The sequence below is a fragment of the Coptis chinensis genome, chromosome 2 (assembly GCF_015680905.1).
Source record: "Coptis chinensis isolate HL-2020 chromosome 2, ASM1568090v1, whole genome shotgun sequence".
NCBI classification, from domain to species: Eukaryota; Viridiplantae; Streptophyta; class Magnoliopsida; order Ranunculales; family Ranunculaceae; genus Coptis; species Coptis chinensis.
Genome location: NC_141457.1, coordinates 63,366,745 through 63,438,833, shown reverse-complemented (window position 1 = coordinate 63,438,833; position 72,089 = coordinate 63,366,745). Strand labels below are relative to the sequence as shown.

At 36.4% G+C, this 72,089-nt stretch overlaps 4 protein-coding genes and 1 pseudogene across 8 annotated transcripts; 2 read left to right on the top strand and 3 right to left on the bottom strand.

The window, feature by feature from the left end:
• The first annotated feature begins 18,765 nt into the window (after positions 1 to 18,765).
• LOC147517089 (putative phospholipid-transporting ATPase 8) lies at positions 18,766 to 26,100 on the top strand (annotated as a pseudogene). The gene is made up of 13 exons (XR_015211350.1): positions 18,766 to 19,160; positions 19,315 to 20,517; positions 20,633 to 20,743; positions 20,877 to 21,153; positions 21,988 to 22,085; positions 22,192 to 22,382; positions 22,813 to 22,875; positions 23,356 to 23,428; positions 23,761 to 23,876; positions 24,086 to 24,150; positions 24,237 to 24,342; positions 25,614 to 25,715; positions 25,842 to 26,100. The product of XR_015211350.1 is annotated as a putative phospholipid-transporting ATPase 8 (transcript).
• A 574-nt stretch (positions 26,101 to 26,674) lies between these two features.
• Positions 26,675 to 27,338, bottom strand: LOC147517088 (uncharacterized). Its single transcript, XM_086593469.1, has 2 exons — positions 27,057 to 27,338; positions 26,675 to 26,974 (listed from the first exon to the last, which is right to left on the bottom strand). The coding sequence occupies exons 1-2, from the start codon at positions 27,336 to 27,338 to the stop codon at positions 26,675 to 26,677; spliced, it is 582 nt and encodes a 193-aa protein (XP_086449595.1).
• Positions 27,339 to 29,345: 2,007 nt separating this feature from the next.
• Positions 29,346 to 46,317, bottom strand: KINESIN-13A (P-loop containing nucleoside triphosphate hydrolases superfamily protein). Of its 2 annotated transcripts, none has more exons than XM_086589497.1 (13): positions 46,176 to 46,317; positions 45,740 to 46,035; positions 45,447 to 45,662; positions 37,818 to 38,006; positions 36,715 to 36,819; positions 36,485 to 36,562; positions 36,161 to 36,242; positions 34,164 to 34,326; positions 33,066 to 33,398; positions 31,468 to 31,686; positions 30,697 to 31,342; positions 30,475 to 30,540; positions 29,346 to 29,737 (listed from the first exon to the last, which is right to left on the bottom strand). In XM_086589497.1, the coding sequence occupies exons 2-13, from the start codon at positions 45,950 to 45,952 to the stop codon at positions 29,555 to 29,557; spliced, it is 2,493 nt and encodes an 830-aa protein (XP_086445623.1). In that variant the 5' UTR covers positions 45,953 to 46,035; positions 46,176 to 46,317; the 3' UTR covers positions 29,346 to 29,554. The 2 variants fall into 2 exon arrangements, with proteins under 2 accessions (XP_086445623.1, XP_086445624.1); XM_086589498.1 differs by having other exon boundaries at positions 45,740 to 45,987; positions 46,176 to 46,313.
• A 5,020-nt stretch (positions 46,318 to 51,337) lies between these two features.
• Positions 51,338 to 55,639, bottom strand: NLA (SPX (SYG1/Pho81/XPR1) domain-containing protein). Of its 2 annotated transcripts, XM_086589496.1 has the most exons (7): positions 55,384 to 55,639; positions 54,794 to 55,008; positions 53,023 to 53,267; positions 52,533 to 52,781; positions 52,236 to 52,373; positions 51,925 to 51,983; positions 51,338 to 51,793 (listed from the first exon to the last, which is right to left on the bottom strand). In XM_086589496.1, the coding sequence occupies exons 2-7, from the start codon at positions 54,981 to 54,983 to the stop codon at positions 51,688 to 51,690; spliced, it is 987 nt and encodes a 328-aa protein (XP_086445622.1). In that variant the 5' UTR covers positions 54,984 to 55,008; positions 55,384 to 55,639; the 3' UTR covers positions 51,338 to 51,687. The 2 variants fall into 2 exon arrangements, with proteins under 2 accessions (XP_086445622.1, XP_086445621.1); XM_086589495.1 differs by lacking the exon at positions 55,384 to 55,639 and having other exon boundaries at positions 54,794 to 55,108.
• A 432-nt stretch (positions 55,640 to 56,071) lies between these two features.
• Positions 56,072 to 58,145, top strand: LOC147517085 (universal stress protein A-like protein). Of its 2 annotated transcripts, none has more exons than XM_086594650.1 (4): positions 56,072 to 56,573; positions 57,199 to 57,305; positions 57,652 to 57,773; positions 57,895 to 58,145. In XM_086594650.1, the coding sequence occupies exons 1-4, from the start codon at positions 56,393 to 56,395 to the stop codon at positions 57,980 to 57,982; spliced, it is 498 nt and encodes a 165-aa protein (XP_086450776.1). In that variant the 5' UTR covers positions 56,072 to 56,392; the 3' UTR covers positions 57,983 to 58,145. The 2 variants fall into 2 exon arrangements, with proteins under 2 accessions (XP_086450776.1, XP_086450777.1); XM_086594651.1 differs by having other exon boundaries at positions 56,093 to 56,573; positions 57,211 to 57,305.
• Positions 58,146 to 72,089: the final 13,944 nt, after the last annotated feature.

Sequence of the window (72,089 nt, the reverse complement as noted above, 5' to 3'; positions counted from 1 at the left end):
CCACGTTCGCACAGGCAATGGATTTCACCAGGCCAACCCCGAATAGTTTTCTATTTGATGACAGTTTGGGGCGGTTTGAGGCTATACCATATGTACTAAGGGTAATATTATTATTAGACCATTGCACATTGGTCAGGGATGGTACCGTCCTGAACCCTAGGCCCCCAAAACATAAAGGTTAAGCCACAGTCTATTTGGATTGGGTTAAGCCTTGAGCCGACATGGCGGTTGCCTGATTTTCTTGTAATGATTTTCTTCTTGTAGTCCGGTGTTGTTGTCACGTTCTTTTGTATAATGACACATACATCTTCCCTTGTACATTGCCACGTTCATCTCCACTTGTACATTTGTATATAAATAATAATAATAATAATAATAATAATAATAATTAAAAATTAAAAATTAAAAAAAGGGTTGAAGGTGCCTTCTTCATATTCCAGTGGATGGCATTTTTAATGCCGATCATTTTAGCATTCGATTCGTTTAATTTGGAATTGAAACGAATCGAAATTCCGCGTTTGAAATTTTGGGACATAAGGGAAATTTCCGGAATTCATTTGGGCTTGGACCAAAAATTAGAACCGACCCAAATCACGTGTCTGGTCACAAAACCCAAATATTATCTCCATCGTAATTATTACAAGCCACAAACGGTCAGATATCCACAAACGGTCAGATATCCAAAACGGTCAGATTTTCGCCTATAAATTCCGACACTCCTCATCACCCTTCACTCACCTCATTCTCTCACTATCCAAAGCTTAATTTTCACATATTATCTTTTCATTCAAAACAATGGATCTGATCGGCGATTGGAAAAGGAGCAACGTGAATGGAACATCACAAGATTTCGATAATAAATGATTTTTGTCATTATTCTCTTGTCGATCATGCATAACTTCATCCGAATATCTAGATCTATGTAACCTCAATATCTCTTTCCCTTTGTCGCTTTGTATATTACTATGGTGTGTTAAATAATTCTCAACCATTTATGCGGGTTATTATTAAATGGAGGAGCATCCTATTTAATAAATGGTGTATATTAGTTGTATTTTTACCTTATCATAAACATAAAATAGTTATCAAAACCATAACAAATAAGAAAAATCAATAACACAATAAAATAAATCAAACTCAACTTATTGTTTTTAGAGAAGATCGTGCACGCTACACGGTACGCCTAACATTTGTCACGCACGTAGCTCGATTATTCTATCCATCTTCTATTATTGAGGTATGATCATAAATTTTGAAATTACGTGTAGGTCTAACTGCTCTGTGAAACTTTCCTCCGTATTCTCTATCATTTTAAGACCTCATTAATTGTTTTTAGACACCTGACATGAAAAGACATACTATGGATACCCATAGTTGCTGTACATAATTAGGGATACCAACATCACATGTTTCACTTGTAAGTTGAGATCTAGATGCACTTGGCATCCTGATTCGTACCAGATCCTATATTTGCTATAAATCTCTTCCTTTCAGCCATTCTCATTTCACAGTTTCTACACTATCCTTCCATCAATTATCCTTCCAAATGGATCAACCAAGAAAGATAGTACCCGAGAAGAACTACTTGAATTTTTTTGATGATGGCCGATTTTCTCCTTTTTATGACACAGAAATTGTACGTCGAGGATGGATGCCTCTTCTATATCATGTAGAAGAAGCCTATTCCAGAGATTTGGTCTTGATGTTCTACCAATTTAGCGGACCTGAAAATGGAAAATTCTGTTTCCATGCCTATGGACAACGTTTTGAATTAACTAAGGAAATTATCTCCGACATACTTCAAATTCCAATGAATGACTCGGGGTTCGATCTTTCAGAGTCCCCATTTAATTCCATCAAAAAGTTACTACGGGCCACCGTATCTCATGGCGAAGTCGGAAATAAAAATCACGTTGTTCTTCAACGCTCTTTGAAACAAAATCAACGAGTACATTGCTCCTTCGGGTTGGGACACAATGTGGTGGGTACGTCACACCAATCTGAAGTCACCAAGCCTCAACTACACCTACTTTGGATTATGCAGAATCAAAGAGATGATTTTTGTATAATCCAACACCTCTAGAACGCAATCACCAAAAGAACAAAAAGGTTAGCACTTCTGCCTACTTTAGTCACGAAAATTATGATGCGTTGGGGTTATCCAAATAGGTTTCTCGAAATACCTCTTCAAAGAGCATTTGTTACTATACTTCACAAAGACGTGCGGTGGTTCTTGGGCCGGATACTCGCGGATGAAATGGATGGCCAAAACTCAAACTCTGCACATTTCTTTGATGAAAATGCCATGCAGAACATTTTTAATCCCATGGAAGGTATTCAATTTCTTCATCAAGGAATGAGGGAACTCCACGCACGTTAGGAAATCATCATCAAAAGTCTTATGGATTTCCAAGAACGTCAAGCAATGCATGATGTTGATCAAGAGGCACTATTGGAAACTCACTCTCAGTCATTAGAAAATCACACTCTTCTAATAGAGAATCAAACTACGATCTCTGGCAACCAGGGGAACCTTCAAATCCAACTTAGCCAACAAATTAATGAACTGAACAGTGTTGTCCATGATCTGCATTCCTATCACCATTCTTATCATCATTCTGAACCATAAAAAAAAAAAAAATGCGTTCTGTTTTTACAAAACTCAATTTTCCCCAAAATAAATAAAATAAAATTATTATTATTAAGTGTTTTGTCATGTGCTCCTTTAATTAAAAATTTTGTTATCTTTGTATCTTCTTTTGTAAGAAATGCCTAATAGGATTGTCATATTTCAAGTTGTGATAATAACAATTTTAACGTGTTCTTTTAAACTTGATTACAGGAGGTTTTATCTTCTTGCATACTCATTCCTCCATCCAGTCAATTTTTCTTGGACATATTTCTTCTCATATCTTTCCCCATCACTCCACTCCATCAAACATGGCATCTTCATCGAATGTAGCATCTTCATCAAACAGGACACCTCCGAAACTCATCCCTGAGCAATCATTTCAGGCCATGATGGATTCCAATACTTATGGACTTCATTTCCGTGATTGCATTACTAACATCGGGTGGTCTTCCCTTGTTATTCGCCCTGACCAAACTTATTCTCCAAGTTTGGCGGCCTACTTTTATGCTAATATGGAAGATACACCAGCATTCAACGCTGCTCATGGCTTTTTCTTAGACGGATTCACAATCAAAGTTGGTGGCACAAACCATGTCTTTTCAGAGGCAACACTTGCCCTGACTTTAGATCTTCCATATCACGAGCCGGCAACAACTTGGCCATACATTTATCACAACTCTACTCGTTCCTTTTCATGGCCTGCTTTTCGCGTAGCATACGGTGACGGTCTTGAAATTAAAGATGAAGGAACAAAACTTGGCAGATGGCCAGACATCACCATTCCCTTAGCCAGCATGACCATGAACATGGGAACTGCGATGTTGTTTGTCCTTCTTAACATCATGGAAGATTGGCATTTTTCTACCGCCAATGATGCTGCATGTGTAGTCTTCAATGCGCTTGATCGAGGTCATACATTCTTTGATATCTTAAACTATGTTATCTCCAATTTGAAACGAGCTCGTACTTTTCGGGATCAGTATATACTTTTACCTGTAACTGCTTGCCGAATTATGAAGACACATTTCCCACAGTTTTCAGGTACTTTTCATGACTGGGTCAAAGTAGATTCTATGTGCCCAGCAAACAAGATAATTCGTTCATTAAGGTTTAGGCAATGGAAACGTCTTGCACGATACTTGAGACATGTTCGTTGTTATCCAAACGATGATAAGATGATGAAGCATTTGAACAAATCTGGTGAACAAGAATGGGCCACCATTTGGGAATACGTTATATTTTGGCGCGATACTAAGGAAATGCATTTCACTGAAGAAGATGACAGACCTTCACCACATCCTGGATGGTAAACTTGAGTAGGGAATTGTACATATATCTAACTGTATATAGTTGTATATAGTATGCTACTATTTTTCTTTGTTTTTTTTTCTGTATAATATATTATGTTACCACAACTTTCTGTTCCAGCAATACAGCTCTAATTTTGTTCACGGTTATCAGGTAATTCCGTTCTTTATCTATTTCTATTTCTATTTCAAAGACTAATCATCACTCTGTTTGGGAGTGATTTAAAAAGAAAAAAAAAATAGGCAACTTGTAGTATGTATATAGTTTCTATTTTCTTGTTAGTAAATGTAATTAGTGACAAGGTCTTGTTTCTTTTTCAATGATGAAAATTATCTAGAAGTCTCACATTAGAATTCGAATTATGATTCGTTTTTAAGAAACTTAAGCTAATACGTACGCAATAGTTTTTACATCTTTTCACGAGTATTCATGCACTGAGTATCATTGATTGTACATGACAGTAAGTTTTTGGAACCCACAGTTAGTCTACTTAAATTATCAATCCTGTGAGAATCTAACCAAAAGCCTCGATATGAGTGATTTGTGAGTAATGACACAGAGGAGTAGTTTTTCCGAATAGAGAAAATCACGCATCGACTTACTTGATCACCATCCGAACCCTAGGCGAGAATTTAGGCATTCTTTGGATCGACATAGCTATAAATTATTACATGTTACAAATTTTATCGATAGTCACTCCACTGAACCTTTCATCAAACCTTTCACTTTCACCAAAAATTCCTTACCCATATATTAACCCCAAATAAAAGAACCTACCTAAATGATGAGTATGAGAAATAGGACGAAATGTAGAAAAATAAAAGAAGACTTGTTCCAAATAAAAGTTAGTTACCTGCTTCAAAAAAAAAAAATAAATAAATAAATAAACAGAATCATGTTTCTTAAGCCATGAAAAAAAAAATGAAATAAGTACAAAGGCTTAAGAGCAAGGTAGGAAAACTCAGGCAGGAGCAGGAAAAGAAAACAAGGATTTTTCGAGTGTAAATATCTTGAAGACCTTATTCTCTCATACTTATCATTTTTGATCTTCCACTTCCATTTCTTTCTACACTATCACCTAATCCCCATAATACCTAATAAAGACCTCTAACTCAATTAGGAGTAGGATGGTGTGATAATAAGTAGTAGATGTGATTGATCGACCTCGGTTCCCGGGTCATGTCAGTATGTGAGGAAAAGTGTGCCCACCGCATTACACTGGAGTTAACGAAAACCCGAGTGGGAAAATTATGAGCAAATTTGTGTTTCGACACATACATGTGAGAACCCATTTAGGTGCGCTCTCAAAGGATCCGAAACAGCCACGCTTGTGCAATTCAATGTAAATTCACTTTGTATGCATACTCATATGTAGATGTTTTAATTATTGTATGCATATTAACTTGAGTTTGAAAGAATTAATCCTCGTTCCCGCTAAGGAGATGTATAGATATCCGAGATTAATTTAGGAAACAAGCTTTTGTTCTTGAAGTCGTTGTAGTATAAATGAAGTTCGTGAGTATCTTCTCACGGAAAACTCTCACGAGGCTATAACTCGTCCACTAGGGAATTCCTAGTGGTTTAAGGCCTTGTTGCATATGGTCAATGCAACCGCACTCTGCGAAACGAGACTTAGCTTAGAATGCACAGTTTTGGCCACTTATCTGTTTTAATGTCTCTTCATTGCTTGAGGACAAGCAAAATGTTGTTTGGGAGTAGTGTGATAAGCACCCAAAACTGTATTATAAAAATCTGTAGAGACATAACATTTCGGTCAATTTTGTGCTTAATAATCATGAAATAATCGCATATTCGTGCTTTTTGCAGGTTGGAGCAACTAATGTAAAAATTATGATAAAGCCAGCATTTAAGCACGGAATAGGGAGTATACACATGCCTTCCGATCAAGCCCATGTGAAGCCCAACAAATCCGGACTAAAGCCCAAAGACTCAAATAGTACAGAATCCAGTCAGAAACGGGATTACGTGCATAGAAGCGTCAAACTTCCGAAGCTCATATCTCTTGAACCAGGACTCCGAATGCGACGAGTGAGCTGCTCCGACGATCAGTGCGACGAACTCTACGCATAGGCGGGAAGTTGTAAAAATGCCAAAAGATCGGACTGCCATGGACCTTTATGCGTGGACCCCACTAAGCGGGGCCCATAAGATTTGATGAGTCATCATGCAAGTCAAGACAAAGGTGCAAATAATTGGTACAAATTTGACACCTTGCATGAAGTTAATGAGTTGGTTGGATTTAGGTGATGATTATCTAAAAAAATGAAAGGTGTCAAATGGGGGTTAGTTGTGGATAAGTGAAAAATAAATGAGAGGAGAGTGTTTCACGTGGGAGAAGAGAAGAATGCTCTCTTATGTAAAGGGGGGCTGATTTTGGGAGTTGGCTAGCTTTCACTTCCTTGACTTTTACTTTTCATTTACTTCCATGTCTTTACTTTTAGTTTTTAGTTTTTAGTTTTAAGAAAAAAAGCTTGGAACTTGTTAATGGAGGACTACACCTTCTAGTTCTTGAATAAAAACTTCTGTTTTCTTTAGGTAATTAGTTGGCTTTGTATTCATTTCTTCTTTCTATCTCTTTTTACTTATCTTACTTGTAGTTTTAATCAAATCCTAGGATCATGAGCTAAAACTCTCCCAAGGGGAGGGTTAATGATGCTCATATGAGGATCAGGCTACAAATTTAGGATTCCAAAATCACTACTTAAAAGACTTAGGTTCTATTTTTCATCCTGTCCCAAAATGACATAGATTGAAAAATATATGATCAATTGTTGTAAAGTAGAACTAGGAGTTGGAATGATATTTCAGAGATGAAATATCATTTCAATTCTACATGCTAGCATGATATATTTAGAGATAGGTATATTATGTTAGGGATTTGAGATGGTAGTGACCTGTTTCTAAAAGACTTGTAGCTAGGCCTTGCATGAGTAGGATTAATCCTTCCCTATCTTTCTCTCTCTTTCATTTAACTATAAACAAACTTACAAATTTTAGATAACTTGTGTAAAAAAAATCTATCTATCAAATCCTTCTCACTTAGTTCTCCAAGGTGTGGATTTCAGTTGTGATCATTTAGATTCTTGTCTTAGAAGTTGGAACGAAATCCCTACTCGAACTAGATTGACATTCTAAAAGAAAAACAGTGAGTAAGGAATTATTGAGTTTTAGCACGTAGTAAGTCAACTTCTAAAAACACTGAAAAGTGCTAAGATCAGTGGGTCAAAAAGTTTGGTTGTACAACTCAAGATTACACATTTTTCCAGGAAAATTAAAAACTCGATGGTCTGGTCCTTTCACCGTCTCTGCTGTCACCCCTTATGGGGATATTTCTTTGAAAAACGTAAATGATGACAACGAATTTCAAGTAAATGGCCAACGCCTTAAACATTATCATGAGTTGCGCTCTCCAGATGTCGAAGAGACTCTTCTCAATGATCCAGTCTACATATACTAATAGATTCGATGGTGTACTTCTTTCCATGTGTTTAAACAGAGAAAGTACGCCATTTGGGTAGTCGGGCCCTCTTCTATTTTCTTTTCTAAAAATCCCTAGAGTGTGTAGTTACAAGCACCGGAACCATAGTCCACAAAAACTCTACTTCAGAACTGAGTATAAATGTCTTCTGATAATCGAGCAAACGTGCCTCCTGGAAAACAATGGGTACCAAAAATTTCAACTCCTTCTTTCTCCTCCCTTTTCTATTCTCTTCCTCGTGAACTCCAACTCATCATTTGGTGCAAATCTCACCCATCTCGAATAGGTAATGGTCATAGTACTTTTGCTCGAAAGCGACGGGCGAAAAGGATGGGGTGGTGTATGAATTGTCAAACTCCTTTCTGTCCAGGTCTTGATCTTCTATCCGAGATGAGCGGTATAAGGTATATTATTGTTCGGACACCAGCTTAGCAGGATAAACTTCATCGTCGTCCCGTTGTTCCCACAGGTTGGGATTCGTCTTGAGGATCTGACGTTAAAAGACTCACATTCGTCTTGAGGATCTGACGTTAAAAGACTCACATTCGTCTTGAGGATCTGACGTAAAAAGACTCAACATGTATATACTCGTTTTTTATTTTTCCTTAGCACCAAGCATGGTGCCCAAAGAGAGTCGTGATATGCAACATCGGACATTTCCTAGTTCGTGCGGGCAATGGATTCCACCCAGGCCAACCCCGATCGGTTTTCTATGTGACTGTATCAAGGGGCAGTTTGAGGCTATACCATATGTACGTATTAAGGGTAATATTATTATTAGACCATTGCACATTGGTCAGGGATAATACCGTCCTAAATCCTAGGCCCCCAAAACATAAAGGTTAAAGCCCGCATCGGGTTTGGATTAGGTTTGCCCCTTGTAGATGCATGAAAGTTGCCTGAGTTAAGCTGTTGTGATGTGTTGTTTTATTTGGACTTCCGGTGTTGTTGACACGTTCCTTTCGACTTGTACCTTTGTATATAAAAATTGTAAATAAATAAAAACTAAAAAATAAATAAATAATAATAATAATAATAATAAAATAATAAATAAATAATAATAAATAATAATAATAAATAAATAAATAAATAAAAAGGTTTGAATGTGATTTTGCCATATTCCAGTGAATGGCATTCTTAATACCGATCATTTTGATATATCATTGTTTCAATTTGGAGTTAAAACGAATCAAAATTCCACGTTTGAAATTTCGGAACATTTCGGGACATAAGGGGAATTTCTGGAATTCATTTGGGTTTGGGCCAAAAATTGGACTTGACCTAAAATCACGGACCCGTTTACAAAAACCCACACGCGGGGCACCCACGCGTCCATCCCTCACATTTCTTCCCCCTCAAAATCCGGATCTTGGTCTCCCTCACACTCACCTCGCACACGCGACTAGACAGACCTGAATTCAACCCGCGCACGTGGGCTAAACTCCACCAATTCAAACTCCCTTCCTCCAGCACCATCTCCTCCATCACTCCTAGCAATTTCCACCCTCAGAAATTCATCTAGACCTTGCTATGGCAGCACGAAGGAGAATCACAGTTGAGAGAAATTTTGAAAATCTCTACAATTCCGGGATGTTTCATCCATTTTTCGATGAGGAAATTGCTAGTAGAGAGTGGGAATATCTCTTGCATCAATTCCAGCTGATTATTCGAAGATTTGGTGTTGAAATTTTACGACAATGGAGGTTTCCGGGGTGATGAATTTTGGATTACGGCGGATGGGTTGGAACGTGAACTCACGCTAGAGTTAATATCGAATACAGCACAGATTCCAATAAAATCTGATAGTCCGACCCTGTTGTTGTCAGAATATCCGACTACGAGGGACTTAATGTTTGACATGCTTCTCGAGGGAGAGTACAATAATGGCTCGAACTGCGTGTACCAACACTCGCTCAGATGAAACCAACTAGCCGTCACTCAATGGCTGGCGTACAACGTCATTGGAACTTCAAAGATGTCTGACGTGAACAAGACATTCTTGCACCTGCTGTGGATCCTCCAGGAGAAGAAGAACACTTTCTGTATGGTCCATTTCCTGGGACATATTCTTACGACTGCGTCAAACAGATCAGCTCTTCTTGCTGTACTTGTTACTCAGCTTATGCTTAACTTAGGGTTCCAGTCCGCTACTCCTTTCATTCCAACAAGGTCTTTCGAGAATTTTGGAATTTTCGAGACTTGTGTTCTGGACCACTGGGACCCAGTAGCTAGAGATGATATTGAGCGTGATAACGTACCTCCTCCTCCCCCTTCACCACCCGACTGTTTTAATGAGGCTACCATGCGCCGAATTAGCACTCCCATGGAAGCCTTGAGACACATGAACACTAGTATGCGCAGGATGTTTCTTCGTCAGGAAAAGATGCTTACTTCCCAAAATAACTTCCAAAGAAGAAATGCTAATCGCCAAGGCCGTTTCAGAGAATGATGATGGCAAATCGGCGGCAATTCCAAGATCAATTACTTTCGATCTATAGGCCACATTCCGACCGATCAACTCGGCCCGAAGTTCGTTAGGTGGTCGACGACGAGAAACCGGGTTCATCTTTTGCTAACCCGGAGGATTCCCAGTAGCTGTTTATTTCCCTTGGTTTAGAAATGACTATGTCATTTATTTCCCTTATGCATTGCATTTTTAGTTTTCTTGTGATAAAAATATTATATATCGGTTGATTTCTCATAATTTTGTATCTCCAGATGGTTTGAATGAGAAATTATTTATGTTATGCAATTATTGTACTTTCTAATATAGTAGTTTGTTCCTCGATGCATTGGGCCTACTCTCAAAGCCCAACGGTTAGAACCCAACGGACTGATCCAAACGGTCAGAAGCCCAACGATCAGAAATCTAATTATAAATACAACTCTCCTTTTCCACCTTCACTCATTCCTTTCTCTCACTCTTCACACTTCACACACAAATTCTCATTTTCTTGATCATAATGAATCCAATCGAGCGATGGGAAAAAGAGCAATGCGAATGGGCTATCACAGTATTCGTGATAACAGTGTTTATCATTATTCTCCTGTCACTCATGCATAACATGATCCAGAACATCTAGATCTATGTAACCACCTCTTTTTCCGACTTTCATTTTGTATATTAGTATGGTGTGTTAAATAATTCTCACACATTTGTACGGGTTACGTATTAAATGGAGAAGTTTCGTATTAAATATTTGTGTATATTAGTTGTATTTTCCTCTCTAAAAAAAATAATAATAATAATAAATAAATAAACAAACCATAACAAAGAAAGACCATCCAAAACTCACCAATTAATTAATTGATACTCATGTTGTTCAGAGAAGATCGCGCACGCTACAAGGTACGCATAACACTTATCACACATGCAGCTCGATTATTCTATCCATATGCTATTACTGAGGTCTGATAATCATTTCTGAAATTACGTGTAAGTCTAACTACCATGTGAAACTTTCCTCCGTATTTTCTAACATTGAAACATCTCATTAATTGTTTTTGGAAATCTGACATAACAAGACTTACTATGGATCCCCATTGTTGCTGTTCATAATCACATGGGTCATTAACTACACTTGGAATCCAAATTGGTACAGACTCATAGATTGGCTATAAATCTCTTCTTTTTCAGCCATTCTCATTCAAACAATTATCACTATCCTTCCCTCAGTAATACTACCAATGGATCAACCAAGAAAAATAATGTCCGAGAAAGACTACCTAAAAGTTTTGGAAGATGGCCGGTTTTATCCTTATTTTGACACCGAAATAATACGTCAGGGATGGACGCCTCTTCTATATCATTCAGCAGCTTGTTATTCCCAAGAATTGGTTTTGATGTTCTACCAATTTATAGAACCTGAGAATGGAAAATTCTACTTCAATGCTTATGGACGACGATTGGAATTGACTAGGGAAATTATCTCTGACATACTTCAAATACCAATGAATACCGGGGAGTGCCTTTTTCGAGTCATCATTTGATTCTGTCAAAAGTTTACTAAGAGCTACCATATCTTATGGCGAAGTAGGAAATAGACATCACGTTGTTCTTCAGTGCTCTTTGAAACAGAATCAACGAGTCGTGCTCCACTGGTTGGGACACAATGTGATCGATACATCTCACCAATCAGAAGTCACAAAGACTCAACTTCACCTACTTTGGATTTTGCAGACTCAAAGAGATGATTTTTGTCTAATCCAACACCTCTGGAACGTGATCACTAGGAAAACAAGAAAGTCAACACCTCTACCTCTACCCACTTTAGTCACGTAAATTATGATGCGTTGGGGTTATACAGTCATTTCTCCAGAAACACCACTTCAAAGAGCACATATTAGCGTACTCCAAACAGACTACTCCATTGGTTTTTGGACTCCTGATACTCTGACAGATGAACGGAACGACCCAAGCTCAAACCCTGACCGTTTCTTTGATGAAAATGCCATGCTAAAGTTTTTTAATCCCATGGAAGGCATTCAATTTCTTCATCATGGCATGCAGGAACTACACGCTCGTCAGAATATCATCATTACAACTCTTAAGGATTTCCAAGAACGTCAAGCAAAGCATGATGTTGAACAGGAGGAAATCTTGGAAAATCATTTCTCATCCTTTGCGGAATCACGCTCTCCTTATGGAAAATCAAACTACACTCTGCCCGCCAAGGGGACATTCGGATGCATTTCGGCTAACAAATGGAAGAACTTCATGATCCGGTGCACGATATGCGTCTCCAAGATCAACATAATAATCCATAATTTTCTAATATTACTAAGTCAATAAATAAATAATCGTATATGTTATTACATTTTTCGTCGTATTATGAATTTTGTCTTATCTTTGTGTCTTCTTTTGTATGAAATGTTTAATAGGATTGTCATCATTTGCGTTATGACTAATATAATTTTAATATGTGCTTACAGGAGGATCTATTTTCTTACATACTCATTTATCCATCCAGTTTGCCTTTGTCGTTACCTATTTCTTTACTTCATCTACTATGACATCTTCATCAATTACATCTTCATAAAACATGGTATCTCCCAAACTCATTCCTGAGCAATCCTTTCAGTCTATGATGGATTCCAATACCTATGGCCATCTTTTCCGTGACTACATTACAAACATCGGGTGGTCTTCCCTAATTCTTCAACCTGACCAAACTTATTCTCCGAGTTTGGCTGCATACTTTTATGCTAATATGGAAGACACACCAGCATTCAACCATGCGCATGGTTTCTACTTACACGGGTTCACAATCCTAGTTGGTGACACACCTCACATCTTTTCTGAACAACAACTTGCCCTAACTTTGGATCTTCCATACCACGAACCTGCTGCGTCATGGCATTACATCTATCATAATTCTTACCGTTCCTTTCAGTGGCAAGCATTTCGCGACTCTTATGGTGATGGTCTTGAGATTAAACGAGAAGGAAATGGCCATGTGCCATGGTACGACATCACCATTCCATTAGCAAGCATGACCATGAACATGGGGACTGCGATGTTATTTGTACTCCTGAACATTATGGGAGATTGGCATTTTTCTCGCCAATGATTTTGCCTGCGTCGTATTGAGCACCTAATCGGGTTCAAGGTCATACATTATTTAACATCTTAGGTTGTGTTATCTCCAACCTGAAACGAGCTCGCGACTTTTCGGGATCGATATATACTTTTATCGGTCCACGCTTGCGAATCATGAAGACACATTTCCCACAGTTTGCAGCTACTTTTCATGACTGGGTCAAGGTAGATTCTATGTGCCCAGCAAACAAAATCATTCGTTCATTGAGGTTTCGGCAATGGAGGCGTCTCGCTCGGTACCTGAGGCATGTTCGTTGTTACCCGAAGGATGAAAATATGAAGAAACATTTGAGGAAATCTGGAGACGAAGAATGGGCAAAAATTTGGCAGACTATTAACTTTTGGCGCGATGCTAAGGAAATGCATTTCCTTAAAGAGGACGCTAGACCTTCACATCCTGCTGGATGGTAAACTTGAGCTTGCCATTGTACATATATCTAGCTAAACCTTATGTTTGGTGTGCTATTGTTTTTCATGTTTCGTATGCTATTGTTTTTCATTATTTCATGTGCTATGTTTAGTGTGCTATTGAACATTTTATTGTTCTTTCTGAATAATATATTATGTTCTCCAACCTTTCTGTTCCAGCAATCTAGCCCTAATTTTGCTCACGGTTCTCAGGTACTTTCTCTTTTTAATTATTGATACTTCGAGGACTAAGCATCATTCTGTTGGGGGTGTTTTAACCCTGTAGCAAATATTAGGCAAATTGTAACCTGTATATAGTTTTTATTTTCATGTTAATAATTGTACTTAGTGACAAAGTCTTGTTTCCTTTTCAATGATGAAAATTGTCTAGAAATCTCACATTAGTATCCGAATTAGGATTTGTTTTTAAGAAACTTAAGATAATACGTATGCAATAGTTTATACATCTTTTCATGAACATTCATGTACTGAGTATCATCGATTGTACATAGCAGTAAGTTTCTGGAACCAACGGTTAGTTACTTAAACTATAAATCCTGTGAGAATCTAACCAAAAACCTTGACATGAGTGATTTGTGTGTGATGACACAGAAGAGTAGTTTTTCCGATTAGAGAAAATCACGCATCTACTTACTTGATCACCACCCGAACCCTAAAGAGAATTTAGGCCATCTTTGGATCGACATAGCTAAAAATTCTTACCTGTTACAAATTTTACCGCTAGTCACTCCACTGAACCTTTCATCAAACCTTTCAATTTCACCAAAAAAAAAAATCCTTACCCATCTATTAAACCAAATAAAAGAACCTACCTAAGTGATGAGTATGAGAAATAGGATGAAATGTGGAAAGAATAAAGAGAAAGACTTGTCCCAAATAAAAGTCAGTTACTTGCTTCAGGAAAGAAAAATAGAATCATGTTCTTAAGTCATCTAAAAAAAATACATTAGAGGCTTAAGAACAAGGTTGGAAAACTCAGTTAAAAGAAGGAAAGAAAACAAGGATTTCTCTAGTGTAAATATATGAAGACCCTATTCTCTCATGCTCGTAAATTTTGATTATCCATTTCCATTTTCTTGTACACTATCACCTAAGCCCCACAATACCTAATAAAGACCTCTAGCTCAATTAGGAGTAAGGTGGTGTGATAATAAGTAGTAGACGTGATTGATCGACATCGGCTCCTCGACCTATCATTGAGATGTGAGAAAACGCGTGTGCCCACCGCATTAATTGGAGTTAACAAAACCGAGTGGAAAATTTTTGAGTGAAATTGTGTTTTGACACATATACCGTGAGAACCCATTTAGGTACACTCTCCAAAGGATTGAGAAACAACCCCCGCTAGTACATTTCAATGAAAAGTTCACTGCATGCATGATCATATGTAGATATTTTAATTATTGAATACATATTAACTTGAGTTTCAAAGAAATCAATCCTCGTTCCCTGCTAAGGAGATGTATGGATATCTGAGATTAATTTAGGAAACGAGTTTATGTCACTGAGTCGTTGTAGTATAAATGAAGTTTGTGAGTATCTTCTCTGGAAAACTCTCACGAGGCTATAACTCATCCACTAGGGAATTCCTAGTGGTTTAAGGCCTTGTTGCATATGGTCAATGCAACCGCACTCTGCGAAACGAGAATTAGTTAGGACTACACATTTTTGGCCACTTATCTGTGTTAATGTCTCTTTTTTGCTTGAGGACAAGCAAAGTGTTGTTTGGGGGTAGTGTGATAAGCACCTAAAAGTATATTATGAAACCCCATTGAGACATATAAATTTGGTTAATTATGTGTTTAATAATCATGAAATAAATATGTTTTCATACTTTTGCAGGTATTCACAGTAAACATAGAAATATTATTTAAACTTGCGATAAAGCACGAGGAACGACATATATATGAATTCTTCCAAATCCGCACAGAAGCATCAAACTTCCAAAGCTCCTACCTCTTGAACCAGGACTCCGAATGCGACAAGTGAGCTGCTCAGACAATCAGGGCGATGAACTCTACGCATAGGCGGGAAGTTGTAAAATTGCCCAAAGACCGGACCGCCACTGGACTGCACATAGAACCCACTATGCGAGACCGCAAGATTGGATGAGTCATTAATCATGGAGCATGTCAAGACAAAAATGACAAATTATTGGTGCAAAGTTGACACCTTGCATGTAATTAATTAGATTAGGTGTTAATAGTGAAAAAAATGCAAGGTGTCACTTTGTTTTAATGTGGTGGATAAAAATGAAGTAAATGTGGTTTGATGTTTCACATGGGAGGAAATGAGATTTCTCTCAAATGGAGAAGAAAACAAAACAAGGGGGGGACACTCCATTTGCTCCCTTGACTTCTTTTCCTTACCTTGTATTATTTTAGTTCCTTAGTTATTTTTATTATTTAGTTTTGAGTTTTGTAAGAAAAGCTTGTAATAGTTTTAATGGAGGAAACTTTGGTTTTCTTCTAGTTGAAAATAAATCAAAAGCAAGTGAGTTAGATAATTAGTCTTATTTTTCCTTTTTCTCTCTCTCTCTCTCTCTTTTTGTACTTTCTAACTTGTAATCCTTCATCCCAAGGATCATGAGCTAACTTCCCCTTGGGGAGTTAATCAAACTCATGTGAGGGAAAAATCTTTGTTGTTGGTTTGGTGGGTTGTTTAGGAAGAACAACTAGACCTACACCCTATCCCAAAATGATAGTTGGTGTAGTGTCTAGTTAAGGATCAAAGTGATGAGCTTAGAGATAAGTCATTGCTTTGGTTCCACTTGCTAGCATGTATGAGCTTAGAGATGAGCCATACATGTTAGGGATCAAGTTTTCTTCTATTAGACTTGTCTATGAGTTCTAGGAAGAATAAAATCAACTTATTAAAATCAACAACAAAAGTTAACTTCACATGAGGAGGATTAACTCTCCATATTTTCTTTTAGTAAATCGTATTGTGTTTTAGTTGCATTCACTTGAAACTTAATTTTTTTATGTTTGTGTAGAAAAGAAACCTAGTATTAGTATTTAAACTTACTCACTAGTTCCCTAAGAGTAAAAACCAAGTTGTAGTTGTCCTAGACTTTAGTTTAGATCGAATCTTTACTCCAACTATATGAACACGAAATTTTGTGAGTAGGGAAACTTTGAATTTGCACTTTTGTCAAATTAGAGAGATAATCTCTAACGTAGTAAAAGTGGATATCATTTCCCCACCCTTCTTAAAATATCTTCCACTGTAGTATTGATGGCGATATAATTACTTGGATCTAACTCCTCTTTCAGTGATCTTTCAAACCTCTCTTTCTGTGAAGGTTGATTTTCTGATTTCAGATAAGGATCAGCCAATTTCCTCTTATCGGATTTGCTATAGTTCTCCTCCTTGGTAGACTTATTTTATTCCGACACCTGGAACACTGGTTGAATCGATGCTGCCAGAATACCTTCTTCCACTTGCACATCTTTCTCAGTTTTATCATACAACTCTCTCAGAGTTTTAATATCCTTTCGAAGTATATACTTATGCATATCTGAACCTAGAATAAGCCCTGTTTGAAATGTCATCACCGCTGTCATTTCTGATTCATCTAAATGCTCTACGAGCTGCGCCTCTGCCTTGAAACACGACAATAAGGTTTTAAGAGATTCCTTCTTTCTTTGCTTGAGTTGGAACAAAACCGACACTTGCTTTGGTTTTACTCGTTGATGACCATAATTGGTTAGAAACTTTTCCTCAATCTCCCTAAAACATGATATAGATCCCTCTTGCCGAGAACAAAACCACTTCAACGCCTTCCCCTTCAGACTTGAAGAGAAGGACTTGCATAATAATAAATCTAGATAGGCTGTTCCTTGGTATATCGAAAATTGGTGTCGATATCCAAATAGATGATCCATCGGATCCGACGTCCTATATATCATATTGAGTATATTTATGAATCTTGAACTTAGGTGGAATGGGCATCATCTCGACATTTTGATTTATCGGATTCCTACTGACATCATCTGTCAATCTTCTTATCGATGTTGAAGTTTTTTTGAGAAGCTGGTTCCCCAACTGCTTCTGCATCATCTCTTGTATCATCTCTTTAGTGATGGGCTGTGGTATTGGAATTATAGGTATCGGCAATGCTTCTCCAATTCTTTCGTTTCTTGCCGATACCTTTTCTATGTAGTGACTAACTGACTTTGAACTACAAGTCTCCTCCTCTTCCAAATGGAGATCTTTTAAAACCTGACTTGGACTTGCATTCTGCATCTCTTGATTCTCTTTAAGTAATATAGCATTCTGTTTTTCCACTTCTCTCAACCTCTTCAAGACTTCCTGAAGTGAAACTTCTACTTCAACATTTTCCTCCTGATATCTCTTACTTACTGAAGCTCTTGTATTTCTTATTTGTGATTGATCATCATTATCCACTCGCTTGCTATTTGCTCTTTTCTTTGGAGCCATTATGATTCAATTCTCAATTCACTACTCACTCTTCTTTTACTCTTCTTTCACTCACACTCAGAACAAAACTATGGATTCGAAATCGAAAAAGAAGAAAACTTCAAAATTTCCTTGTTCTCGATGCACAGACGACGCCAATATGATGTCTAAGAACAATCTCTCTTAATTGTTCTAAGATCACTGAGATTAAATGATGGTTTAAATGAAATTGAAGTAAGTTGTAGATTTGATATGAAGTAAATAAAACTTTTTTATTGAACAATCATGAGTTATAATCACTCTGATTCTCTCTTTCTCTCTCCTGTTTCTAATCATTTTTGTGGGAATCATCAAATCAATCTTCTTTCACTTCATCCAGTCTTTATATAGTGTCCTCAATTAGCTTTGACCCAATCAACTCATGGCACGTGTTCATTGTCTTCCTCATTCTTTTCCAGTTTAATACATGCAAATATTTGGAATAACCACGAAATATTCTAAGATATTGACCCTCATGTCAATATCTCGAGTTTTGAAATATCAAATAAAAATATTTAAAGGCACGATATTTGCCCACTACAACATCTAAATCTATTATTGCACAGTGGGCGAAAATGCTCATCTGCGATTTCAGGAGACCACGTCAGCACAATTTTTAAGTAGGTACCCAAAATTAATTAAAAGTTAGGACAATATTTTAATTATTTACGAGTCAGTTCCTACTAAAAATTACACCAGACGTTGGATTTGCTCGAGATTGGTTATATGTTTTCGAAATCCATGAAATTATGAGAAAATAATTACACGCGACATTAAAAAAGGATTCGTGATATATCTACGAATCATAAAAACAACAAAATTGATTCAAAAAACAAAACAAAAAAAAACACACAATTCAACTTTAAACTACGAAACCTAAAAACCCAAATAGCCTTCGACAAGTTCCATATATTGAAACTCTTCATAATTAAACTCCTGCAAAACCTCGAACAAGTTTTCATCAACTATCTTCTGTCTATCTCAATCAACACTCAATCTTATTTTTCCACTATTTTTTCAAGAAATTGAGATCTATATTAAATTTTGAGTTATTATTTTCGTATTTTTTTGTTAGAGATTTCTTTTTGTATGATTTGTTTTGGGTAATGGATGAAACCATCGTCGTCCTGAATCCATCTATCTTCTCAAATCAACAATGACCATTTTTGTCAAACTCCCTTTCTCTTCGACCTCATTAAACTCCAGGGAATTATTGGTGAGGATTTTTTCAGGTAAGTATTTTTGCTCTTTTACAGTGTTTGCTAAATGCCAAGAACAATTTTTACTCTAGTATGTAAGTTTTATGAAAAGTAGGAGACAGTATTTAACCCTTCAACTTTTGTATATCATAAACTAATTACATGAATTAATTCGATTGATATGTAGGCTATGCCTTACAAAACCAGGAGGTATTAATAGGAAGCAGCAGCAACAGTCGTGATTAAAGCCTTGAATGGAGACACCCAGTGGGTTTACGTTTTGATAGTTATATCTTCTATTTTACAGTAGCACACCAAATTGATCGATAGCTATATCATCAATGAAATATATTTACACATTTTGCAGTCCATTGATTTGTAAGTTTCTTTTAGTATTTATTTTTTAACGTAACTTTTCTTCTTCTTCACAACGAAGAAGAAGGCACCAAAGGTTGTTCTAGCTGCTTTTTTTCATTTCCTAACTGACCTGATGTTGTATGGATATCTGATACCAATATCGTTGTACGTCTCCATAGAAATTGTGAAGGTCTTACAAAGTATATTCATTAACCACGACCCATATATGTATGATGAGGAAACATACACACCTGCACAAGCGCGCACATCAAATTTAAACGAGGAACTTGGTCAGGTCGACACAATACTATCTGACAAAATAGGTACGCTTACATGCAACTCAATGGACTTTGTAAAATGCTCCATAGTGGGCATTGTTTATGGCCGCGGTGTTACGGAAGTAGAGCAAGCTATTGAAAAAAGAAAAAGGAATCAGCAGCCGCAAGAATTAGCTGATACATCACCTGATTTAGAGGAGCATAACGATGATTCAACAAGCGCGCACATCAAATTTAAACGAGGAACTTGGTCAGGTCGACACAATACTATCTGACAAAATAGGTACGCTTACATGCAACTCAATGGACTTTGTAAAATGCTCCATAGTGGGCATTGTTTATGGCCGCGGTGTTACGGAAGTAGAGCAAGCTATTGAAAAAAGAAAAAGGCATCAGCAGCCGCAAGAATTACCTGATACATCACCTGATTTAGAGGAGCATAACGATGATTCAACAAGCTCAAAAATGCCAATTAAAGGGTTTAACTTCCGAGATGAACGTCTCTTGAATGGACATTGGGTGAAATAACCTCATTCAGAAATCATACAGCAATTCTTTCGCACATTAGCAATATGCCATACTACCATTCCCGATGTGAATACAGAGACAGGTGAAATTTCTTATGAAGCTGAGTCTCCTGATGAATCAGCTTTTGTGATAGCTGCAAGGGAACTTGGGTTTGAATTTTATGAAAGGACCCAGACAAAAATTTTGTTACACAAATTAGATCCAATGACTGGTAGGAAGGTTAACAGGTGGGTTACCTTCAAAGCCTTATGTGGCTAAGGAAACAAGAGAATCTATTACATGTATTTTTTTTTTCTAATTCTGTTATCCGAATTCGCAATCTACTGATTTGATTTCTCGCAGATCATATGAGCTTCTTCATGTATTAGAGTTCAGTAGTCTGCACAAGCGTATGTCAGTGATTGTGAGGAATGAAGAGGGTCAGTTGGTGCTCCATTGCAAGGGTGCTGACAGGTCTGATGCCACAGTGCCACACACAGACACACACAGCCACAGCCATAGACACAGATTGTTTTAAGCACAGATACCTTTAACTCTATATTGTGTTAATTTGATCCCAAAATTGTATTTGTACGCTTGCATACAGTGTCATGTTTGAAAGGCTTTCGAAGGATGGGCAAATGTTTGTGGCTGAGACTAAGAATCACATAAGAAAGTTTGCTGAGGCTGGTTTGAGAAAGATGGTGGTTGCATACCGTGAGATTGGTGAAGAAGAGTACAGGACATGGAAAGTGGAGTTTTTTTAGGCCAAAACATCTGTTACTGTTGATCGAGAGACATTAGTGGATGCTGTAGCCGAAAAGATTGAGAGGGATTTGATTCTTCTTGGTGCCACAGCTGTTGAGGACAAGTTACAGAAGGGGGTAAATTACAAACTACAGTCTGTTAATTTTAATGTGCACTTTGACGTGGACTCCTATTCAGGCTCCCTTGATTTGCACTGAAATACATGCAATCACGTATCTTGAACGAATTAATGGTGCTAATTAGGAAGTTGGTATTTGGGAGTCCGCATTTAACTTTTGAGTTTCTTTTGCCTAATAGTGAATCTGGCAGCCTCTGACTGTTATGTTCTCTTTTTTGTACAAATGCGCACTTTTTCGATGACTAATCCTATAATTGATTTGTCGAAATTGCATTTTTCTTGATAAGACATGCTAATCTTTGCAAAATAAGTTCATGGTTTCCTTCTGTAATCCCATCGACAGAATCTGAAAGTGACATGTCAACACTACTTAAATTTTGAAGATCGACTTCTTCTCTTTTAAAGAAAGAAACACATACTTGTGCCGCCAATGTAGATATTATGTGACTGAAATTATATCTGTTTTCACATGAAAATTCACTATAAATAATGCCTACAACCATTTTATGTCACTTAGCATTGTTTTCTTTCCAATTTGGTTCTTTTAGTATTTATTTTTTAACGTAAATTTTCTTCTTCTTCACAACGAAGAAGAAGGCACCAAAGGTTGTTCTAGGCAGTTCAATCAAGTAAGAAATTTTTCAATGATATGATGCAAGGTGAAAACTGAATTCAAACAAAGGTGAGAGCAACACAATGTTGTCATTGTTAGCAATAGAGCACTGGCAATAGATCCACCTCAATATCGCAATTAGTATTAGAGGTTTAAAGTAGCACAAATAGCATTAAAAGACCATATCAATTTCTCATATATTTTTATTTGACCTATTAGTTTGGGACCTGCATCCATATCTTCAGCGCACAAGAATATAATGGATGAATGCAAGTTCCATTGTGGCTGTGCTTGGTCTTGATACCATTGGTCTCGTAGTAAGTCAATTTTAGACTGTTTCATATTACCTTCTAATTCTACATGGGCTACAGTTAGTATTTTGTTATTTATTCTTTATTTATTTGTTTGGTTGTAATTCAATAGATTGCAGAAGGTGCAAAAGCAGCTTGTGCTTCACGTGTCATTGGTGTTGACATTGACAGCAAGAAGTTTAATATAGGTGGGTTTCATAATCTATTATAGCTAAGGGTTTATATTGCACAATTTTATGCTCTCATATGTTGAACAGGACTATGGGAAAGAGCTACATGCCTACATGTTGCATTGTTCTAAAGGTATATTTAGTTATATTGGCGAGGTACACACTAGATTTTTTTTCTTAGTTTTTATTCACTTATTTTATTCCTAGATTTCGATCAAGAGCACAGATTATGAGAACCATATGCTCCTACATCTAAATTCCAGGTAGCTACGCACAACTAATAATTGATTGATTTTGTTCTCCTGAAAGAAAGACCAGATGCTAAAACTAAATTTCAGGTGTATATAAGTAATGTTAGATCGATCATCACCAGCAATTAGCTTTAATTGAACTTTTGCTAGAACTAGATATCTGATTTCTTTTAATGCATAGAGTTGATAGTTTATAGATAATTTATCTTCATTATGTCCTTGAATTAGCAAGACGCACCATGACATTAACATAACAAGAAATTCGGTGAGCAATATAAATTGTTTTCCTTAACTAATTTTTTGATGTTTCAGGGGCTTGATCATGATCTCAGGTGATCTAATGGGCGATGAGTTACATTTTTGTAATGATCTCAGGTAAGAAGTCTAACTAAAAAGTTATCATGAGCAGTATGAAGCTCTTTATGGTATTGGATTCATTACAAAAGTCCGTCTAAATACTTTCTAGGACACTTAATTGATAGATTTCATTATTTTTCATTTTCTACTAATTGAGATATGTGTGTCGTAACCATTATTAAAATTCTTATTCATCTGCAAAGTAAATTCTTGGTGATGAACTTTAGAACAAAATGGCAACATCATGTTCAATCCTGTAGGAACTCCTTATCATGGCTACCGTTAACATGTGGTATGGAAGGATACCTTCGTATGTGCTTATGAGCTTAGACCTCATATATGAACGCAGAGTATATATATATATATATATATATATATATATATATATATATTTTGTATGTAGTCACTACATTAGATAGTGGACATGTCTTCTATGGGACACTGTTAAAAAAAAAATTAATTCTATTGCCGTATTATTTTTAAAGTGTGGTTTACCAGTGAAGCTTTGGAGGCAACGCTGGACTTATCTCAACTGAAACCTCTCCAATTAAAGGACCTCTTATTAGCTAAGGTTAGTTTCGTTAGATTTGATTTATTTGTTAAAAGTGGTTTTGTCTAGGATAATTAGGTTAGAACATTGGATATAGTTGGTTTAGATTGTTTAGATTTTGCTTTGATAGATTTCAGTATTTTACAATAAAATCATTATACACATGAAGGTGAAAATCCTTTGGAATTTTTTGTGATTGATACAAAGTTTGCCAAAATTTTGTAGTGTGTTGCTCTGATTTTGGTTGGACAATTTTGTCAAATTATGACCAAATAGGGAATTGACTTAGATTGATGTGTTGATCTGTTTTTATGCTTGGAGTTACAATTTAGAAGTTATTGTTGTTGTTTTAGTGATGATGCAAGCACAAAAGGAGGCACCATCATATTTGAATTGCAAAGACAAATTCCTTCTTCAGAGTGTTACTATACCTAATGGTACAGCTACAAATGATATTTCCTCTGAAATGGTAAGTTGGTTATTCAAGGTGTCATATGAATTTCAGGCTACCATTTGTACTAGCATGAATGAAGTATAGTTGTCATGCTTTGATAATGAGAAAAACTAAATCATGCATGTCATCCTTTTAGTTTATTTTTCTACCCATGAGTCTTGAATCTTAAGTGCAAAAAGACTACTCAAAGCTGATCTCAAAGCTATCATTACTTTCTTCTTCAGCAGGCCAAAGATTGAGCGGAGGCTTTTTTGTTGGCTTTCATCTTAAATGTCTTTCTTGAAATCATGTAAGTGAATTTTTATTTTTATCTTGCTTTCTTCTTTCCTGAATTATATATATTGAGTATTAAGGACATTGTATTTCGTATTTCAGAGATAAAGTGGTAAAGTACCATCTGTATGACTGACGCTTCTCCATGTGGCAACGCATCGAGTGCTTGAGAATTTTACTGCTTAGCATATTGTTTAAACTATTTCAGGTAATGGAAAAGATTTTTGTGTAATATTTTAATTAGAGCTATGTTGTTTAGCACACATGAAGATTAGTACCTTATCATTGAACATAAGCTACTCACTCGGTTTCAGTTTAGGATCTCAAATGTTTTTAGCATTAATCTAAGGAAGCGTGTAAATATAATTACCAATGACTTTCGAAATGTGAACGTGGATAGGAGCTAGGTCTGAGCAATGGACAATACAATTCCATTCTCGGACAACGATTATATATGAAAGCTTATGACAGGAGTGTCGTGTCTTGATAGTTGTTGCAAGTAATGATATTGATTGGCATACGACTGAAATCTTGATAAGGCAAATAGTTTAGATGAATTGTACTACTGGAGCTTGACTATAAGTGGTGGGAAGGATTGATTTGTGAAGGGCAAATGATACATGTACGAGGACTTCTCAATCCTGGAGCTAGATAGACATAAGCATGCTCCATTATTAGTAAAGTAAATAGAAATAGTATTTACTATAGGTTTATGAGGGAATTGGATTTGTGCTTGCTTTTATGTTGGATCGTTTGAAATTTTGAAATAAGAAGTGGCGATCTATATTGAATTGTACATATATAAGTTAATATTTAGAATTTCTTACATAAAGATTGTTGTAGTTATATGTCCAGCCAAAAAAAAATTAACTTGAAAACAACAAATAGACTAATGCCTGTTCGATTATATATATTGGTCTACTAAACAAAATCCCAAAACAATTTTAAAGACTTGCAAAAATAAATAAATAAATAAACAATAAACATACCCAACCATAGAATAAAATTAAAATAACTCAAATTAAACATCACAAATCAAATTTAAATGGCTTTAGATTGGATATTATGTATGATAATTACTGCTTTAGAGTGTATGAATTGATTTATTTTTTTCACAAATCATTGTTGTCAATTTATGTCTTTCATCCTCCCGTTGAATTTTATTCCATTGCAATTTTTTTAGTCCTAATTTCAAAACATTTTGGCAAATTTAATTTATGCTACGTATATGATGTTAGTGTTTTGTTCTTACTTTTTACCATCATATTTTTGCTTTTCCAACACATACGTAGTCCGACAACATACTACAATTTGTGAAATGGAACCACTTTAAATAATTTGCATTTAGAATGGTTAGTCATGTTATTTTAATTGAAATTTCAAATAGTACTATGTGTTTCTTACTTAATATTTTCTCACTATAGTTCTTTGATCTGAAGATTTCTTAAGGTACAATTGCTTCCACTCCTCCAATTGCAGATAAATGATATAGTATAGAAAGCAAACGCCATAAGAAAAGGAATAACAATTTTATACATTGGAATTTATCCAAACTCTGTTGAAGAAAAGGTTTCGCACTTGGTAGGTTTGCAAACTTGAGTTGTATATAGTTCATGAAATTCATAGTAGTTCTATTTTCTTGAAGCTTTGTCTCCTTAAAGTTCATCTTCTAATCGATTGAACTTTTGTTGGCTATATTGCAAGCAGAAGCAAAGGTCAATCGAACATTTATATCAGAGAAGAGGAAGAAGCAAACAAACTCCCTGAGCAGCCTGATATTGTTACCAACAATTTTTCATTCCAAAATGGTAGTTGTAGTATATATAGAGATAAGTTTTTTATTAGCCATCTTTAGAACCAAATAGTAGGATTTCCACAGTGCATTTGCCTAACTTTTAGTTTATTTGTTTTTGGTAAACTTTGTTAGTTACTCGATACTGTTTGAATGTGCTATGAAGTATAACTTTCCCTTTCAAATGTCTATATATCTTTATCAATAGTTTTATTGTTATCCATTTCTGATGTTTGTTATATAATATAAGAGTTATTAATAAAACATGCTTCTCAATAAAAAAAACAAATAATAAATAAATTTATTCAATATTAAATAAACAATTCCCGCCATGGGCGGGGGCAAAATGGCTAGTCTTTTATATATAAATTAACAAATTACATACAAAGCGTAAAAAGGAAAAATCAAAATACTGATATAAGTGCTTATTAAACATTAAACGTCTCTTCAAAGTAGGACCACGGGTTATATGGCTTGAACTTTTTGCAAGGCTCTCGGCTAGTTAACTTTACCCCAAGGTCAAAAGATGCGACAGCATCACGAACCTCGTATCATAGTTCGTGATTCCGAACGAAACTCTGGAATTCCGCCTGGAATTTTGGTTTTTCAAAAAAACGAAATTCCAAATATTGAATTGAAATATCTGAAATTCTAAAATCATCTGAAATTCCGAATATAACAAGGGTCGAAATTTAATGAATTTCGGTTTTTGAATTTGTCAAAATTCCGAAAATTCCGAAATTCCGAACTATGCCTCGTATATAATTTGTTCAGGTTTTAACCATTTGGCACGCCAATAACCGCACCTCACCCTTCCTTTTTCTAAATCTACATCAAGGACATCCTTCGTCAATGATTTCAAACCATAGGTCTTGTAAATATCTGAATTGAATTTGTCCACAGCCAAATATCTGAGATCAGCGAGGTTAGCTAACTCCAAACCATAGTCGTTTTGGAGTAGTTTTGCGTCGTTTTCCACGTCTACTCCCACAAACGTATTGCGACTATCCATCAAAAAATCCTTCAGTGCATTAGGAATCTCATCTGACTTATAAATTTGAAAAACAAGACATGATTTATCTACGCAAATCTGATGGACTGCACAATGCATTGTGCGTTCTTCAATATACCCCTGTGTCTAAACCTATGATGAGGTTATCTCTTGCTTGTATGCGTCGTACCCAGTCAGTAACAACCTTACCTTCCCTAGTGACTGTAGTATCGATGATATTCCCATTGAATTCAACTTTGGTTCTGAGAGTATATGTAGGTTTCCTAATGAAATAAACTTGAGACGACTCTTCTTCTCGTGTGTGTCTAGGGAACTCTTTTTGTGTAGCTGCCTTGGTGATGGTAGTTTCACGTAACTTGCACTCTTTTGGTACCCAGATGGCTTTTGTCGTTGCACCCATGATGTGAATGAAAAAAGCGCCTCACAGTTCTCAAACACGTAAAGTTAACAGAAAATCTCAAAGTTTAAACTCTAAACCTCACCTCCTTCACGAAAATCTGTGACCATTACAACTTAGTTAGAACATATTATAATCATCATAAAACATACCTAGTTCGTATCTGTTTCTAAAACCAAGTTAACTTGGAATTCTAATTTAGTTGTCCACTTGTCCGATTCAATTAAGTTGTCCGATTTGGAAACCAACATGAATTATTAAAGCTACGTCCACCTCATTGAGGGGAATTTATGCCGCCTTTAGGAAGTGTATTACCAAGAAAATGTTTTTCAGTGAGGTAGAATATACACCAACTCTTTTGTGAGTTACTTCTTTGTATTTTTCACATCAAGCGCAATTGCACAAAGCCGAAGGTGATATGTTAGCTGTCTCAACACACTTTATTCTTTATGCTTCAACGTGGTGGTCTGAAGGTTTTACCGTTATATCTTGTATAGAAATCGAACAACATTGGATATCACCCACGAACGGAATTAAATAACTATGCAGTTAATGCAGCAGACAAGGCGACGGGCATATGCGTGCTTTTGAAGGCATAGTAACATGCATTGCTTACTACACTCTGAACGTCCCATGGGAGAATTGTGTGTGGATAGCAGCCTGTTTTTCGTGGTTGCTTGGCAGCATAGCAGGGCCTTCCGATGAGGCAAAAGTTGCTTGGTAATTGATATCAGTCTGAAATATCCCCAATATCAGTTGATATATTGCCAATCTATATCATTTTCTGGATCACCTTCAGATCAGCCAAAAGCTGGGCCTTGGGTTCACCTGATATCTTCTATAAATCCATCAGATTTTCGGCCTTGATGAACTGGTCTAGCGAATGAGATCAGCTCCTCTATAATTGGGTTGAATGAACCGGAGGAACCACAGTCTAACAGCATTCCCAGGTCCTATAACATTTTGTAAGGCCGTAAGGGCCCAACGCCTAACTGCTCTAACTAAAACACAATGTGGAATTCTCTTAGGTGTATTTGTTTCCAGCTGAAGACAAATGTACCTCGGGTACAAATGTTACCCGCATTGCTAGTAGGGTTGTTCAAAACAACGGGAAAACCGAACCGGGATGAAATTAACGGTTTTTAACTTTTTCAGTTCGGTTTCGGTTCTCAAAAGACAAAACTAACTGGTTAGGTCCGGTTTTCAGTTTGGGGTTCAGTTAACCAATATAAACCGACCCGAACCGGATATAGAAATTTTTAAAAAAATTATTACTATTTTTTTTGGCTAAATGGTTTATGTTATTGAGACAGTTGAATATTTGTTTTTTGTGATTGGCGTTATAACTTTTCAACATCAACATACCTAAATGGGCATCAATACTATTCAATATATTTATTAAAATTCACTTAGCTACTGATCTGTAAACCCATATAAGCTTTAATTTGAAGGAGCTTAATAGAATGCCCAAACCGACAACCGAAGGACAACGAAATTAGAATGAGGGTATACCAGTATACCACTCCACCTACTTGTTAGTTTGTATTTTTTTCGATGAGGGTAACCCGTTTCAAACACTGTTGGTACCCACTTAGTTCCTTAGGATGGGCGCTCGAGAAGATTCTGGTAATGTGCTGCACCGAACATTTAATAGTTTGTGCTGGCCTTTGACCTCGGCAATATAGCACACCTTAAACATGTTCAGAGTAAGTGTCGAAGCTGGTTGAACCATTGACTAAAAAACAATTATTTGTCTCGTATATTTTCCCTTAACATTCTAATACCATAACCTAGATTTGATGCAAGGGCGCACTCAGCAAACGTACTCTTATTGAAACTTTTCTTGAAGTCCCCCTACCAGACACCCCCAAAATAAAATGTTTCAGCAATCATTAGCAGTGGTTTTGGTAACACAGATACACATAATAGATACACAATAAATAGGGAAAGGAAAAAGAAAGAAACAGCCAACGACAAGCCCACCATCACAACAGTTCTAAAAAGCCAGTATCACCAAAAATATCAAACTCAAGCTAAATGCAAACTTTGAAGCGCTCTTGCCTTGGTGGTAGTTCCAGCTTCAGATTACATTTCTCAACATGAGATAATGTACATGTGTGAACCAAATCTTTTCAATAATGAAACAACAACGTTTTGCAATGAAGTTACAGAAAAGAAATCAGACTACAAACAAACTATGAGGGAGGCCTCACAAAGAATCAGCGAGGGACTCTCTTCCTACTAAGTATTTCCTGTTCCTTCAGGCGCTGTTGGAATCTAGCCAAGCGAGCTTGCAGGCTGACAAGGCTTGCTGCCTTGCGTGAGAGCACAAAACCCAGTTGGGCAACATAGTTGTCTATGAGGCTGCCTGGTTGATCCACCTCTGCTAACAGCTTCATTTCCTGATAAACACGCAAAAGAAAATAATACAAAAAAATAACATATCATTAGTAACTTTTCTAGAAAATTGTCTGTTAATTTCCACAACGCACTTTTGCTGAATTGGGCAAAACAAATTTTTATAAAACAACACTTTCAAGATTGAAGCATCCTTAAAGAAACATCACTCGCAGAAGCTTAGAAATCCTTGCTTCAAAAAATGAAATTCTGAAAACTTTCTTATATGCCCCCATCCACATCGCGCCCTGGTTGCCATTAGAAAATAATATGGTAGCACTTTCTTTTTCATGTTTCTCTAATGGCACAGAGATTACAAGGGAAACATGGTAGGATGTTAGCAGATAATAGTTCACAGAGCACACAATCAATTAGGAAAAAGACTCTGCTTATATGGCACAAATATTGCAAGGTAACTTTTAATTGGATATGTCAAAATCAAAGATGGGTTAAGATGTGATTATTTCTTGGAATATGTCGGCCCCAAATAATTAGATGGAGTGAAAACTAGATTAATTTATTGTAATTTCAGCATGGCATCAACGTTTTGATTTGATGGCATCATCTTCTATAGAAAATTTTGTTGTGTGACCTCCCTCCTACCAAGACTACCAAAGGCCTCAAATAAAGGTTCTAAACTTACTTTTGACCAGAAATATTTTGCTAAAACTTCTCTTATGCCAAGCGCAAATTAGAACAGATTTTGAAAGTAAATGTAAAAGAAACATGGCACTCCACTTACTTCACGAACAATCTCCATTGTGTCTTCAATTTCTTTTCTGTGAGCTGCAATTAGAGCCTCCTCCTCCTAAAGCATTAAAGGAGAGATTAATACGGTTTTTAAAGCTTGACTATAAACAACAAAGCAAACAAATATATATATATATATCCTCCTAAAACATTAAAGGAGAGATTAATAAGTGGTCTTTAAAAGTCAAAAGGAGTTGAGGTTGAATCTCTCTACCTCAAGAATTGCATTGATATCTCCATCATTAGGAGATTCAACATCGTATTGTCTTGTTCCAACACTGTTTGCATTAGAATCAGAAGCCTGTTGCTTGTAAGTTGGAGTTGGTATAGCAGATCCAGAATCATCTTTTCTAGACAAGTTAGTCTGCCTTTCAGGCTTTTCTTCCTTGGAAAATTTTCTGCGAGGTGGAGACACCTTTTTTACCTTCTCTGCCTCTACTGTATCACTTGAGTTTTGAGTAGAGGAATATAATTTGTTACTAGTTGAACCACCAATGGAACTTCTCGTGTCAACCCTCTCTCTATGGAGAGATCCATAAGTCACCCCACTTTCTTCCTTCCCATTTGAAGCGTAATTAGATGACAAACTAAAAGGTTGTTCCCTTCCGTTGAATGGGTAATTATGTGATAAACTAGGCTGCTGTTTTTCATAATCAGTAGTAGAACTATAGGAAAAATTATCTTTCTCTACAACCCTTTTAGACATGTCCATCACTTTCACTTCTTGAATTGGGTCAGAACCATCCTCTCCAACAGAAACTGGTAAAGAAGGTGCTGACGCAGATTCTCTTAATATTGGTGGCAATGGTCCTGGCACCTGATCTTTTTTAGAGTTCCCAGTCTTGGAGAGGCTCTTAACCCTGTGGAAATAACAAGTATTCTTTTTGATAAAAGTTACATGCAATATCGACATTGATGGTATTAACATATGCTACATTCAAATCAGAATTTATGATTAAAACACGAGGGAAGAGAAACTACACACCTGTCAGCATATCTCAGAGTATTGAGTGTATGCTCACACGAACCCGCATTTGGAGAAATGCAAGAGATCATAACAGTCTTTGAGTTGCCGACAAAAGAATCACGAAGGACCTCTGTGAGCTTGCTCCCACGAAATGGTATATGTATTTGGTCATTGTCGAGAGCACGAATACACTCTTTTAGTGCCAACAGGCTCTTATTAATTTCAGCCCCCTCAATCCTGCAACAAACGGGAATAGACATTATTTATAACCTTTTTAAAAAGGTAAGGGAGAATCTCTGAAAGCATTCTCTAAAAGCATATTAATTAATACACATGCTGTACAAGGGGGTAGCCACACCTTTCTCCCAAGGAATTCTAATATATGCATCATTTAAATAAAAAATATATAAATATACACAAATTACAAAATACAAAATACAAAATACAAAATACAAAATACAAAAAAGTGTGTTCAAGGATTACGCCATGAGGCACGGTTCAAAGCATCTTTGACATAACAGCACCGAGGCTATAACCTCAAATACCTATTTAAGATGCTTACGCGTCACACTATGAGGTGTATGCCTCGATTCAAGGTTTAAGCCCCCCATAAAGACCTCTTTTCAGTGTTTTTCTTTTACAAATCTATCCTTTTAAATTTGAATTTTAAAGATAACATACAAATCTATCCTTTCAGTGTTTTTCTTTTACAAATCTATCCTTTTAAATTTGAATTTTAAAGATAACATATAAGCATTACCGTTTTATACTTGGGATATTGTTATCAACTTTTGGTTAGAAGTTATGCATGTGCTATTTGCTACTCTATAAACTAATATTATTATTGCCTAGTATTCAAAGGCCATTGTTGAGATTTATAATCCCATATCAGGTATCTTAAGCCACACGTAATAATATATAAGTTTTGGGGCCTCTCATACCACCAAATGGTTTTAGGTTGGATGCCCGTCTTGAATATGGTATCAAAGCGGCTATTCACTCCACGTCAGCCATTTAAAAAAAAAAAACCCCACGGGTTCGGATCAAAATTCACCACATGTGAGGGGCTGTCTTGGACCTCTCCACTTACCACCAACTGGTTTTAAGTTGGATACCCAAATTTAATAGTCAAATCACTTATTGAGTACCTAAGGCCAGCCATAACATCTACTGTTCCTTGTAATGCTATGTCTTTTCTTTATTCTGCTGTGCAGCTTGACAGTGTCACTCACAAGGTAAAGCTTGTCTCAATAACTATTATGCTTACTCATGCACATTTTGGGGACAAAATAGGATGTAATTGATATATTGACAGAGTTACGAATATGCATCATATCATGATATCATCCAGCTGGTTTATGACTTGTGAAACCCAATTCTGATTGAAAAAGGAAAAAAATAAATAAAAACTACACAACCAGTAAAAATTATAAAGATGTGAAGCCCAAGGAAATAAACAGGGAATTTGTAGTTTGTCAGCATTACGATTTACGATAAGATGTAAGAAATAAAAAGCAGAAAACTCAATTAACATAGCATGGTGAACTGAAGGGGAAGAACATATAATCCTCGCAACTAAATGTAAATAGGGATAATTCATGGAGGAAGAACCATACCGTGTTTGTCGGTCGTTATCAGTTGTGTCAGCACCTCGCTCACTACCAGCAAGATCGATGAAAGAAATCTTCCCAACAACCTTCCCACTCTTAGACTCATTGGCATCAGTAACCCCCCTTCTAGATTCTTTAACTTCATTGTGCTTCTTAATGACAAGTTGTAGAATAGCATGAGATCTTGATGATTCTTCATTTGCACCAGTGGAACCAGTGCTTCTTGATGCATTCCCCCTTTCAATGAATTCTTTAACAATTTGTACATCAGAGACTTCAAATTCCTGTAGGCCCACAATGCACACTTGTTGCCGACCATCCTCTCTCATACACAGTTTCCTGGTAAGAACGGTTGAAAGATATTAAACACAAATAGTGTCTATACCAATCTATAGGTAAAAAATGCAGCCACACAGATGCACAAGAATTATTCATAAAAATCTAACAAGTTATCTCAAATGATCTATGCTTTGAGAGGATTAGGAGCCAATATTCAAGCAATAAGTAGTCTCAAACTTGCTGAACAAAACAATCAGTGGGCGGCTGTAATTTAGTGTTTAAAACCTGCCCAGTATATTAAATCAAAACACCCAATATGAGATAGCAACTTGAGTACAAAATCCATTCTTTTCAAGGTAAGGTCCAAAAAAATAGCTACCTAACACACCCCAAAATGACACCATCATTATCATGCACAAAGTTGACTTGATGGATCAAAAGATCCTAAGTTCATATACACTAATCAGTTACAGTACTTAAAAGAATTTTCCAAGCAAGCCAATACAAATTGCTACAAAATATTGTAACAGCAACCAGTAGTTCAGGGTAGCACTGTAGAGGGCCCGTGTAAAAAATTCAACCGAAACGATATTTCTTCTATGGTTCGAACTTCAAACACTTCAAAGATGGTAAATCAAAAGTCCAAATTCGGCAGTGCATAATCAACGATTCAAGAAAAGCAATACAGTATTTAGTTTGACAAAATTTTACTTGAATTCTTCGCATTTATCTTTTTCTTTTTTCAAAGGTTGAAAATAAAAGTACGAAAATCGTCCGAAGATAAATAAAAAAGTAACCAAAATAGGTCTCATAACAAAAGCTGACCTTCTTTCACTTAGAAGATCATAAAGTTTTCCTCCGTATATTTCAAAATAGCTGAGCCACAATTTGCACTTCTGACTGCGGTACGTTGGATGATGCAATAATCGAACAATATCTTCACAGGCTCTGAGAGGTAGAGGTTGCATGGTGAATGTTTTGCCACTACCTGAATGTTATTAAAAATAAAAAAACACTTATATCTGAAAGAACTGGAGTTTTATTTTCCAGAGCAACAGGTTATTTTTCACATGTCCTACTATAAAAAAAAAAGGATTATTTTCATGTCGTATCACACAGCTACACAAGAAGTAGCTCAAGATGCAAACACAAGTCACCACCATTTCTCACGTTGACATAACATAGCAAATGATGTTTGATGAGGAAGTAACAGTTTCAACTTTACAGCCAGACCATATATACAAGTTTTTGTTTCTTACTCTTAATAGGGGGAAACCAATCAGTTCAGTTTTTAGTTACATCTGCTTGACCAAGATGGCAAGAAGTGAACAAGAAACAGCAAATTTAGACACTGTTTCACGCAAAATTGCAAATGCATGTAATGCTAGGTAAACAAAGTAAAAGGCCAGAAAAGGATTAAAAAAGTACACAGAAACAGAGTGACAAATGTTGACATGCTAAATTTCAATACAGCCAGATATTGAGTCCAAGGTCAACTTCTGCTGAAGATTATGTAATATGTCGACCTCTCACATAAAATCTTAAGACCTAGGAAGTTAAATCAGAAAATGGTCCCGAGTTGGTCCAGGAGCGACTAGCAACTAGGGCTAGTCGGTTGGGGATTAGTCGGGATTAATCGAGGGTATGCCCCAAAGATATTTTTTCCTTTGCCCTAGATAACATATGATTAAAAGGAAATTTTAGTTAAATAGAAAGAGCAAACCAATTCACAACTGCATCAGCTTTATAATATTTCTGGAGGAGAATAAAATATCTTAAAGAGTTTTAATTGGCGAACCGGCCGAGTTAAAATTGGGATTAATCTGAAGCTTGGCTGATTAATCGGAATTAAACGGGGGCATTTGAGCTCTGATTAAATTGAGGATTAACTGACAAGATGGACCGTTTGAGTAGTGACTAGCAACTACTCAGCAATTGGTAGGGGGGGTTAATAACCGACCAATTTGATAGCCCAGCTTAACACTAACCGAGTTGGCAAGAAAGATCTCATGGCCATACAAGTAATTCCCAAAAAAGATTGCCAATTAAAAGTTTAAAACCATTATGTGCACAGCATGATGTACGTGCAAGTGGATATCCAAATATTCGAATCCGATTCAAATTCGTATTCGGAAAATCGGATGTTATCCGAAAATTTCAGATTTGGAGTCGGATTCGGATACTAACATATCCGCATCCGATAATATCCGATCCAATTTAAAAAATTAATAGTTATTATATATAATTAATTTATTCATTTTTTATTGTACAAAATATTATATAAAATCATAAACTAATAATATAAAACTATAATAACAAAATAATAATAATAAATGACAAATATAATATTTATACTAGTTTTTATAGTGGTAAAATGAATTATTCAAAACAAATAAAATTTTAATTAATTTTAATTTTTGGATCAGATATTATCCGATATCCGTTTCGGATATCCGAAATCGGATTCGGATGATTTTTTTAATATCCGTCGGATTCGGATTCGGATATCGGTATAAATTTTCGGATTCGGATTCGGATACAGCCATATCCGCATCCGAACCTATCCGTTTGCACCCCTAATGTACGTATAAGCCATGTGACCAAACTTCAAAGACCAAAAATAAGAATACAATACATGAATATTAATGCTAGATGCACATGTAGCATACAGCAGGTCAGAGCACACCGACATGTTCCAATTTCTTCGCACAAGCGAAATGGAGGGGTATAGGCATTTGGTGTATATTTATTGTGGAGAATGCCAATGGGCACAGACTATTTCCATTACTGAATATGACAGGAAGCAAAGTCTGTTTACACACCTGTCTGACCATATGCAAAGCATGTTGCTTTCGTTCGCTGAAAAATGGCAGGAATAATTGGCTCTACAGTAACTCGATACACCTGTTCAATATGAAAAGCAATCAAATCTCAACATAAAGACAATGTTTTGGGGGGAGTGGCGAATGTATAATCTGGATGATAATTTTGCAGTCAGTAGATACAATCATACAAGTTCGAAACAACACTATGTGCTTTAAAAACAACCAATGGGTTATTTTATCTCGAAAAAAAAATACAGAGAAAAACTAAACAACATTCTGCATAATGAACCTCAGAAAACTCTGAAAAATGAAACATGGTACCTCATCATTGGAAACTTGTTCATCCAAAACAGCATCAAAACAAAACTCATGCTTCTCCACATATGCAGTCAAGTCCACCTTTCACATAAGAACATAATTTAGTTACTCAATCTTACAAAATCAACTGATAGGACTTTGATTGTCATCTAGCATAGATCCCAATTCACATCCTGCATTAATTGAAGAAATCTGAATAATCACTTTTTTGTAGCAGCAGGGAGAATACAAACCTTTAATTTGGGCTCATGAACAGTTAAGTATGCACTTTCATATACAGATACAACATCATCCTCTTTACGGGACAGCTCTTTCTTGTTCAAAGGTCTTTTACGTACCTGGAGCGCATTAGAAAGTCAGTAAAATAAAATTGATGGAAGAGAGAGAGAGAGAGATCAATTATTGGATGGTGATAAGCACAATATCTGATAACTAATGAACATTAATCCAATTCTAATTCAGAAATTAAATGTTGTGTGTTTAAGAGGGTATTTGTTGTTTATCTTTATCTCATTTGGCAGCTCTGATCCAAAGTTTTTCAGAAATGAATTTTATAAGAACCGACTTCTTAAAGAGTGGTACCTTATGACATTTTTAAGTTCACAAATGTAAAAAGAATCGCAAAAAATTCTCCCAGCCACATGTTGTTTTTCATCTCCTTTTCGATTTTGGCTGTCCACTAAATAACTGAACATACATACCATGAATTGAGGAATAGCTAAGTTACATTAACACAGATACGTGTGTCCATATCCGACACGAATACGAAGTGTCTAACACAGAGAAATATAAAAAATTGGGGTATATCAGATACAATATGTGTGGATAGTTGGATAATTATCCGACAAGGATTATTTCTAAACTATGGTGTGTTCATGTAACATAGAGGAATAGTGAATCTCAACCCAACATCTATGGTCACACTTAATACAATGGAATCCTTACCACCTTTTCTAATTCCCCCTTCATAAGTATGATGGCTGTACATTATAGAAAGGGTAAACCCAGTGCACGGAGGAGCTCCCATCATTGTGGGGTCTGGGAGGGTCAGACTAGGCAGCCTTCTTACCACGATTTGAACTCGTGACCTCCATGTCATAATGGGGCAACCTCAACGTTGTGCCAATGCGGGGCCTCAGTGGTACAAATTTCTTTGCATTTACTTCCAAAGCAGTCCTAAGATATAGTGTGCAACAGGCTTACGTAAGACTCTCAATGGGTAATTGAGATTATCCACAAAAAATTGACACCACAGTTAAACATTTAATAACAATACATAACAACTTTAAAAATAAAATGCTAAAGAGCTAGAATTACTACTGAAGAGGTAACATACCACAACTTTGATCTTAGCAAGGTTGCTTTCCTTTGTGGTAATCTCTTTTTCATTTGTTTGTAATCTGTTTGAGACATCAGCTACTTGTCCTCTTTGCTGCCTGCTAGTCTCTGCATCGAAGTCATTATCAAACCCTCTTGTAACAGGAGGCATGAACGGTGATGGCTCAAAGGATTCTGGCATAACATGCTGCCAAGTAAAATAATAAGACATCATCATCACTAACACAAAAAAAAAAAAAAAAAAAAAGATAATGGTGTCGATCAAATCATTTATCCTTCATCATTTTATAGCAAATAATCTTAAAATTACTGCTACAACAAAGAACCAATTACATTCATTAAACAATAAACCAAACTCCAACAACAAATGGATAGAGATATGAGTAAGAGAGTAGGAAAGTTAGGCACATAACGAAGAGCATACAAACATGTTTCTTATTCACAAAGATAAAAAATAATTAAAGGCCAATAACAAATGGATAGAAATACGAGTAAGAAACTAGAAAAAATATGGTACATAATGAAAAGGATCAAGCAAAATTCTTTTTAGAGAGGAAGAAATACCGAAGAATAATACTAAAACTTAATTAACAATCTTTGGGATCTGTAGGATAGGTGAATCTCCATTTCACAGTATCATAAGCATCGGATACACCTTCCCTTGCATATAATACATAACAATCTTTTCTACTATGAAGATCCTGCTGAAAGAGTGTCCCCCAACTGATTGTCTAATTATACCTCGTACATTCACTTCATTGTATTATCATGATAATATTTTGATTAGCTCATATCAAGCATGTGGCATACTTTACAATAGGAATTCAAATATCCACAAACCCTAATATCATCAGCTTTTCAGATACTAATCACTCTTGTATTCTAACTTCAAGAAGCTCTAAAGTTTACCACCATTCATACAGACCACGCATTGGAAGTCCATTCCTTACATTAACAATGTAAAAAACTAAAAAAGAGTTTTTTTTTTTTTTGATAAGTAAAATTTATTGATTAGGATGTAAAGAGGATACAATGTGAGAGAGAAACTCACTTACATGATACACTGACTTTACACTGGAGGACCACACACATCCCAAGTCCTAATGCCCGTTATAAAGGACTACTTAGTTAACACACCCCCACAAAGACCCAACAAACTACATTCCGAATGTTGATATGAAATCCCAATTGTCATCCCTATCGCTAGGCTAGCGAAAACATACTATTACTCTACATAATCATCTTCATGTTCCACGTCCATGTTAGACTGATAATTGTCTAAACCCAGCCCCATCGTTTTCCCACTCCGGCACTCCTCGCTATTATTTTCATGTATTTCCCCAAAGAGTTTGATGATATCCCCAATTTGCCTGCTAATGGCACAACCATGTATTTGATCCAATTGCGCGAATCATCCGTGTTTCGGCAATTGTATATTCTTTTCGCAATTGCACCCATATTGCCTTCTTTATGATTTTCATGCCGCACCCTCAGAGGATGATCATTCAGCATGCTATTGTCATTTGATCCAGCCTCTGCCCCTGCTCTACCACTGCTGAATAGCTCAGCAACATCCCCTTGTGATGCGGCGCCACGAACAACACTACCCCTTGGCTCAGTCTCATTCACTCCTATAGTAGCCACCTCACCGCCTTCCTCAATAACTACCCCAACCTCATCAAACATTCTATCCTCCCAGTTAATGGAAGCATCGTGCGTGCCCAAAACACTACCTCCCCCAACAGTCAACTCCCCTCTAAGAATCGGGAAGGCTGCATGCACACCCAATTTCCTCTGTAATTGTTACTTGCTCATCCACAGCTGGTGTTTGAACTTCGATGGCTCGTTGTTCATCCTCTAGTCTTTGAAGAGCTTTGTAGATCTTCTTGCGTTGATACACCCTTTCGTAATGTTTAGATTTTCGCTTTCTCTGCGAGGCAGATATCTGGAGAAGACGATCTAATTTGTCTAAGATGCATTCAGTAATTGGATCTGGACATAGAAGCCCACGTGTATTGACAACTTGTGGAGTCAATTGGGCTGCTGGGTTGAGTCCATCATGAGAATAATGCTCCCCGCTAGATAAAGATGACATCACAGTTAAGTTAGATTCAACTCTATGAAACACAAAGCTTTGCCCAGGCCCAACTATAACAAGACCATGTCTAATCTCTTGACTTAGAGATCTTTGCTGATCACGTGTCTCCAAATAATCCTTTCCCTCGTGCAGGTGGCCCCACTCTTCTGTGACAACTGTCCCCTCAGCACAATTCAAATTCAAATTCAGTTATGATCTGCTACTCCTGTGCCTTCTAATCTTAAGTCACACCAGTCTTGTTCCTCCCTTTCCCTACGACCAGACTCTGTTTCAATCACCAATTCTTCTTCTTCATCTACACTCCTACCCTCAGATTCTCTTTCAGCCACCATATCCCCTAGCTCCCTAGCAACCACAGGTGTCGACTCCCTATTTGACAGAATCAAATTAAAGTTTGAGGAATCTTCACCTGGAGTCTCCGCCACCACCGATGCTGTACCATCTGCTACTATGTTTTGGCGCACCCTATCTTGACCACCATGTCCTTCTGCAGATACCCTTTCAGCTGCCATTTCCTCCCTGCTTCCCAAATTCAAAACCTCGATGGAGTATCTCCTCCAAGTCATGGATACCCAAGCACCATCTTCACTAAACACCACATTTTTCTCCTGATCACTCCCTTTTCCTTTCTCCTTCAAAGCCAAACCTTTGCAAAACAGGATCTTCCCTCTCACATTTTCCCAGCACGGATCGTCATTAACGAACCTTACTTGCATATTAACCAAGATCCGTTCATTCTCACCGCATCCTTCCTCCTCATCCACCTGATTTTCTGTGCATTCTCTCAATTCCACTTGCCCCACCCCTTACTGATTCATTATCTCGCTCGCCCCCTCCATGAATCAACGCTTGCAGATATGATCCATCCCCCTTTAGTCTCCCCTCCTCCTCAGTGTTGTTCCTCTCCATATCCACAACCCCAAAACCTTGTTTACTTTGAATTGTAGCTCCTTCTGCAAAGCCTTTAAGCAATGTAGCAAATTTTCTCTATCCCTCACCATTTTCGATTTCCGGTACGCAAAGGTATGGCCATACGACCTTGAATCAAATGTAAACAAGCGGTACACTTGTAAAATCAAATCTAAACGATATTACCACACCTACACACTTGAATTCTTCCCAATAAAAAATAGTACTACTGTATATATGCTCCTATGAAGTGTTCAATAACAGATTGGCTACAAGAGTGCAACGCGTGATTCACCAACCTTCCCATGTTCTAAAGTTGGCAATTTGCAAGTGCAGATCGTTCTCCATTTATATTTTGACTCGTTTCATTTTGTGTGAATGACCTGACTCAAGCTATCTAATCATCTCATATGCCTTCACAAACAATAGGTTTTCCAGTAGAAATTGATCAATTGTTTCTGGAGTCAAGACTAATTGCTCAAGGTAGAAGGCACCGAAATTTGTCTCTCACCAACAAAACCTGAGCATTAGGATTCAAAAGCCGTTGTTCCATGTCACCTCATCCTTTTAGTCTTTTGAATATCAAAAAGCATCCATCCAGAAATTTGCTATATCTGATAAGTAATAGGCTTCCAGCTTGCCAATGTTACCACGTCTGCTTGAATTAGAATCAGTCATAAAGTAGAAGATCATAATGCATGTCCTGAATTCCAATAATGAATGTTTAAAAATCCTGACTTAGAATTCCTGCGATCAAACCTTTTATTTTCAATTTTTTTTAATGTAAGGGATGTATATCCATCATCAACCCTCTTCTAATATTCATAAATTAAGGGCGTACTTGACTTAAACAGAGCTTGACAGTTTAAACATTGAAATTGACTCTTAAATACAGGGAGCTCCATTCCAACAATGAACATTTGTCAACACTCAACAACCTCTTGATAAGGATGCTCTTCTAACTACTCCTTTTAAGTCTTATTGCCACTCCGTGTGGGATGCACAGCGGTACTTTCGTGCATCCTTTCTCTAATCTATTCCAATATTCCCTAGGTCTCAAATCATTCCCTTGCTTCTAAATTTAGGCCAGTTAGTTTCACCATTGCAAGCAAATTTATTAATGAGAAGCAAGAATACGGTGCTCTTCGAACGAAAGACAAATTGCAAACAATAACCTAGGCCAATTAGTAAATGAAGGTGGCATTTTAGCAGGCGAATGGACTGTGGGACCAGGCTTAAAGCACCTTAGAAGGGAAACTTCTTCAAAGCATCCGCAAGCACACATTTGACATAAGCAATTGAAACAAATCCCAAGACACCTCCCAAGCCTCTCCGTTGTGATAATATCATAATAACATAAAACCCCTATCCATACTCCAATAACCATCTCCCACCTTGACGCTTGTCCACTACCTTTCCCCTTCATTCACAACTCCAGGTCTCCATCGAATTCTTCTTTCTTTTGTGCTAGATTACCTTTTCAACTAAAGGTGCCTCAGCATTCCTGCTGCTTTAAGACTGTTTAGACATACCTCCACTCAAGAAAGACCGAGATCAAACGCATATCTTTCTTTGTTTGCTAAACCAGAACCTTATCATTCAAAATGCACAGAGCAAGGGAATGAACAACCAAAATGCATAAGCCTCAAGCACCCCTTTTACAACAATTTCTCTCTCAAATCTTTAGCTTCACATTTCCACATCTCAAAGTGGTCCACTACCATATGGTTTCATTTCTTCATCACCAAATTCACAAGTGCTGGAAACAGGATTAAGGACCAAAGTAAGACTCCCATAGCTAAGAAAAGTAGGTTGTGGTCACCATTTAATGCTTGCTAGTATACCACTCTTTTGCTCCAAATTTTGTAGTTCTAGTACTACTTTGGCATGTGATGTCTTCCACTGTCAACATTGTCTAGGCATCCACTACTTTGTGACGCATCAGTTATCATGTGAATTTTTGAATCTTCAAATATCTTTTATGACATACAGACCTCCTGTGCATGAACTCTATTTGTTCTTTGGTGGTGGTCTATTGTGTCATTTGGATGTATGCAAGACCCATTTCAGACGTTCTGATGTTCTACATCCCTCAACTCACATGCTCACCTTTTAGCGACAGAATCACCAACTCTCACTACTTAATAGACAACCATTGACCACAAGACTCCATATTTGCATCACATCTAGGCCTTCTGATTTGTCCCTTAAATGGCCTCAAAATTCGATCCAAACCCAACAAAATTCGACATTGACTACTTTAAGGCATCAATGTACTTGTTGTCTCACATTTTTGAAGTAATAAGAACGTCTTTTTACAAAATATTTTAATGTTAAAAAAATCTAATATGTATCCAAGAACTCGCTCTAGCCCCCACACTTCTTTATTGCTTATTGCTTCAATGCAATAAAGGAGTATGAACATTTCGATGAAGGCCTTTGCTTCAACTTTAATGAGCTACTTACCTAAGAATGCGTCTAAACTCTACAACAGCAACCAACTTCTATCCTCAAATGAGAAAATCAAGTACCAAACTCAATATACTACAACTCCACAATACGCATTGGCTCGAGGATAAAACAATTCTAAAAAGAGTAGCAAAACTCTCTGCCATGTAAACTCTTTTTTTTTTTATCGGTAAAATTCAATTCATTAATAATAACAAAAAGATATAGTGTTACAAATAATAGGCTAAATAGCAAGGAGCTACTCAATGCCCAAGAGGATCCCCTATGCCCGGTTACAAACCCTTTTATAGTACAAGGGTATCCCAATTACAAATAAAGTTTTGGTAGGTCACCCTTTTGAAACATGGGTTAGCACATGCCCAATCGTGTAACTCCTCTTTGATCCCTTCCACTACCTTGTGGATGTCTTTCTCTAGTTGCTCAAATATTCTTGTGTTCCTCTCCTTCCACAAGTTCCAAACAATAGCTCTAGGGAGGTGATCCGCAATCCATGATGCTTTGTTAGAAAGTGGTTGTAGTATGAGTTTATTACTTAGTGCTTCTTTGATGTTAGAAGGTGCCCTCCAAGATTTAAGGAATGATGAGAAAAAAGAGTTCCAAATATTCTTCGAAAAGGCACAAGTAAAAAGGAGATGATCCACATTCTCCTCACTCACTTTGCAAAGTGGCAAACATTGTGGAGTTTCATACCTCTTCTATTCAAAACATCAATGGTTTTAATTCTCCCCAAGAAAACAAGCCAACAAAAGAAAGTCACTTTAAATAAAATCGAATCCGCCCATATCTTTTTGTAAGGAAAATCATGAATTATCTCTTCGTCTTCTAGGTTGTGCAAAGGCATACTCTTTAGCCAACACATGATAGAACGACCGCACCGAGAACTCCTCTTTGTTGTCCCACAACCAAGTCCTTCTATCCACCTCGCCAAACTTTTCCCTCCTTATAAATACTAGCCAAAAATGATTCATAAGATTCAAGTTCTCAATCATTTAAATCTCTTCTTAAAGTCACATTCCACTTAACACTTTGTTTCCTTCGTTCTATGTAATCCAACACCAATGCTTTCTTGTTAGTGGCCAACACGAAAATATCACTAAAATTCTCCTTCAATGATACTTCACCTACCCAAATGTCTTCCCAAAATGAAATAGATTCTCCAGTGCCGAGTATATAGTTTCATCCATCCACAATGCCCTTCCAAAGAGTATTTCCATAAGAATTTGAAAGTTCTTTTACGATCCATTTGGTAGCCCCCTCACTATATTTGTACACCACCACCCTTCGCCACAAATGCTCTTCTTCCTCTCCAAATCTCCACAACCATTTTGCCATCAATGCTTTATTCATGAGTAAGATGTGTTTGCACCCCAAACCTTCCTTATCTTTAAAAAAACAAAGTCGATCCCCACTTCACAAGATGAATTTTATTTTCTCCACCCACATTACCCCATATAAAACCCGTAAACAACTTCTCTAGTTTCTTCACAACCGATAGGGAACAAAGAGAGAAAGTAGGTCGGGATATTAGACAAAGTGGACTCCTATAAGAAATATATTTTTATATTTGAGGTTTTCCGGTACAAGATAAATTATTCTAATGCTTTATTTATGAAGTGAATTCATTTCAAGTCAAGATACTTGTAATCCACAATATACGGGAAACATAGGGGGGTGAGCGAATCTGGCGTCATTGTTTTATCACTTTCACGAGATGATCTGCTTAAGCTTGAACAATTACATAGAACAAATTTAATATGAGCGAACTACAATACTATTTTTTATTTTAATTTTTTATCAGCAAAACAACATATTTAATGATAAATTGATAATGATGCAGTGTGAGAGATTCACACTACCAGAAGTAAAAACATGCATACACAGGCTAAGCCTCAACCAAAGAATCCCATCTAAACATGAGATTTTCCAATTTGAAACCCCTAACAATTGGAAAGAAAGACACTCAATCTCACGTAAGTGTTTTACATTTGACAATTAGCTGCTAAACCCTCTCTACAGTGAACTACAATAATCACTATGTGGGTCCTCTTTCATTTAAAAAACCATTTCAAAACTAAGAATCTTGAGAATCACACTACATTAATTACAAACAACGCAATGAGCATTATTCCACAATTAAAAAAAAACACACACCTCGGTAAGAAGCAGTTCTGTATCGTCCATTGCATGAAGATCCAAAAGTCCAGCTCCAAAGTCCCCTCTAAGTTCAGGCGAATAAAACCCATCCACTGTTCCCGAACTCTGCGCAGTTGGAGTATATGGTTCCGAACCCGACTCCCCATTCAAGTTAAGATTCCTCAATAACTTAAACAACTTCTGCTTCTCTTCAGCCGATTGCGCTCCATATCCCTTCAATAACATACAGAAAATTTCATTCTCTTGTGATATCAGTAACGCTAATAAAAATCAATTCAGCGATTGTATACCTGCATTAGGAGATTGGGGAGGAAGCGATGGTCGATACCAGTGGTGGAAGCCAATGGAGAAGCGAGATGTTGCAATCCGGCGGACTGAAGCCAACGAGCCATAACGGCATCACCAGCGTCACTATTGTTAGGTCCGGCACCAGCAGCAGCAGGGTGGTCATACAGAGAAGCCGCCGCGGCAGCGGCATTACTCTGTTGCATATGACCACCCATTTGTCGCTGTGCCCTTCTTTGAGGAGCCAATTTTACTATAATAAATTGAAATCCAAGATCGAACAACACAACATTCGTAAAATCTAAGATCCAAAAAATGAAACTTTTAATTACTCAATCATTTTTATTTTATTTTAAATCCAAATCTAACCCGGAATCAATCACTATATATACACATATGTAATAAAGATACAAAATTTATGAATGGAAATGAGATGCGTACCAGATTTAAGTTATTGGAAAAAACAGAGATTCAGATCTGAGTGAGATTTGGGGATTGGAAATTTTGTTTTTTTGGTTTTCGGTTGGGTGAAAAATGTGAAATGTTTTTTTTGGTTTGGCAAAGAGCCTGCACGCGGGAGTAGCCTCCTTATTTATTTTATTTTATTTTAGGGAATTACTTCTCTACCCATGTTTCTTTATTCATCGGCGAACCTTTTCTGGGCGGGCGATCCGGGTAATTATGTTTTCATTACGAGGGTATATATGTTTCTTATGAAATGTGGAAATGTTTTAATGATTAGTTGCGAGTACCAAATATATTTCTTTGAACGCACGTTGAGTCGGGAACATTTAACTTGCCGACCAGAGCTGCTTCACCATGAGAACTCACGTGAAGTTGTGATTACGTTACCAAATCAACACGTGGACAACCAAGAATTTTATTCTTCTACCAATATCCCACTGGTAAAGTATATTTCAGAGTTTGATGCGAATTTTGCCTTGATTATCAAATTATAGGTCCAATACATATCTGCAAACACTGCAATATATATAGTGTAATGGCGAAAGTCCACCCCAATAATTTTAGAACTCATATGATAAATGCTGCAATTTATGATACATTGCTTTCGATGAGAAAATAATTTTTTGTTCAAAATCGCTAGAGTTGACCTCACTTAGCAAGTGAAACATAAAAAGTGCTTTTTATTAGGAAAAAGGGTATTAGACAGAGAAACAACTTCATAAAATAAGAAGTATATTTTATTTTTAAAATGATGATGGTCACTAGTTTGGATTAAAAAAAATGTAGGGAACTATGATATGATATAGACGTTGATTTTACGTTGTTAATTCAATATAGGATGATAAAACTTCTCCCTTGATTTTATCTCTTCAGCTTTTTCTTCAAGTCATTATTTAATTAGATTCTGATGCTCTTATTTAACTTGAAAGGATTCATCTATTATAAAAAAAAAAAAAAAACGGATTCATCTATTATGTTAATGTTAAAGCCAGTGGTGGTCTCATTGGGATATAATTTTCACATAGTCTAAGATAGATTTGGTAGTTCTAAGTGAAAATACTAATTTATTTAAATTTCAAAACCAAAGATGCCCAATATTTAAATTGACCAAATCTACAATACTCACAAGTTTATATGCATCTCAATGCGCAACAAAATTGACCGTAGATTTGCCATCGATCATCACAACTATTAAAAACTGGGTAAAAACTGAAACTGGAATAAAACGACATAAATATGTTTTTTAAATCTAAAATGGAACGTCTCCTTGCCTCTGCTCCCTTTTCTCCTCAAACATCTTCTCCTTCGTTCCTTCGTAAAACCATATCTTATCAATTTCATCAATAGAAAGTGTTGTTGCCTTGATTTGAATTTGTTAATTAGAGATGGTAAGCTTGATGAAAGTGCATAACCAATAAATGCAAATTTAATATTGTTCATAAGCTTCTAATCTAATTGAACCCAATGCAAATTTTTTATTAAAACTAGAGTAAGAATGTATTGAAGTTTAGGGGAAATAAATAGAAATGACTATTTCTTATGAAAAAAAAAACACTCAGTAGAATATATATAATTTGATAAGTTCAACTTTGTTGTTCGTACATAGTGAGTAGATAATTGAACATATCACTAAATACGATGAATAAACTAGTTATCTGAGTTTGATGATACCTTTCAAATCTAAGGGTAAGAAAAAATGATCGCAAGAGAACATAGATAAAGAAGAATAAGATATTTGACAATATGAGTCAAATGTTATGGCGAGAAAGGAGATTGAAAATGAAGAGTTGGGCAGAAAACGATTGAGAAGGCATACTACCGAGAAGAGAAAACCACGAAGGGGAGAACTCGGAGCTCAAAAGACGAGTGAGGGTAAATCTGATAGTATCATATCAAACTATCAATTGTGCGATTGTATGGTAACCTGACCATCTGGTAATACAGTTTGGTTTTACAAAAGAATTTGCACATCGTGTGGCCCATAATTGTGCGAATTAAGTACATTAAAGGGATTGTGCATGGAAGAAAAGCTCATTTAAATTAAAGTTCGTAAACTTTTTGCCCAGTGGTTGTTCCATTTTCTTCCTAAATGAAAGGCACGTGTGTGTTGTTGCTAATGGCTCAAATAGCTAGCTTGCCTAACCTATTTATATACGAGCATCAAATCTCAAATATAGTAGGCTAGGTAGCATATGGAGCTTTGTAGAGTACAACTACACTTGAAATATCCTTAGAGGAATATAGCTGGGGAACATAATGGGTATGTGCACATATCTCTTAAGTGAGCTATAGGATGGGCACATGTATTATAGCCGGGTTGTCCCTATAAGGATACATGAGGTGTGGTGTAGTTGGACTTTACAAAACTCATTGTGCTGTCATCAAATTTGACATTTGAAAAATACCCTTGAAAGTATTTGTATAAGAGCAAGTCCAATGGGAGGTTATATGGGTTGTTAAAAGCAAATATAGCACCCCAACCACAAAAATGTCATTCCAATGGTATTGCTAAAAGGGTCTTAAATTTGGAATGAGTAAAAAACTCAACCAAAGTTAAGACCTTCGCTAGCAGCTGTTATAGTAAGTTAGGGAGACGGACATCATAGTTTATGTCGTCCATGTGTTAAATTTCGACGGACGACAGAAATTGTGCTGCCCGTCCAAAAAAATTTCAACTTAAAAGCAAGTACAATAGAGAGCTGCTAAAAGGCCTTTTAGCTTGCTCAGCCAAATTTGGCATCCCAAAATAAAAAAAACCAATCCAATCGCATTTTTTGTTTTGAAGTGCTAAATGATACGGACGAGATAATTTATGCCGTCCGTCTATTATTTTATAACTTGGAGCAAGTCCAATGGGGGGCTATATGGGCTGCTAAAGACAAATATAGCACCTCAACCACAAAAATGTCATTCCAATTGGACTGCTAAAAGGGTTTTAAATTTGGAAGGAATTAAAAACTCAGCCAAAGTTAAGACCTTCGCTAGCAGCTACTATAATAAGTTATGGAGACGAACGATATAATTTCTGTCGTCTGTGTGTTAAATTTCGACGGACGGCATAAACTGTGTCGTCCGTCCAAATTTTTTTTTACTTAAGTTACAAAATAATAGACGGACGGCAGAAACTATGTCGTCCGTATCATTTAGCAATTCAAATTAGAAAACACGATTGGATTGGTTTTTTTATTTTGGGGTGCCAAATTTGGCTGGGCAAGCTAAAAGACCTATGTGGTACCTTTTAGCAACCCAATTTAACAGCTTTTCATTGGACTTGCTCTAAGAAGATTATCTCAGGAATATTTTGGTGACATATTTACTAACTACGTTGCCCATCGGGCCCATTCACTAACTATTATAATTTGTGGGCTTGCTGCACATTCCTTCCAATAAAAGTCTTGCTTTATTCACAAGCAAATGGATAGGGACTTCAGAGTTCAAACCCAAAATTCATAATTTGTATTGTTCTTCCTAATTTTACCCATAACGAAGTCCATCTTGAAATCTATGGCACTATGAGAGAATGAGACGTTGATAATAAAGCCGGCAAGATTTACTAGAGAATTTTGAACACCGGTGAATAAAATTCTGGACACATGGACCATGACAACTTTATTTTAACCGAACACATGGGCAATAAATTTAATTTTAACTGAACACATGGGCCATCTTACTATATTAGAAAAATACGGAGTAGGAGGAATAGTATTTTGGTGTTCCGTTATAGGGGTAAAATGGTAATTATCTGGTCTTCAAAGACTTAAAAAACAAAAATTGATGGTATAATGGTAAATATTTGAATGTTTAAGTCTTAAAAATAAAAACGGTGAGTCAGGCATAATAGTGTCCACACATTATTATTATTTTGTTGTTATTTTTAGTTTTTTTTTCTCTCTTTTATAAACTCTACTAAAATAAAATAATTAAAAAATATTAAAAAAAAAAAAAGTTGTGTTTTTTTCTCTCTCCAACTGCAGACTCCATATATTCTAAATATTTTTTGCTCACGGCACGTGCTGTTTGCTAGTGTAAAATTAACTTTAAGTGAACAAGCAATAGTGTTCTTGAACCAATTTTACCAGCTTCACAATATGTTCCTAAGACTGTTCATCACTTCATCCTGGTGAACACCGTAAATGCTTGGAATTTGGACACATCGACTTTTCTATACATTAGGGGGTGATAACCTCCTCGAATCTGTCTTCATTTAATCATTACTCTTTACTTTGGGAAAATATATGGGTTACTCAGCAAGGGATATGTAATTAACGGTTGTAAATAACGGTTATAATGATCTGTAAACTTTTCCGTACTTTTTTCGTGTCTGTTAGCGAAAAAAAGGAGAGTAAAGTTTTGCTACAATGATATGAGTTAAGAGCATGAATAGACCTCAAAAACACCAAATTTTTAGACCAAACCAAACAAACACCAACAGTTTTCAGTCCAGAGATTCAATACCAAACTACGCTGCCTTGCCTTCGGATAAACAACGCCAGAATAGCCAACGCAGTTTTCGAAACACCACACTAGAAAGCCTACAATTTAGCCAATGCAGTTTTTGAAACACCGCACCAGAAAATCTACAATTTAGCCCAAACACCGTGCCGTATAATTTAGCCCAAAACCCACATTATTATAAAGTTGACATTGTTTTCTGAAAACCGTGCCAAAAAACTCCACAAGCCAGCATGGTTTATTGAACACAGCGTCGTATGTTACAATATCAAACCGAGCCAATTTGGCGTTTGGTTTGGCATTTTTTTGAAGTTTTTTTTATCTGGTCTCTCACCAGACGATTTTTACCAAATTTTTAAGATTTTTTTTTTTTTTTTGGATAATAACAATGAGATGAGTCAAGGACTTGGATAGGGGTAATCTCACCAAAACGGACGCAAACACTTCACAGCAAAAGTTTATGTGCGCCGTCATACTTTTGGTAGGACTTTGGTGGTGGAAACACCTGCCAGATCCTACAATCTTCCCCTTCGTTTTTTGCTGGAATACAATCTTCCCCTTCGTTTTTTGCTGGAATACAATCTTCCCCTTCGAAGTTAGAATTCCACCCGTAGAAGTTCAAAAGTTTGCAGGGAAAACAAGAATAGCCATCAAATCTAAGCATTCAATCTCCAATGGACACAAACTTAAAAAAACAACCATCAAATCTAAGCATTCAATTTCCAATAATACAAAACAAAAAAAACACAACCATAGTGGACTAGCTAAATAGTCTGCCACGTTCTTAACCTTCCACTCGTTGTTATTTTATATGTACATTAATAATGAAATCGTTCATAATGCATGATGGAAGCGATTAATGAGTCTTAAGGACAACAAACAACGGTACAATAACGGTTTGAGATAACTACAACATCAAGAGCAAAACCAAATGGAGAGCTGTACAGGAAACAAAGGAATCTCTAACTGGTTATGCATGCACTACTTAGACTAAGACCATGAAAGGAGTGTCCTGCCATAAAACTGTAGTCCTCTTTCAGACACCTATGAATGCTCGACACTGGGACTCCCAATGTTCTTTTGCTTGTCTGATCCTTTCCACTCTTTCTGACTGGAGCCGCTCCTTCCAATATTCACCACAGCTGTCGAGAGTCACAGAGCTTAGTTAAAAGCTAATTGAATTAAGGAGTAACATAGAATGTGACGAGTCATAACGAGTCATAAGAAAACTGCACATGTTCTAACCAATGCAAGGGGATCTGATGTAACATACCTTCGGCTTAATAGAATGTTTAGCTCTTCTAAATGCACAGCACCTTCATAGACTGCTGCCTGCATTACGTGTAAGATAGACTTCAATACTCCATCAAATCAGGTAATTTTATGTAACAAAATTGTGTCAAACTTTTGGACTAAGAAACTTCAATGTATCGTGTCAAACTGTTGGCAAGGAGCTATAACGTATGCACCATGTCTATGAAAAGAATTTTTGAAAGAAGATTTTTTATAGGCATCAGTAAAATACTACCCCAGCTGTCATATTAGAAACAACAAATTGTGACTAGAATAGCAATCGCTACTTACCTCTCGACATAAAGGGCATTTTGCTCTAGGAAGTGCTGCCTTTAGTCCATCAACAATGGTTACTGACGCAGAAGAGCAAGCACACATATAGCAGAAGATATGTCCACATGTCAATGAGACGGGATCAAATACAGTGTCCTATAACAAGACAGTACGACGAATTTGTCACTTATAGGTTCTAATAAACATCATTGACAGAAAATTTAATTAACCCCAAACAAGAATCCTACATTCTGTTTGTCAAAGAATATGGAATTGCCCACTATTCCATTGAGCGACAAGAGTCAATACACTCACCAAGCATATGGAACAAGTCAATTCAATGTCAAGCTTAATGGAATCAAACAGAGAACAAGAGAGTAATGGCTTTTCATCTTCAAACTTGAGTGAGAATCCCTCGAACAGCCCTGAGATTGTCCTTGCCTTGGTTTCCCTTAAATTAATGTGGAAGGCGATCAACTCACAGAGCCATGGCGACTGAAGAATCTCAATATGCAAACTTTGAGCTTGTGATTTGAAAACCTGACCTTGCTTACAGTAATGGACCTGTACTCCAAATAAACGTAAGACATGAATATAGGTTACTGGACAGATTCATACAAGAACTGAAAGAAAGGATGCATTTAGATAAGACAAAGAACCAGATGTCCTTTAGCACACCACAGCAAACAGATTTAGTAATGCCATCATCCAGGATTAAACACCAGGTAATTACCAAAAGTGTATTAGTGCTGTGTTAGCATGTGCATTGATAAGATCAATCATCCTCTTTACTTGACATACAAACCTTGTCGTATTTCTTCAAAATTTTCCGAATGGCGATGGCATTGATCATTGCATATGTAACAAGGTCTTTTCCTTCTTGAATCAAGTCACCGTGGTCTTTTCGTTGCTTGCTTCTGAACCACACTACGTATTTTCGGAAACCTGAAGCTAAGTGCAGGTCAAGCAATTTCTGCGCACGCTCGTTAAAGCAACCCACTATGGCAGACATCTCATTCAAAAGGGAGGAGAAGAAGGTCCCATCGCACACTACACAATGTGGAAAGGATTGATAAAATAAACTTTAGGCTGTTAGGAATTGGTACAGATTTATGAATGAACTACATGAGAACTGAGAGGAAATGGGATTAGCTGGTTCTGGGACCTCAAAATTTTTATATGGTCCTACACTCCTATTCCTAACACCAACCACATAATAGAAACACCTACACAAGTAATAGATGCACAGAGAGGTATTACATTAATAAATAAGCATGATTAACTAAATAGGTAAACTTAAAGAGATAATTGAGAGGCACATGACAGTATGACACATAATAGCTCAAAAAAGGACAAATTATTAGAGCATTTGCCAAGTTAATCAACATAACAACTAAAGCACTAAGTACGAACAATGAAAGTAGCTTCTCGTTTCTTGACGCCCCAAGATTAACTGGTCTTCACGCTATTTTTCTTTCAATACAATCACCGAAAGGACCAGAAAACCTAGAATTCGATCGAGATAATAAGAATTTTCATCAAGGATGGGGTTCTTCTAACAAGTTTGAAAACTTTTCCTTGGATGAAATTTGAGCTACATAAGGGGGGATTCAAGGATTTGGTACTTGGCAGAAAAATTCAAAGTGAATTTGAATTTTGGTAGGATTTGGAAAACACGCAGGGAAGGTAACCTTATTTCAAATAGGCGAGCACATAGAAATAACTAAAATAACAGAACAGTTCATAAACTAGTTCGCCATGTTAAGCTGTTTAATTTACACAGGCCTAAAACAACATATAAATAAAAATAACCAAGAAATCCACATGCCATTTTTTTTATATTTAATTAAAGAAATCCAAGCAACGATTACGATTTACAGATATTACATGATGAACAGTTAACATCTCCACAATGACTTTCTAATCAGATATTAATAAGCGATTTTTTGGATTCACACTGCTGTATTTATGAGAAAAATAATCAGCTTTATAATTGTGAAGTGTACAGTTGAAAAAGATGGCTCATGATTTCAACAAATAGAGATTAATTAACTAAGCCAATATCAACAACTTAACAAGTTCTAGAAAGATGTGATCCTTGCAAATTAATTCAAGCATGACTACATTCTGCTATTTGTAAAAACAACCAAGAACCTTTCTTATCATTTTAACTACACAGGCATCAGACATCAGTTCAATCTTTCTTTTAACAAAATGGAACAAGTAAACAACCAAATCAAATGAAAAGCAAAATAACATAGGAATCTTTCCAAGCATTCAATATAAAGAAAATATAACTAATTTTCTGAGATCTAAACAGACTCAAAATTTGAATCAAACCCCAAGCATCAATTGGAAGAACCCCAATGACTCAAAAAATGAATAAATAATCTCAAAATCCAAACAGAAAAAAAGTCAACAAAACTACCTAAATCCTTTCCCTTACATCCAAACAGACCCTTATAGTTTGGAAAATTTATAAATCCAGAAATTCACAACTAGAGAAAAAACAAAACGAATCAAATTCTATAGCAGTCAAAGCAATCTAATAAAAATAATAAAATTCTTTCATGTACCTGGACATTGGTGTGGACAAGAAGAAGATGAGTTTTCAGGAACCCCACCATTAGTATTCTCCAAATCTTGAGATTGAAGATGACTTCTGCACTTCTTCAAAATCTTTTTCAAATTCTTAAAACCAACCCCTGGCAATTCATTCTGATGATGCTCATGCATGTACTCTTGGTATGTCTTGCAGAACTTCATCTTCTTCTCTCATTATTTGTTCTCTCTACAAACAAAAAAAAACCAACAATATAAATCTAGTCTAGACGACAAAATAGTAGATTCTCTGATTTCTTATAACATAAACTGAACCAGGTTTAAAGTATGTGTGTCAGTTGGATTTTACCGACATATATTATATGGCTAAGGCTCTTTTTTGGGCCTATACTGTGAAGTTGCTCAAAAAGTCAAGGCCTTAAAGTTTGTGTTCTTTTTTACCAAATTGGATAAGTTTAATATGTAGCTTGGTTTGCTCCATCACTCCTACGTAATGTTTAGCCAACTTGTTATTTGTCGACGTCTCGTGGATTATGTCAGACTGTAAAAAAAGGAAAAACAAAATGAATTGAAATTGAAACTGTTTAAAATTCGTTTTTTTCACCTCATGTATGCGGATGGTTAATTGGTTACTCCAAGATATGGGATAGCACTCTGGCTAATCAATTAAGAAAGATAAATCACAGTTGACACATGACAATTTATCTATGTTCGATCGTCATAAAAGATTCCTTGTAGTACACAGTTCCAAATGATCTGGGGCGGCTCTGCACTCAAGAGGAAGCTAGTTTTTTTCCCGATAAATACTCAAGTGGAAGCCATGTATGTAGTTCTTATGCCAAAGACTTTTTATTGGTGACTAAACGACCTGCCAAGGCCTCTAATGGTGGGAAATATGTTCATCAAGTGAGAATTCCTCCGTCTAGGACTTCGATGTCATGTCTAATCTGCCCCCAAAAGACCCAGATACATAACTCTCGCACCTCAAGAATGTACATATAGTCATATATATAGGAAATATATCTGATTTCAACCACGCCATATCACAATGACACAATTCACAAGGCGATGCATGGGCGAACATTTTCTCAAGAATATGCTCAAAGTATTATACCATCGTCTCTGATTGATCCGCCCCATGCCAATTATTCGAATTTTGAACCTATTGAAACCCTATGGGCTTTCATTTTAAGCAAACAAACTGGCAAACGTGTTCGAAGGAGGGTCCAAACCAATCGGACTAAACAGGTTTTTGGGCTACTTATGGGCCCAAGTTAGATTCTTTGTAGCGTGTTCTCTTGTGTTCTGGGCAGCATTGTGTTCGTTGCTCATTTTAAGTTGTTAACTGATGAGCACACGAGAATGTCCTAGAAGCCTAGAAAACGTGTTCGTCAATTTAACTACAACCTAAATCCAATAATAGTACCAATCTTGCATGGTTTTCGCCAAACTAGGCTAATTTTAGTTACAACTATCAAAGACGTATGAGGACCAATTCAAAATTTCCCACACATCTACATAATCACAGCCACCACTCATAAATTTCAGCACAAACACCATTTTCCCTATATTTCCTTTCCATTATACAGTTATTTTTTATCCTAAAGATCGAAATGGAAACCGCAGGGAAACATATATTGATAGTTGGAGTTGATGATAGTGAACATAGCATCTATGCACTTGAATGGACTTTGGATAAATTCTTTTCTTCTACTTCTTCAAATCTTCCTTTTAAGCTTATAATTGTTCATGCTAGACCTCATGCTGCTTCTATTATTGGACTTGCTGGACCCGGTAAGCATTTTCCATCTATTTCATTTACTCCAATGCATCTTACCTTTGTTTCTTTTTATTATGATTTTTTATTTATAGCGTGTTGTCTTGATCTATTATTGTGAACTTTTTTTAATCAAGATTACCTTATCTTTATAAAGTTTGGATTCGATTTAACTAATTGAGGCTACTATGTATACTGGGAAACTCGTGAAAAACTCTTAAGACAATTCAAATAATAACTAAAGGTATAAATTAGTTTTGTTTAAAAAATATTAACAAACATTATTTTCAAATAAAAATCTATCAATGTATGATCACCTTTACATGATCACATTGCATATATACTTATACCTTATACAAATCACTTTTACGTTTTTCTTTCCGTTGATTTATTTTATTCATTTTCCTTTTCTTCTTTCAATCGCATTGCAAATAAAGTGAAAACTTGAGTGTTGCTTTCAAATTTTATTCTATTTTAATTTAGTCCATTTTTCAGTAATGTTTAAGCAATAGTTTAGACATTATTATCATATTATGTAATTCATATTTTATGACTAATGGGTAGCTAAAATTATATTTGCTCTAGTCTAATTTTTAAAGCTACAATAATAGTTTTCTTTTGAACGAGTTATTTTTTTCAAAGTTATGATGGCAGGAGCTGCCGATGTATTCCCATATGTGGAGCTGGATTTGAAGAAGGCAGCTGAAAGAGTCATGGATAAGGCAAAGGGGCTATGCGAACAGAAATTGGTAACACTCACACTCACATTCACATTCACATTCACATTGTTAAGTAATGTTAGCTGATAAATATGTTTCGATATGTGCCTTTTCAAAGTGTAACAAAAAGTTAAAAACCGGATCTTTCTTGGCAATTAGTTAATTAACACTTTCACTGGTACCGATTAACAGAGTCTCATGCTCAGTCATCGTAGTAAATATAGGATACGGATTGCCCACTTAGTAATGTGTGTGGGTGCTCTACTGGCCCTGGCCCTGGCCACTGGCGCATCGAATGTTTTGTTACTTGTGTATTTATATGGCTTTGTTCTTCTGCAATCAGCTATAACGTACATTTGGATTCATTTGATTGCAGGTGCAAAATGTATCTTTCGAAGTGTTAGAAGGTGATCCAAGGAATGTCATGTGCGATATTGTTGATAAGTATCAGGCATCAATATTGGTTGTGGGCAGTCATGGTTATGGAGTTATTAAAAGGTAAAAATCTAATCCCTTATATGATTGCTAAAGACTTAAAGCCTACCTGGATACATTGTTTACCTTGCTACTATATTTATGGGCTTAGGCGATTTACCTACTTACTGCTTTGATTTTGCAGGGCTGTGTTGGGAAGTGTCAGCGACTACTTAGCTCACCATGCTCATTGCTCAGTTATGATTGTGAAAAGGCCCAAAACCAAGCATTGAATTGATATTCGTAGCATCATCATATTAAATTATTAGATGCCACTACAACAAACAGGTTTTTTAGTGACGATATTTGTAATGCAATTTGTATTTTTGTTCATTCGATGACATGTATTTTTTTTTTCTTGTTCTATAATATAACAACAATTAAGTTGTTTGGTTAGTGTATTTTCATCCCTCGTACAACTCTCTACTCTTTTATAGAAAACTTTTCACAATGCAAAATAACGGAGTTTGATAGCAAATTAATTTCTTCATAAAGGCCGCCTTCATCAATAAGCAATTGATCGAATTCTCTGTCCAAAAGTAATTTACAAACATGGTGGAGATAGTTGTAAGGAATTGAAGGTGATGGAAGATTATGATGATTTTAGCAGGGGATCAAATTCACTTGGTAACTTGTTGAATCCTATTGATTCTTTTATTAAGATATAGTCCTACATTGCTAGGAACTTGAGTTTGAGCTTGTTAATGAATACTTGGGCACCCACACTTTGCATGCTACATGGTTTTTAGGGAGGAGAGGATGTTAGGACCTGGGCACACCCGCCAGGCATGGGCCTCCACACCCATGGGATAACTAGTACCGATATTGTCCCCTACTTAACCACCCATTGGATTTGGGCCACATCTTTATCATGGGTGTGGGGTTTTATCTAAAACGGCCTCGGTATTAGATAGTGAGCTTCCCACTTTATCAACCCATAATGAACTCCATTCTTGTTCCATGTGGGACTATTCCTCTTTTCGGTCAACACACTCTAACAATCTCCACCTTGGACCGAATTCCAAGGGACTCCATTCGTTCATCAACGAGCACGATCCAATGTCAGAGCTCTAGTGTGTCTAGGCCTCTGAGGGAGGTGGTTTTTTTTTCCCTCAACCCCAGAGCCTACTCCACCTTGAACATCATTCTATGTTGTTAGATTCAACTTGAGTTACACCCTCTCGAATCTCTACAACATCCAAGGGGCACAAATAATCTTTGGTGTAACGGGCTTGCTTCGCTAATTAAACAACTCCACCTGAGTTGTGACCTTCACTAGCGCTCCAGCTTAAATGATTTCGTCTCTTGATTATGCATGATTAGTGTCTCTGTCCTGCCAAACCATAAACTCTGATACCAGTTGTTAGGACCTGGGTACACCCGCCAGGCCTGGGCCTCCACGCCCATAGGATAACTAGTACCGATATTGTCCCCCACTTAACCACCCATTGGGCTTGGCCAACATCTTGGCCATGGGTGTGGGATTTTATCTGAAAAGGCCTCGATACTAGTTAGTAAACTTGAAGATCATAAATATATGAAACTAAGTAACTATATATGTGAAATTGAGTAACCATATGCTCTTAAGCTCAATCCTCGAAAGAAGTTGGAATAGGTCAATTCTCTAACAATGATACTTAAAAGTTAGAAGGAACTTTTGAAGAACTATGATGTTGTGTTTGCAAATTAAGTAGAGTAAGAGATCGAATAAAGAGAATAGTAGAAAATGTAGTGGAATGTTAGAAGGAACTTTAAAGGATCCACGATGGTTTGTCAGTGACCTTCCCACATTGAATTCTCTTGGATTACAGAGTAGAAGACTAAATTCAAGGATACAAGAGTGTCACCGGTTGTTACCTAATGCTCCAAATATTAAGATTAACTAACACAGACGATGCTTCTCTTGATAATCTTGGGAATGTTGGTGTAGGTGAGATTTCCAAGGATTCCAGTGGAGCTTTTCTTCTTGTCTATTGTAGAAACATAAGATGAGCTATAAGTTATATGGCCGAGTGTCTTGCTGTAGATCGCAATTGTCAAAGTGGCTGAACAAACCATGCATTGAAAAAGCTAGGATGGACAAACCTTTGGATTAAAAGTGATACTACAAGCACCATGTTAGCTTTTGTCACCAATATAATGATCTACCTTGACAACTGACGCATAGATGGAAGAATTGCACTCTTAAGCTTTCCAAACTAATAATGTCTCCAACTTGGTGAGAAGCAAACTACTTAACAGATACCTTTGCTAAATTTGCTACTTCTTTTTCCGATTCGAATGGTAGTGTTTGGCATTAGACCACATTCGGATTTCCAGATAGGACGTTACTTACCAACCTGTTTACACTTTTGTACTTAGTCTACAACTATAAGCTTATTAGCACCTGGCTGCTTCTATGTGTGAATAAGAATGAGATGTCTCGAGAAACTTCTATAAATAGTCAAAGTCAGAGCAGTTAGTCTATTCAAGTTTGTTAGAAGATGTCAGAGTTTGTTATATTTATGTTAGTCTATTTTTTGACAGTTGTCACCGTTGTCTTTGATTTTCATTCTTGTATAAATACATTGTAAATATCAGTTTGAGATTAATGAACAAATCACAAGTTCATCATGGTATCAGAGCAGAAAATTGTCCCACGACAAATCAATCGATCCTAATCCTCAAAACTCATTTTAGCAACCAGTAATGGTGTTTCTCAAGCTTATGAATGGATCTTTCTTTGCAATCAATCTTGTTATCAATTTGAGCTAAGTAATTTATGTCTTTTTCATTCATTTGATTCTATAATTGATTCCATCAAAGAAATCAAGCTATTGATTTCATTATTCAATCTATTTCAACTATTATCCAATATCAATTCAAAGATTCAAGATGTTTACTCAATCCTTTTCAAATATTTCAAATCTGATGACAATCAAGTTAACCAAAGACAATTTATCTTCTATGGAAATCAATGTTTATACCAATCCTCAAAACTTTTAAACTTTTAGGATATGTTGATGGATCTTTACTATGTCCAAATTAATACACTGCTGTGAATGAAAATGGTGTTATAACACATGTTGATAATCCGTATTTTACTGAATGGAATAATAAATATCAAGGTTTACTGATATGGTTTAATGCAACGATCTCAGAAAGTTTACTTCCTTATGTTGTTGTTGGTGCTCCAACATCATTTGATTTGAGGTCAATACTGGAAAAGAGGATCTCTCTTGTTTTAAGGTATCATATTCATCAGCTCAAATAACTTAGGCTTCAATATCTTAAAAAGGAAAGTTTGAGCATGGCAGAATACTTGCAGAAAGTCAAAGAGCTTGCTGATAACTTAGTTCATGCTGGCTGTAATATGGATAATGGTGATATATTGATTCAGATTTTGAGTGGATTACCAACTGAGCATAAACCATTTTGTACTGCCATAAGAACTAGAAAAGAGGGTGTTGATTTAGATGAATTACACGGTTTATTATTGAGTGAAGAACTCAATGTGGATGACCAGAATCAAAATTTAACTCAGACTAAAAATATAACATAAGCATATGCTGCTGGAAGGGGAAATTGTTATTATAATAACTAATTAACTATCACAATAATGCAAGAGGTGACTATAATGGCAGAGGTAGAGGAAATGGTCGAGGATATCTAAATGAAAGAAGTAGTGGTAGAGGATATGGTAGTGGTTATAATAACTACAATTCTGGGTATGGTGGGCATAGATACAATTTTGGTTATGGTGGAAATGGATACAACTCTGGATATGGAAATGGCAATTCTGGATAGGGTGGAAATAGATACAACTCTGGATATGGAAATGGTTTTAATGGAGGACATTCTAATAGAGATACTAAGTATATGCTTTGTCTCTAGTCCTGCTAGTGGTGGATACAATGGACCTCAAGTTGGTCATGGTTTTAATCCTGCTAACAGATCAGTCTGTCAGATTTGTGGAAAAGTAGGCCATTATGCAATAGATTGTTTCGATATGATGAACTCTGCTTATCAAGGCAAGATACCACCTAAGCAGTTAAAGGCAATGGTTGCTCATAGGAATGAGGCACCAAGTTCAAGGAATTCAGATTGGTATGCTGACAATGGTGCTTCCAATCACATGACAGTAGAGTATAACAACCTGGAGTTTCCTCATTCATACAATAGACCAGATCAAGTCACTGTTGGAGATGGTCAATCCTTGAATATTGCAAATACTGGTAACATTACTTTATACAATCCTATTTCGAATTCAAAGTTTCTACTTAAAGATGTGTTACGTACATGTGCCTATGATTTCTCAAAATCTTTTATCTGTTCATCATAAATTTACCTATGATAATGACTTCTCCTTAACATTCACTTCATCTCAATTCATTGTGAAGGACAGCATGTCACAGAGGATTCTTTTCCAAGGAGCTCATAAGAATGGTTTATATATAATAAATCTAGCTTCCTCATATTTTCCTGCATTCAATGGCAAAAAGTCTCAAGCATACATTGATGAAAGAACTATTCCTTCCATCTGGCATCAACGACTAGGACATCATGCATCATCTATCTTCAATAAAGTCATTCAAAAATTTAGAATTCCCCTGCATCAAGACTCAAAAGAAAACTTTTGTAAAAATTGTCAATTTGGAAAGAGTTTTTAGTTACATTTTAAAAGGTCTAATTCTAGAACTAGCTTTCCTTTGCATCTTATTCATGTAGACCTATGTGGTCCTTCACCATTTGTATCTACTTATGGTTTCAAGTTTTATGCAAGTCTTATTGATGATTGTACAAACTATTGCTGGGTATATCCTTTATATGCAAAATCTGATTTCTATGTTGTCTATAAGCATTTTAAAACTCAAATAGAGAATCTTCTTGACAACAAAATCAAAATCCTTAGGTCAGATGCTGGTGTTGGATTTACTAGTAATATCTTTGATTTTTTTTTTCTTGAATCATGAATAAAACATCAGTTTTCATGTCCTCACACACCTCAACAAAATGGTGTTGCTTAGAGGAAGCATAGACATATCACAGAGTTGAGTAGAACTTTTTTAAGTCAAAGTGGAATTACATTCTCTTATTGGCCTGAAATTTTTCAAACCTCCATTTTTTTTATCAATAGATTACCTATAAAGCATTTTAATTATATATCTCCCTATGAAAAACTTTTTCACAAATCTCCAGACTACACATATCTTAAAACCTTTGGTTGTGTTTGCTACCCTTGGTTAAAGCCCTATGTTTCAAACAAGTTTCAAGCAAAAAGTAAATAATGTGTTTTTCTTGGATACAACTTCAACCACAAAGGATACAAATGTCTAGACTTTGTAAGTTTGTACGTAACTGACAGAGTCTATGTTTCTAGGAATGTTGTTTTTAATGAAAATCATTTTCCTTTCAAAACCACTATTACTTAATCATTTTCTATTCTTCATCCTCCTGTTTTAGCCTCTAATCTTTCTTTCAATCCTTTTGTTTATTTAAATAACTCCAATGCATCTACATCTTCTACTCCATTATTTCTTGTATCATCTCAAGATCAATATTTTCATAATGCATCCTTTCACTCACCAATACAGTCTTCATCTCAAAATGTATCAGTCTCTTCACCATTACAATCTCTAGTTCAAGAACAACTATCAGTTTCTAATCAAGTCCAAAACTCAGTTCAACCTCAATCACTAACTCAAGACCAATCCTCTGACTCAAACAACACATCTGATCAATCAGTCTTTATTCCAGCTTCAACTGTTGAACCTCAAGACTCTTCTATCAACAAACACACAATGAATACAAGAGCAAAACTAGGTATAATCAAGAAAAAGACAATCATATCCATGACAACACAAAAGAACTCCACAAAACATCCTCTTCTGATTCTCAGTGTTATTCTGCTGCTATTCATGCATCACCACTAGCTCCTACTTGTTTTACACAAGTTGTCAAAGGACTCAGGTTGGAGACAAGCTATGTTAGAAGAGTTCAATGCTCTACAGAAAACAAAAACTTGGATTTTAGTGTCATTCAGAAATCAACATGTAGTGAAGAATAAGTGGGTTTTCAGAGTAAAAACAAAACCAACTGGAGCTTTGGAAAAGTTAAAAGCAAGACTAGTTGCCAAAGGTTTTAGTCAACAAGAAGGAGTTGACTACTTTGAAACATTTAGTCTTGTAGCTAAAGCAGCTATAATTCATCTTATACTTGCTATTGCAGTTCACAACTGGAAAGTAAGACAACTAGATGTCTCCAATGCATTTTTACATATATGGTGAGCTCTAAGAAGAAGTTTATATGACACAACCTTCAAGCTTTGCTGACAAAGACAGACCTACACATATTTGTAAGCTTATGAAGTCACTCTATGGCCGTAAACTGGCCCCTAGAGCCTGGTACTCATCACTCATGGCAACATTATTATCAATGGGATTTCAAGCTTCAAATGTTGACAATTCACTCTTTGTTCAAGATCAAGAAGGTACATTAACTTATCTACTTGTCTATGTAGATGACATTCTCATTACTAGTACTTTAGAATCTCATTGTCACAATATCATAAAAAATCTTGCTATTGTGTTTGCATTAAAGGATTTAGGGGAGTGAAACTATTTCTTAGGTCTTAAAGTTTCAAGGACAAAAGATGAAATATTTATCTGTCAGACCAAATATACTGTTGATTTGTTAAAGAAGTTTAACATGGAAGGTACAAAGCCTATGTCTACACCAACATCATAAACAGAAAAACTATATATCACATCTGGCCAAGAATTGGAAGATGGTATGAGTTACAGATCAATGGTTGGTGCCTTGAAGTACTTAACTTGGACTAGATGACCTAACATAGATTACTCTATCAACCAAGTTTGTCAGTATTTACATAATCCAAGAACAACTAATTTTGCTGCTACAAAGAGGATACTAAGGTATTTGAAAGGGACACTTTCACATGGACTCTTGAAACAGAAAGGTTCTTCCTGCATCAATGCTTACTCATATGTTGATTGGGCTGGCTTTCCATCTGATAGAAGGTCTACAAGTGGTTATGTTGTGTTTTATGGTAACACACCTATATATTGATCAACAAAGAAACAACCAACTGTAGCAAGATCTAGTACTGAATCCGAATATAGATCCTTGGCACATACTGCAGCAGAGCTTTCATGGTTCAAGAAGTTATTAAGAGATTTAAAGCTCCCTCTATTTCATCTACCAGTCTTGTGGTGTGACAACACACGTGCAATATCTCTAACTTCAAATCTTGTATTTCATGTCAGGACAAAACATATCGAGGTTGATTATCATTTTGTGAGGGAACTTGTTACAAGTAAGAAGTAACTCTCTTAGAATAAATTATATGTTTGCACACAGGATCAGCTGGCCGATATCCTTACAAAAGGCCTCTCACGTCAGATGACCTTGCCTCTTTTTGTGTATGTAGATGGTGTATGGTCGTTGAACAAAACAGAAGCGTATCAAAACCTAATTATCCCTCAATAAGTAAAGGATGAGTACGATATCGTTCCACTTTTAAGTGTATGTTATGTGAAAGACAAGACTGGAAAGGGGGTTTAAGGGATTAAAAACTATGATTGTAGAGATTTTAGATTCTAATGCTAAACTAAACTAAATTACTAAACTATTGAGAATTTATAAGAGAGGAAATTCAAGAGATTAGAATCCACCAATACTTTTAATCTATGACATTCTGCTTCATGATTGTTCTTACAAGTAGACTACAATTAGGCAATTGAGCGAGTGACGATGCTCTCTTGGACGAAATATCGTTAACAATTAACTCTACTTAAGGTTGTTCCTATGTTTATGTTATTAATATCTTCTTTCCTTTTATGTAAGCTCGGGCAGCCATTCAATGTATTACCGAGAGAAACATCAAGGAGTACTTCCTAATAGGGCAACCATTCAATGAATCACCACTTAAGGCAAACACAAAGAATACTTCCCCTAGGCAGCCACTCCCTGAGCTTCCCCTTCTAAGGCAACACAAAGAATACTTCTCTAACTCTAAAGAACTATACTACTAGAAGAAAGGTAAAGAACACTAGCATGATATTAATATTGCAAAACATAAATCCTATTCTATACTTCCATCCCCTGGTGTGGGCAATGAAACTAATAACTAAAAACATAAAGAACTAACCTGATTGAAGAACACCATGAACTAGAAGAATCATTAAACCTTAAGCACTGACTTCATCTCCTTCCTTGAAGGAGAAGATTAGCCTTCCATAAAGAAGGAAGAACACGAAGAACGAGAAGAAGAAGAGTCGAAGAATATAAGACTAGAAAGACTAATTTATTAATACTCAGCTAGTTAAAACCGATACTTTATTATTAATCTTTCTCTGCCTCAAGTTCTGGAGACAAGAATATAAGTGAATTGGCAAATTACATGAGGCACTTAGGTCCTCTATTTATAGAGGTTACAATGAGCTCTAGAAGCATTCCAAACTGTCATTTGTTTTCTAATACAAATAGACTTCTTTCAGAGTCCAACTTCGTCTCCAAAACTGGGAAGAAATTGGCTACAGTGTCGATCCATGTGTCTGGACGCACTATTCATGCATCTCAGACATGATCAATGCGTCTGGACGCTCGATGCATGCGTCCCAGACGCGTAAGCCTATTTTGTCTCTTCTGCTCTATCCTTCTATCCTCTTTTGCGGGCTTTGGTCCAAACAACAAATCCTTTGGCCTTGGGCTTCCAAATAGGCTTTAAAATAGGTCCAAGTTGCATCTTTAATAGCTCCAATTTCTTGGCCTTCTCTATGATTGTCCACGGGTTTCCCATGTGATCCTTAATGCTCCGTTTTACCCCTTTTTCTCTAATATTCTACAAAACTCTCTCTTTCACCTGTAGAATCATAAAACATAACTTACAAACACTATTAGTCCACTAAGATGGCTAAACAAGAGGCATAATTGAGGGTTAAATAACATTTTTTAAGCACTTATCACAACTCCTAACTAGCCTTTTGCTAGTCTTTTAGCAAATAAGATAAAAAAAATAGATAAATGATCAAAATCACATCCTAATAACAAAAATAAAATCCTAACTCATTTTCGCAGACATCACAATTGCATTTACCATATGCAACAAGGCTTTAAACCTTTAAGTTCCCCAAAAAGGGCGAGTTATAGTCTCGTGAGGGTTTTCAGGTGATATACCCACAAAATCAATCAATAGCATGTTCAAGAATGATAATATTTTTCAGAGAGAGAAACTCCTTACCCACTTAGTGCTTACTCCAACAGGCAGTCTCCATTGCTAACTACATTGCTGCAAAGACTCATAAATTATGATGGGAGATAGTAAAAATTGACAAAATTCTAAATCAAGGCTTATGTGTATACTTAGTCAATCTCCTATACTCTCCTATCCAAGAAACGGAATCCCTAGTTTACCATAGGTAGATAATCTCGACTTTCAATCCTCACCGGTCATACTCTCAGAAAAGAATCTCTCAGAAGATGGTCTACTATTTTACCTCATGTATGCGGGGAAAAGAATAATGCATACGAACATCCCATATACTACCTTGAAAAACAGACTTCTAAATAAAAGTAGTCTCATGGAAAGAATGTCAATCACATATGAAGTGTCGGGTCCCTCACTTTAGCATCATCTCACCTATTATAAACTTTGTACCATACTGTAGTGATAAGTCATGGGTTGTAACTTAGCTTGGCTATTGGTTTATAAAGGAAAGGTAAAAAGGATTCTAAGGTTGTTTCTGAAAACACTAAGGGTTTTCCTTCATTCTCTGGAAGATTTATTCAAATTCTGCATTACAGAGAAAGTTCTTCTTTGTCTTAGCTTTTCCATCCATTCTGTTCATTTTTTTTTTTTTTTTTTTTTTTTTTTTAAAACTCAGTGGTATATCCTTGATTAGTACTGGATATGTTTGTTTTCCACTAGCTTCTTTCACTTCGAACAGAATGATGGTCTTCATTGTATCTTTATGGTATTTCCTTGTAATCTTCCTTTTATGCTATTTCTTCGGCTTTGTGCCCCTCGTATTCTCAGAAACATATGGGTATGGCTGATAAAGATTTTGGCTATACTCCTTGTCTGGAGTTGGGTAAAGGGTAAAGGGTAAAGGGTTTTATGAAAAAAAAATGGCTTATTGTAAGGCTCAAAAAGGTTTAACATGATGGTCCTACTAGGTGGGATAAAGGTTAAATGGGTTCACTACTTGACTTATCAGTATGATACTCTGTTTCGAATAGACTACAAGACCTAATGGCTATCTCCCCAGTTGATGTCACTTCGTGATTAACCAAATCAACAAAATAATGAGACTATATTACAATGACATAAAGAACTGACCAAGTATTATGGTGGTGCCTTGATAAAGAATTCTATCAACAAGAACTATGTCCGAGCATAATAAATAGTCTAAGCGGTAATAAAATCAATAATATCAACTATCTATCAAACTCAACACTAAGCAGTATAGAATATATATCCCAGACTCATAATTAAAATCCATTTTTCTCATGCTATTGATATAGAAACAAAAATATTTTTGTTTTTGAAAACTAATTTTCCAAATTCATTTCTCAAGTACACCCTCCCCCTACTTATGTATGCATTGACCTCAATGTATAAAGAAGTAAATGAAATGGATGAGAAAAAGGTAGGATATTACCATTGATGCCGAATATCAGAATTAGTTCAAGAAACAAATTTTTAGGTCTTTTTACGTCAGATACCCAAGACGTAATGTGAGTCTTTTAAAGTCAGATCCTCAAGACTTTTGAGTCCTTTATAGTTAGATACTCAAGACTAGTATTCCCACCTACTAGGTTCCACTTTGTAGGAATTCTTCTGATCTCTCTCAGCATGTGATTGACAAAAGTATACCTTGTACCAATAATTTTCTCTTAATGGCTGTAACCCAAGACAAGTTTCAGAATGGCAATTCTTACAGCAACCTAGCTTACTTCCTGTAGATATTTTCGCTTGATCTACTAGAATTCCTTCCTTTGAAACATGGTGACCTAACACTATCCCTTCCTTTACCATGAAGTGACACTTTTCCCAGTTCAGAATTAAGTTTGTATCGCAACAACGTTTAAGAACTAATGAGAGATGGTGTAGGCAATCCTCAAAAGATGATCCAAAAACTGAAAAATCATTCATAAAAACTTCCATGTATTTCTCCACCATGTCGTCAAAAATACTCATCATGCATCGCTGAAAAGTGGTCGGTGCATTGCATAGACCAAAAGGCATCTGACGGTAGGCTTAATGTTACAAGCATACATGTGAATGTGGTCTTCTCTGGGTCCTTAGGGTGAATATGGATTTGAAAATATCCTGAGTAACCATCAAGAAAGCAGTAGTAAGCTTGTCCACCTATTCTTTCTAACATTTGATCGATGAATGACAATGGAAAATGGTTTTTCCTTGATGCGCTATTCAGCTTCCTGTAATCGATGCAAACTCTCCATCCAGTCTGAATCCTGGTTGGAATCAATTCATTGTTCTCGTTCTCGATCACTGTGGTTCCGGACTTCTTCGACACAACTTGAACTGGACTAACCCATTGACTATCAGAAATAGGGTAGATAATGCCGGCGTCAAGGAGTTTGACGACCTCTTCTCAAACTACTTCCTTCATCTTTGAATTAAGCCTCCTCTGTGGTTGCTTAGAAGTCTTGGAATCCTCTTCTAAATGAATCCTATGTTGAACTATCATAGGGCTGATCCCCTTGATATCGTCAATTGTCCAACCTATAGCTGACTTGTGTTCCTTTAAAAGTTCTACTAACCTGGATTCCTGCTCCTCAGTCAAATCTGATGCAATGACCACTGGGTAGGTTCCCAAATCTCCCAAGAAAGCATACTTGAGTGTAGACGGCAAATGCTTCAATTCTAGCTTAGGCGGCTCCTTCTTAAGCTCTTTAGATGGTCCATCAGGCATAGGCGATTCAAACTTTTCTCTAAACTTGCTGTCATCCATGATAGGTGATGAATCCAAAATTACATTGATTGCCCCGACACTAAGTTCCTCACAATCTGAGTCTGTCAGAGCTTTCAACAACTCGTCAACAGGATATGAATGAGTCAGATAATCCTGTGTTAACACTTCAATCATGCATATCTCGTTCACAGCACACACCTCCTGTGGTTGCTGTGACATATGGAAAACATTGGTCTTAACTTTCATATTACCAAAGGATAATGTCATATTACCATTTCGACAGTTGATGAGTGCATTTGCAGTGGCCAAGAATGGTCTGCCTAGAATGATTGGTATCTGCCTACCAGATGTAGGTTTTGTGTCGAGTACTATGAAATCAACCGGATAATAGAAATCTTCGATTTTGACTATGACGTCTTCAATGATTCCTCTAGGTATCTTCACTGATCTATCTGCGAACTGTAAAGTAACATCAGTCAGTTTTAGATCCTTCAAGCCTAACTTCTCGTAGATGAAATATGGTAGAATATTCACACTGGCACCCAAATCTAATAAAGCTTGCTCCTGCAAAGAATCTCCAATTCTCGCATGTAGCAGTTGGACTTCCGGGATCTTTCGGTTTCACAACCGCTAGATCTCAGAGATGCGATGAACATCTTTGAGCGATAAAAGCTTCTTTCAGAATGTTGGTCTTCTTCTTCACTAGATCTTTCAGGAATTTGGCATACGAGGGAACTTGCTTGATATCGGTCAGAAATGGGATATTAATATGCAAATTCTGAAATACATCGCAAATCTCCTTGTACTGGTCATCCTTTTTGGTATTCACTAGTTTCGAAGGAAACGGTGCTGGCGGATTCTTCAATATCAGTTCTCTTCTTTCGGCTTTGGTTGGCTTGGTAACAAATATTGGAGTGACAGGTGGAGTTACTCGTGATGGCTTCTTCTTACTTACGTCCACAGTAGTTCCTTCAACTTCTTTTGCAACAGTCTCTTCAGCAGGTGGCACAACACTAGATATATCTGGAATGTTAGAATTGGGTGGGATGGTGGGGACATAAGTCACCTTAGGCTCCGCAGAATCTTTTCCGGTTCATAGACAATCTTGTTATCAACTTTCTTGCCTGACCTCAAAGTGGTGACAATATTAACTTGGTCATTCGACAGAGTAATCTCCAGGTTATCCACCTACAGGACACCTCTTCCTTTCGGATTTGGCTCCGGCTGGCTTGGTAATGCTATTTTCGATCTTTCCGTCAAGGCGGCAGCGATTTGCCCTATCTGGCCTTGAATGACACTAAAGTTACTCTATAACTTATGGGTTCTTTGATTTGTCTGTTTAAGCTCATTGACAATGGTGGTGATAGCTTCTTCCAGATGTGGGATAACTGCTTTTCTCGACTGAGGTGTAGGGGCAATATATCCACTCATAAGATCTGGTACTAACTCTCTGTTTGTGTCGGCTTGGTATTGCTGATTCTGGTATGACTGTTGATTTCTGTATGGTTGCTAGCGGTTTTGGAACTGATACTAGTTATTCTGGAACTGATTTGACTGATTTTGGAATCCTGGAGGAAAATTCCTCTGATTTGTATTTTGTGGCTTCCAATAATTATGTCCTTGATTGAACTGGTTATTTCTTCCTAAAGAGTTGAAACTACATGCTGCATTAGTATCCAGATAGTACGAACACTCTTCAGTGGTGTGACCTTCATCAGAACATAGCTCACAAATGGCATAACAAGGCTTGGTTGGCTGAGGTTTAGCTTGGAAATTGTTTGCTTTTGGAGGATTCATAGAGAACTGATCAAACTTCTTGTTCAGAGTTTCAAGTCCTGTCGATAGGCTTGCCATAATTGATAGCATTGCCTGATTTGGGTCTTCTTGAATTTGGTTGCCAAATTGCTTCGGCACCCCTTCCACTCTAGCTACGTCCTCGTTGCTAGTACTCCATTGTTGAGTGTCTTCAACTAAATTCTCGAGAAAGTTGTAGGCTTCCTCTCCATCCAATGATGTAAACTTACCTTGATGCATTGATTGTATCATCTGCTTGTTCATAGTAGAAAGTCCTCAAAATAAAAAATGAGCCAGTGTGCTCTTATCATAACCATGACGTGGACATGAGACTAGTAGATTATTGAATTTCTCCCAGCTTTGATGATATTCTTCAGTCACCTTCCCTTTGAAATTGCTGATGGCTTGTTGCATGGCATCATCTTACGGGTGGGTAGAACTTATTCATAAACTTTGTTCTCAACTTCTCCCGGTTGTTGATTGAATTAATCGGTTTGTCGGCAGTTAACCATTCGGATGCTTTACCTTCGGTGAGAGTGGAAAAGAATTAACTTGATACTTTCATCCATGATATTACGGTTCTTGAAAGTTTCGAGGATCGATAGAA

Excerpts from the sequence above, each read along its gene's own strand:
- KINESIN-13A (XM_086589497.1), bottom strand. The coding sequence starts at position 45,952 with ATGGGTGGTCATATGCAACAGAGTAATGCCGCTGCCGCGGCGGCTTCT. Across the intron at positions 36,563-36,714 it reads TTCATGAGCCCAAATTAAAG|GTGGACTTGACTGCATATGT; the intron begins GTTTGTATTCTC and ends CTTATGTGAAAG. Across the intron at positions 30,541-30,696 it reads ATATCAATGCAATTCTTGAG|GAGGAGGAGGCTCTAATTGC; the intron begins GTAGAGAGATTC and ends TTAATGCTTTAG.
- NLA (XM_086589496.1), bottom strand. The coding sequence starts at position 54,983 with ATGAAGTTCTGCAAGACATACCAAGAGTACATGCATGAGCATCATCAG. Across the intron at positions 53,268-54,793 it reads TTGTCCACACCAATGTCCAG|TGTGCGATGGGACCTTCTTC; the intron begins GTACATGAAAGA and ends CACATTGTGTAG. Across the intron at positions 52,782-53,022 it reads TTTTGAAGAAATACGACAAG|GTCCATTACTGTAAGCAAGG; the intron begins GTTTGTATGTCA and ends TTTGGAGTACAG.
- LOC147517088 (XM_086593469.1), bottom strand. The coding sequence starts at position 27,338 with ATGGGTGCAACGACAAAAGCCATCTGGGTACCAAAAGAGTGCAAGTTA. Across the intron at positions 26,975-27,056 it reads TCATAGGTTTAGACACAGGG|TCAGATGAGATTCCTAATGC; the intron begins GTATATTGAAGA and ends CAAATTTATAAG.
- LOC147517085 (XM_086594650.1), top strand. The coding sequence starts at position 56,393 with ATGGAAACCGCAGGGAAACATATATTGATAGTTGGAGTTGATGATAGT. Across the intron at positions 56,574-57,198 it reads TATTGGACTTGCTGGACCCG|TTATGATGGCAGGAGCTGCC; the intron begins GTAAGCATTTTC and ends TTTTTTTCAAAG. Across the intron at positions 57,306-57,651 it reads GGCTATGCGAACAGAAATTG|GTGCAAAATGTATCTTTCGA; the intron begins GTAACACTCACA and ends ATTTGATTGCAG.